Raw genomic sequence first — 72,089 nt, 5'->3', positions numbered from 1 at the left:
ATAAAATTACAACTCTGTCCTTCCAGATTGCAAAAGAGGCCCCAGAAGAAAGCGTAGAAAAGCAATCGGGTCCTTGAGCAATCTTCGACCTCGCCGGCGATGCAATTGCCACCATCACCAGCTGCGTCCTTGCCATCGGGCAAGGTAGAAAGGGCCTCCCGTCGGAGGTTGAAAGAGGGGGCGTAGGAAATTCCCGGCGAAGCCAACTGAGGCCGGAGTGCCACCCTAGCCACCCAAGAGCATGCTGGAGAAAATTGATTGAAGGTACCGAAGCTCCAACAGCAGATTGAGATCGACGCAGCAGAAGAACAAACGCAGTTGCCGATGCCAGTTCTCCATCTTCCCTTCGACCTCCCAGATCCGCCTTCTACAGCAGCAGCTTGATCTCCTCTCTCGGCACCTCGTCGACAGAGAAAGCAAGGTAGCCAGCTGCAGAACCGACATCCGAAGACATCGCCATAAGCTTGAGCTTTATTGACGGAGGTCCCAGCAGTGGTCCTCCCCGTCGCCTCCGGCTCTGACCACCGGAGCGCCGCGGCGTGAAGAGCCACCACTAGCAAGGCCCGAATCCAGCTCAAAGGATTCAGTCCCCACCTCCCGGCAAGAAGCCGACGAGCAGCAAATCGCTGAAGACCGGCAGGCCGCCGAGACACACAAGTCCTACAACTACTGAGACTATTATTTACAGCCCTAGATCCGGCGCCTCTCCTATTCCATCTCCAGCCAGCAACTCCGGCAGGAGGGACATAGGATCGGCCCGGCCGGCAGTGGTCGACTCTCAACTGTGGCGAAACTGGGGGACGCTTCGAGAGAGACGGGATGGGGAGAGATCGTCGCTTTTCCAACCTTTCACCCTCGTGCGCTTTAAAGATCTTATTACCTATGCATCTTTTCCTGCTACCTTTGCGAGGTGTGGGTCTCTATCAGTCTCACTGTCTCGGGTTTACTCCTCCCACTTCCCCCTTCCCGTCCCCCGCAGGGCAGACCTAGAAAAAGAATCACCCAATATTATTGCTTAAGGGCATTTTTAGTGGGCTGGTCCATCGAGTCTTAGCTATTCGAATAGAGCGGCCGCGTATACTACATAGGTACTGGAAGACTCGTTCGTTGCGACCCATCAGGCCTTTAAATTTGGGGAACCAACGCTTCGACATGTACTGTGGTCTCGTTTGGAAGCGGTTCGAAGGCAAAAGGCTGACCGGCGGGCAGCGTTGGCTATTAAAGCAGTCGCTGACCACCATGTCCGCCGCCTCAACTCCTGCGCCGTCAGTGCTGCCGATGGCACTGGAACTTGCGCGTGCGCGCATCGACATTGATGGTTCGGGGTACTTAATCGCCGATGTACCCACCTCTCCTCCATCCACTCCATTGTCGCCCACTCTCGCTTGCCAGCCATCATCGCCCACTCTCGTCGGCGATGAAGTTTCAAAAGTGGCTGAAGCCGACCTCCCACAATCATGAGCGGGCTCCTCGTCTAGCCGCTGCCACCGGGATTCTCTGCCTCGGCGTAACCTTGCGCACCCCCACGCTATGTCGCCGCCCCCACAGCCGGAGCAATTTGTCGGACCTCAAGTCGCCATTGGTCTCCATTTAGTAGGAAATGCGTGCACGTGGGCCCGCACCTCCTCGCTTGCCTCGGCTGCTGACGCGTGAGCCAATTTTTTTCTCGAAAGGACTTACGTGGACGCGTGCACTGTTCGCGGCTACGGACAGAAACGACCATGCGGTCCGTAGCAGGCCATAGGGCCTCCTCTTTGGCCTCCACGGACACATTCGTTCCATATAGGGGAGGGGGGAGGGGCGTTGGAGATGCCCTAAGTAGTGATGGCGACAGTGGATCTACACAGTCTAACTAGCAGGGCAGCTGTCCCTAAACTTTGTTCGCATCCTTTGATGAATCGAATCACGGACCACCACCAGGACACATGAGCATATGTCCGATGTACAAATCGGGACATTCCAACCACCCCAAAAAGAGCATCCCTCTAGCTAGGGGTACTTGCCTAAATCTAGGATCGTCAGTGAAGTGCCAGAACATAAGCACCTAGTTCAGCTAATGGTCGGCACTCTACACCCTAAACCGGACGAACGACGGACAAACAAGAAACGGGAAACGGGAGAAAAGCAGGAAGGTGAAATGATGAACCTGCAAGGACAATTATGAACTCAACTGTGCAAAACAAGAGAACACTTAAGACGGTGGTAGTAGTGTGCGAATGAAGCTGGAGCTCACTCGAGCGACTTCTCCGGGTGAACAACCCCGCTTTATCTCGGCATTTCGGGACTCTTTTCCATCATGGATGATGGCCTTCAGTGGCGATGGCTTTCAGTTCCCTTCCTTCGCGGTGTAGCCCAACGGCCTGTGAGGGTAGGGATAGTTGCAGCGAGATTCTCCAAAACGCCTTAAAGCTTCGGGACCATGCGTTGATGCGTAGAACTTTGTTTGAGAGCACGATCGATGTTCGTGTAGGACAACAACCTTCCAAATGGCCAAACATGATGCCGTTCCCTTTGTTCAGAGGAGAAGAAAAATCTTCAGTCGAGATCAATGATCAGTTTAGGCGCAATGGAACGGAAAGTATAGTTTTAAAGCCTGCGATTTAGCGCATGTTCAGTTTAGTCGGAGAAAGAGGGCCAACATATTATAGTTTGTGGCACTTTAAACACTTCCTTGACGATGCAGGGAAGTAGTGTGCAGGTTCTCCTGCCTGCCTTTATTCCCCAGCTTTTCCTCCAGATTTCAGAAAGAATCCTCAGCTTTTCCTCACAGTAAAGAAGTTAAGCATAGCTGTCATCATAATGTTGAAAGTTTAAACACTTTTTTTACGGTAGACAAGCTAGCATAGTTGTCATGTTGAAACTTGAAACACCTTCTTACAGTAGACAAACTAGTGTCACCGTGAGAGGGGAGATGTCGATTAAGTACTGCAAATAGACCAGTACCACCAGAGGTAACTTTTTCCACCTCCGAAGAATTGACACCTTAATGGAGTAGACACTTACATCACTACTCCAATAGAGAAACGCTTTTCTCACCCAGGTCTCCTGTCGTCGCCGTCAGGAGGACGGAAGCTGTCGCGCTCCGTTGTCTTGGCCGGACTATCAGAGTTCCATCAGGTGTCACAAAATATCGAAGTCACCGGAGCTCCAGGGTGATGTAGAGCTGGGCGAAAGTAAACTTAGTCTTCAGACTTTACGCTTACTCGTCCGTTCTCCACACTGCTGCTCAGTTGCTGGCCTGCTGCCGTAGCCAGTGACACTGGGCGGAAGCAAAGGAGACAGTGAAATCCACCACACTGGGGAGTACTTCATAGTGCTGAATTACCGGAAGTCGCGGACTGTAATTATCCCGGGTTATCTTTGCTTCCAAGTGCTACGCTAGTGGTAGTACATCTCAGGCGTAATCCCTACTAACACCTCCAAAAATGGGGGCAATCGCCATCGTTGGCGTCCTTGTTTCGGCTGATCAAAAGCTCGGGTTAGTGGGGTAAACAAGTGTTTCAGGCGTAGTTCCGTCGCTCTCTCTCACCGTGTGGCACAGTTGAGCTGCCCCGTATAGTTGCCTCGGTTGGCCATCTACTCCTTCCATCGGCCGCAATACGGTAGCCGCCCGCACGTACTGCACAAAAGCAAACATGTGATCGCTCGATCCATCGGCGGCAGCGGCGCCGGCATTGTTGTTGATGACAAGTGCGGGAGAAATAGTATAGGGACTATTAAAATAGTAGGTCCTCGGATTGGACATTTGGACCGTGTTCGCTTGAGTTTAGAATTGGAGGAGCGCAAAAGCGTTGGCCGAGGTATGTCGGCCGAAGATGGTCAAAGTCTGAAAATGTCTATACGAGTATAAAAAGCATGGCTGCGTCCTGCGGCAAGTTAAAGAAAAAGGAAAAGGTATTCGGAGCCGTATCTGAGGGAAAATGTTGACCCATTTCTGCAAGTTCAGTTTAATGCCAGTGCCCTGCCGCATTATTCAACTGAACCCACAGTTTAGGGTGTGTTTGGCAACCTTAGTATTCTTAAATTTTCTCAAGATACAGTGGTTTCCAAAAATACTATGGTTTAGAATACAATATTACAGTTTTGAAGCCAAATTATCTCTAAAACTATGTTTTTTATATTAGAGAAAGAGGTCCAAGCCTCATTTTCTCTAAAACTGAGAAAGGAGGAAAATTGTGGTAAATTTTTGCTAGTCGTCGGAATGTTTCGGTTTTTAAATACTACTTTGGTTTTGAATACACTGAGCTACCAAACAGAGCCTTAACTTTTCATGGCAATAATTTGCTTTCTTCCACCAAGTATTTGATATACATATTTCGCATCCTTGGGTGGTCTTCGCATTTTGAGTACTAAGATATAATTTATGACGGATTCTAACCACAATAAGTCGTTTGTATGTGTAAGTTCTTGCATTGCCAATATTAGATGTACAAGCTGTAAGATTGTACTTGCATCACTTTGGAATAGTTTAAATTATATCTTTGTTCCAATTAGAACTTTTTATTGTATGATCGAGTTTGTAGGAAATTATGCAAATATCTTGAAGATGGAACATATAAAGTACAAACCTGATTTTGTGTTGTGGGATATATTTTTGTGTACACTTGATAGAACATATAAACATCACTTTATGCTGAACGTAGGATTTGAAAGAGCACGAAAAAACCAGAGTGCGTAAATCTCGAATATCAAAGAAGGATATGCAAATACCTAATTCTTCCACCTTAGGGTAAACCTAGGAGAAGGAAAAAAATCGCATCCAATGCTTCAAGCACAATGGAGGTTGGGTCACTCACCACAAGCAAAAAAGAGAACATCATCCACAACTACGATCATGGGTAGAGCCCCCACCCCCCCCCCCCCCCCCCCCGAGAACAAGAGACTTCAATTGGAATAATATCAACATTGCAATGTGGACATGGACGGAATCGATGACCCATTGTAGGAAGAGGAGGTGCAAGAAGCTATATCCCAAATGCCTTGGATAAAGCTCGTAGCCCGGCTTTTTTACCGGAACCTTCTTGAAGAAATGTTGGGTCATAGTTAAATAAGACATCATGGGAGCCATCCTCCAATTCAACAACCTCCAAGTCTCCCACCTCCAATGGGTCAATTCCACAAATATCCTTCTATTGCTAAAGAGCGAGGAATCCGAGGAGATCACCGAGTATAGCCCCATTAGCTTAATTCATGCCATCGCAAAAATTATTGCAAAGATGATCTCCATCCGGCTTGCTCCGCTTATGAATGAGCTTGCCTCTAATGCCCAGACTGCTTTTATCAAAAAAGAAAATTATCCACGACAATTTCATGTATGTGGGCAACCCCGTGAGATGGCTTCACAAGAGAAAAATGCCAACGCTCCACTTCAAGCTTGACATCCGCAAACCCTTTGACTCCGTGAGATGGGAATAATAGTGGATGTCCTAGAGAGACATGGCTTCCCTTCGGAGTTCCGTGATTGGATTACCGCATTCCTTTGCACCTCCTCATTGGAGTAGCCGGCTCTCCGTTCAAGCACGGGAGAGGCCTAACACAAGGAGACCCCCTATTGCCGCTCCTCCTGTGTCCTAGCCAAAAAAACATGAGCTCTTGCACATGGAGAGGAATAATCATAAGAACATCCCTCTATGCGGGATGATGCAGCCATTTTCGTTGCTCCAAAGAGAGAATACATACAAAACCTCTCCTCTATTCTTGGCCTCTTTGGTGAGGTCACTGATCTTGATACGAACTTCCAAAAAAGCTTGGTGGTTCCCATTATGTGTCAAGATATTGATCTTGATGATGTTCTCCAAGGCTTGTCGGTGATCCTATCACTTTCGATTTTTGGACACTAAAAAGAGTGGACTTTGATACGTCTCCAACGTACCTATAATTTCTGATGTTCCATGCTTGTTTTATGACAATACTTACATGTTTTGCTTGCACTTTATAATGTTTTTATGCATTTTCCGGAACTAACCTATTAACGAGATGCCGAAGGGCCGATTCTTTGTTTTCTGTTGTTTTTGGTTCCAGAAAGGCTGTTCGGGCAATATTCTCGGAATTCGACGAAATCAACGCCCAGAACCTTATTTTTCCCGGAACCTTCCAGAAAGTCAGAGGGGGGCCAGAGGGGAGCCCTGGGGGCCCCACACAACAGGGCCGCGCGGGCTCCACCCTGGTCGCGCCGGCCTAGTGTGAGGAGGCCCCGTGGCCCCTCCGACTTTGACTCTTCGCCTATTTAAGCCCTGGTGACCTAAATCTTCGATACCGATTGACGAAACTCCAGAAAGACTCCAGGGGCGCCACCACCATCGTGAAACTCCAATTCGGGGGACAGAAGTCTCTGTTCCGGCACCCTGCCGGGACGGGGAAGTGCCCCCGGAAGCCATCTCCATCAACGCCACCGCCTCCATCATGCTCCGTGAGTAGTTCCCCCATGGACTACGGGTTCTAGCTGTAGCTAGTTGGTACTCTCTCCCCTATGTACTTCAATACAATGATCTCATGAGCTGCCTTACATGATTGAGATTCATCTGATGTAATCGGTGTTGTGTTTGTCGGGATACGATGGATTGTTACATTATGATTAGTCTATCTATAAAGTTTGTGAAGTTATTGTTGCTGCAATCTTGTTGTGTTTAATGCTTGTCACTAGGGCCCGAGTGGCATGATCTTAGATTTAAGCTCTATACTTATTGCTTAGATTGTATCTACAAGTTGTATGCACATGTCTATGTCCGGAACCAAAGGCCCCAAAGTGACAGAAATTGGGACAACTGGAGGGGAAGGCTTAGGTATGAGGATCACATGTTTTCACGGAGTGTTAATGCTTTGCTCGGGTGCTCTATTAAAACGAGTACCTTAATTTCCAGTAGATTCCCTAGAGGCCCGGCTGCCACCGGCTGGTAGGACAAAAGATGTTGTACAAGTTTCTCATTGCGAGCATGTATGACTATATATGGAAAACATGCCTACATGATTAATAATCTTGATGTTCTGTCTTAATGCTATTTCAATCCTATCAATTGCCCAACTGTAATTTGTTCACCCAACACTTATTATTGGAGAGTTACCACTAGTGTAGATAGCTGGGAACCCCGGTCCATCTCTCATCATCATATACTCGTTCTACATGTCATTGGAAGTAGTATCAACTATTTTCTGGTGCCATTGCTCTCATATTACTGCTACTGTTCGTATTCTTGTTACTACTGCTCTCATATTACTGCTGCTTTCACATCACCCCTGTTACTAGTGCTTTTCCAGGTGCAGCTGAATTGACAACTCAGTTGTTAAGGCTTATAAGTATTCTTTACCTCCCCTTGTGTCGAATCAATAAATTTGGGTTTTACTTGCCGCGAAGACTGTTCTGATCCCCTATACTTATGGGTCATCAAGACTATTTTCTGGCGCCGTTACCGGGGAGGCATAGCTCTACTCATAAGTTCACCTGGGGAGTACACTCTACCTCTCTCTCTCTGTGTTTCATTTTATTTTGTTTTGCCTAGTTTACTTCTGTCTAGTTCATTTGTGCTTAGGTTATTTCTGTCTAGTATTATTTTGCCTAGTTTACTTTTGTTTAGTTTGTTTTTGTTTTTGTTTTGCTTTTCTCATATACCCAAAAAATCCATAAAAATTTGAAAAACCGAAAAATTAAAAACTGTTGCTATGGGAGAACCTACAACCTATTTGGAGCTTATTGAATTATATAATAATTATAGAGAATCAAGAACGGGTAAAGTTATGAGTGCTGTGATAGAAAAATTGAATACAATTGCTAAAATCTTGCTTAAACGCCATGATATAAACTGTTGCTCTAAACAGGATACTAAACATCTTAAATTTCAATGTGGCTTTAGTGAGGAAGTTTTAATTAAAAACTATAATTGGAATAACTATATTCATTTTGGGTTCGAAGAGGTAGAACAATTTGTCTTATTTATGGGATCCTCTGAGATAGAATCCTTCATTGCTAAAAATTATGAAACTTGTGTTGTTTGTAAGGACCTTAAAGATTATGTCTCTTCTATCCTTAATTTTTGCATAGAAAGTTACAGTGATAATCCTTATATCATTGATTATAAAGAGAGACCCATTAATGCACAAGAATGCACTCACCATTTGCAGGAACCTGTGAAAGAAGAAATTGATGAACCTGAAAGCTCATTGGATGAAAAAGAGGAGGAAATTGATGAACCTGAAAGCTCATTGGATGAAAAAGAAGAGGAGAGTGATGAACAAAAGGAGGAAGAATGGATTAGCTACCCATGCCAACCTTCTAATGAGAGTAACTCTTTATCTCTTACATTATTTGATTGTCCTCCATGCTTACCAAAGGAGGATGAATGTTATGTTCCTGTGGATTCTCTTGAAATATTCCCTATGAGTAAAACTTGTGAGAATAATTATGCTACTGTTATCTATGATAATCCATGCTACTTTGATAAATTTTATGATAATGCTTTGTTTGTGCCTGATGTCGAAATGCATGGTACTAAAGAGTTCTGCTTGGCAAATGTTTATGATAAATCTCTAGATGATGGTCCTATGTTACTTGATAATATTAATTGTACTACTAATGAAAATGGGATTGGAGAGTTCTTGACTTTATCTATGAGTCCCATATCTTTTAAGATTGATCAATCATCTTGTTACATTATTGATAAAAGTGGGTTTGAAAGTTTTAATCCCACTATTTTTGAGCTTGATAAAAATTATGTGTTTATGGATCATGAAAAGCATGCTTTACGTGATAGTTATATTGTTGAGTTTATTCATGAAGCTACTGAAAATTATTATGAGAGACGAAAATATGGTTGTAGAAATTTGCATGGTACTAAAACACCTCTCTATATGCTGAAACTTTTAAAGTTACTCTTGTTTTATCTTCTTATGCTTGTTACTTTGTTCTTCATGAATTTATTTGTGTACAAGATTCCTATGCATAGGAAGTGGGTTAGACTTAAATGTGTTTTGAATTTGCTTCTTGATGCTCCTTTTGCTTCAATTTCTATTTTCCATGTGAGCATCATTAAAATTGCTGAGCCCATCTTAATGGCTATAAAGAAAGCACTTCTTGGGAGATAACCCATGTGTTTATTTTGCTACTGTTTTGTTGTATTTTGGAAGTTGTTACTACTGTAGCAACCTCTCCTTATCTTTATTTTATTGCAATATTGTGCCAAGTGAAGTCTCTAATAGAAGTTTGATGCTAGATTTGGATTTCTGCGCAGAAACAGATTTCTTGCTGTCACGAATCTGGGTATGATTCTCTGTAGGTAACTCAGAAAAATCTGCCAATTTAAGTGAGTGATCCTAAGATATGTACGCAACTTTCATTAGTTTTGAGTTTTCTGATTTGAGCAACGGAAGTACCTCTTAAAAATTCGTGTTTACTGGCTGTTCTGTTTTGATAAATTCTGTCTCTGTTTTTTGCATTGTCTCTTGTGGACTTTAAGTGAGGCTTTCTAGACATGGAGAGCTGTAGCTAATGTTTTATTGAGTTCTTGCAATGTGTAACTACAGGGCTGATGCGCGTGAGACACACGTCCGTTGGGAACCCCAAGAGGAAGGTGTGATGTGCACAACAGTAAGTTTTCCCTCAGAAAGAAACCAAGGTTTATCGAACCAGTAGGAGCCAAGAAGCACGTTGAAGGTTGTTGGTGGCGGAGTGTAGTGCGGCGCAACACCAGGGATTCCGGCGTCAACGTGGAACCTGCACAACACAACCAAAGTACTTTGCCCCAACGTAACAGTGAGGTTGTCAATCTCACCGGCTTGCTGAAAACAAAGGATTAAACGTATTGTGTGGAAGATGATGATTGTTTGCGAAGAACAGTAAAGAACAATTGCAGTAGATTGTATTTCAGATGTAAAGAATAGGACCGGGGTCCACAGTTCACTAGTGGTGTCTCTCCCATAAGATAAACAGATATTGGGTGAACGAATTACAGTTGGGCAATTGACAAATAAAGAAGGCATAACAATGCACATACATATATCATGATGAGTACTATGAGATTTAATCAGGGCTTTACGACAAAGTACATAGACCGCTATCCAGCATGCATCTATGCCTAAAAAGTCCACTTTCAGGTTATCATCCGAACCCCTTCCGGTATTAAGTTGTAAGCAACAGACAATTGCATTAAGTATGGTGCGTAATGTAATCAACACAAATATCCTTAGACAAAGCATCGATGTTTTATCCCTAGTGGCAATAGCACATCTACAACCTTAGAACTTTCACATCCGTCCCAGATTTAATGGAGGCATGAACCCACTATCGAGCATAAATACTCCCTCTTGGAGTCACAAGTATCAACTTGGCCAGAGCCTCCACTAGCAACGGAGAGCATGCAAGAACATAAATAACATATATGATAGATTGATAATCAACTTGACATAGTATTCAATATTCATCGGATCCCAACAAACACAACATGTAGCATTACAAATAGATGATCTTGATCATGATAGGCAGCTCACAAGATCTAACATGATAGCACAATGAGGAGAAGACAACCATCTAGCTACTGCTATGGACCCATAGTCCAGGGGTGAACTACTCACACATCGATCCGGAGGCGATCATGGCAATGAAGAGACCTCCGGGAGATGATTCCCCTCTCCGGCAGGGTGCCGGAGGCAATCTCCTGAATCCCCCGAGATGGGATTGGCGGCGGCGGCGTCTCTGGAAGGATTTCCGTATCGTGGCTCTCGGTACTGGGGGTTTCGCGACGAAGACTATATGTAGGCGGAAGGGTAGGTCAGGGGGCATCACGAGGGGCCCACACAACAGGGCCGCACGGCCAGCACCTGGGCCGCGCCGCCCTAGTGTGTCGCCGCCTCGTGGCCCCACTTCGTTTCCTCTTCGGACTTCTGGAAGCTTCGTGGAAAAATAGGACCCTGGGCGTTGATTTCGTCCAATTCCGAGAATATTTCCTTACTAGGATTTCTGAAACCAAAAACAGCAGAACAAAGAATCGGCTCTTCGGCATCTCGTCAATAGGTTAGTGCCGGAAAATGCATAATAATGACATAAAGTGTGTATAAAACATGTGAGTATCATCATAAAAGTAGCATGGAACATAAGAAATTATAGATACGTTTGGGACGTATCAAGCATCCCCAAGCTTAGTTCCTACTCGCCCTCGAGTAGGTAAACGATAACAAAGATAATTTCTGAAGTGACATGCTATCATAATCTTGATCATACTATTGTAAGCATATGAGATGAATGTAGCGATTCGAAGCAATGATGAAGATAATGAGTAAACAAATGAATCATATAGCAAAGACTTTTCATGAATAATACTTTCAAGACAAGCATCAATAAGACTTGCATAAGAGTTACTCATAAAGCAATAAATTCAAAGTAAAGGCATTGAAGCAACACAAAGGAGGATATAAGTTTCAGCGGTTGCTTTCAACTTCAACATGTATATCTCATGGATAATTGTCAACACAAAGTAATATAACAAGTGCAATAGGTAAACATGTAAGAATCAATGCACACAGTTGATACAAGTGTTTGCTTCTAAGATAGAAAGAATAGGTAAACTGACTCAACAATAAAGTAGAAGAAAGGCCCTTCGTAGAGGGAAGCATGGATTACTATTTTTGTGCTAGAGCTTTTCATTTTGAAAACAAGAAACAAATTTGTCAACGGTAGTAATAAAGCATATGTGTTATGTATAAGACATCCTATAAGTTGCAAGCCTCATGCATAGTATACTAATAGTGCTCGCACCTTGTCTTAATTAGCTTGGATTAACACGGATTATCATTGCATAACATATGTTTCAACCAAGTGTCACAAAGGGGTACCTCTATGCCGCCTGTACAAGGGTCTAAGGAGAAGGTTCGCATTGGATTTCTCGCTTTTGATCATTCTCAACTTAGACACCCATACCGGGATAACATAGACAACAGATAATGGACTCCTCTTTTAATGCTTAAGCATTCAACAACAGATAACATTCTCATAAGAGATTGAGGTTTTGTGTCCAAACTGAAACTTCCACTATGATTCATGGCTTTAGTTAGCGGCCCAATGTTCTTCTCTAACAGTATGCATACTCAAACCATTTGATCATGAAAATCGCCCTTACTTCAGACAAGACGAACATGCATAGCAACTCACATGATATTCAACAAAGGTAAAAGTTGATGGCGTCCCCAGAAACATGGTTACCGCTCAGCAAGCAACTTATTAAGAAATAAGATACATAAGTACATATTCTTCACCACAATAGTTTTTAAGGCTATTTGTCCCATGAGCTATATATTGTAAAGGCAAAGAATGGAAATTTAAAGGTAGCACTCAAGTAATGTACTTTGGAATGGCGGGGAAATACCATGTGGTAGGTAGGTATGGTGGATACAAATGGCATAGTATTTGGCTCAAGGATTTGGATGCACGAGAAGAATTCCTCTCAATACAAGGCTAGGCTAGCAAGGTTGTTTGAAGCAAACTCAAGTATGAAATGGTGCAGCAAAGCTCACATATGAACATATTGTAACTATTATAAGACTTTACATTGTCTCCTTGTTGTTCAAACACCTTAACCAGAAAATATTGATACGTCCAATTTGCATCACTATTTTATATCATAATTTGCTGTTATTCATTGATATATTTCATATTTGGAGATAATACTTATGTTATTTCATCTATTTTGCATGTTTCATGATTATTGGAGGATCGCGCACCGGAGTCAGGATTCTGCTGGAAAAAGCGTCGTCAGAATGCAATATTTTGGAAGATCAACAGTTGACGGAAATTATATGAAAAATCCTATTTTTCCAGAAGACGAAGGGAGCCAGAAGGGGGAGCCGAGGGGACCCGAGGTGGGCCCACCCCATAGGCCGGCGCGGCCCAAGGCCTGGCCGCGCCGCCCTGTGAGGAGGGGGCCCACAGCCCCCTCTCGCCTCCTTTTCTTCGCGTACGCCTTCGTCCCGAAAACCTAAGCTCCAGGGGTACATCGCGAAGAGCCACAACCGCCTCTGCGGGGCGGAGAACACCAGAGAGAAAAGAACTCTCCGGCAGGCTGAGATCCACCAGGGAAATTCCCTCCCGGAGGGGGAAATCGACGCCATCGTCACCGTCATCGAGCTGGACATCATCTCCATCACCATCATCATCATCTTCATCATCATCATCTTCATCATCATCACCGCCGTCTCCACCGCTGCACGCCGTCACCGCTGTAACAATTTGGGTTTGATCTTGATTGTTTGATAGGGGAAACTCTCCCGGTGTTGATTTCTACTTGTTATTGATGCTATTGAGTGAAACCATTGAACCAAGGTTTATGTTCAGATTGTTATTCATCATCATATCACCTCTGATCATGTTCCATATGATGTCTCATGAGTAGTTCGTTTAGTTCTTGAGGACATGGGTGAAGTCTAAATGTTAGTAGTGAAGTATGGTTGAGTAATATTCAATGTTATGATATTTAAGTTGTGGTGTTATTCTTCTAGTGGTGTCGTGTGAACGTCGACTACACGACACTTCACCTTTATGGGCCTAGGGGAATGCATCTTGTACTCGTTTGCCAATTGCGGGGTTGCCGGAGTGACAGAAACCTGAGCCCCCGTTGGTATATCGATGCAGGAGGGATAGCAGGATCTCAGAGTTTAAGGCTGTGGTTAGATTTATCTTAATTACTTTCTTGTAGTTGCGGATGCTTGCAAGGGGTATAATCACAAGTATGTATTAGTCCTAGGAAGGGCGGTACATTAGCATAGGTTCACCCACTCAACACTTATCAAAACAATGAAGATTAATTAGCCGTATGTAGCGAAAGCACTAGACTAAAATCCCGTGTGTCCTCGAGAACGTTTGGTTATTATAAGTAAACAAACCGGCTTGTCCTTTGTGCTAAAAAGGATTGGGCCACTCGCTGCAATTATTACTCTTGCACTTTACTTACTCGTACTTTATTCATCTGTTACATCAAAACCCCCTGAATACTTGTCTGTGAGCATTTACAGTGAATCCTTCATCGAAACTGCTTGTCAACACCTTCTGCTCCTCGTTGGGGTCGACATTCTTACTTATCGAAGATACTACGATAAACCCCCTATACTTGTGGGTCATCAAATATCTAGACTCTAGAGATCAATCATGCAAACCAAATTTTAACAAGCTCTATGTAGTTATTCATTAATGGGTACAAGGTACATGATGCAAGAGCTTAAACATGATCTATATGAGCACAACAATTGCCAAGTATCACATTATTCAAGACATTATACCATTTACCACATGCGGCATTTTCCGTTTCCAACCATATAACAATGAATGAAATAGTCCAACTTTCGCAATGAACATTAAAGATAAAGCTAAGAACACATGTGTTCATACGAAACAGCGGAGCGTGTCTCTCTCCCAAACAAATAATGCTAGGATCCGATCTTATTCAAACAAAACGAAAATAAAAACAAACAGACGCTCCAAGCAAAGCACATAAGATGTGACGGAATAAAAATATAGTTTCACTAGAGGAACCTGATAATGTTGTCGATGAAGAAGGGATGCCTTGGGCATCCCCAAGCTTAGACGCTTGGGTCTTCTTAAAATATGCAGGGATGAACCACGGGGGCATCCCCAAGCTTAGACTTTTCACTCTTCTTGATCATATTGTATCATCCTCCTCTCTTGACCCTTGAAAACTTCCTCCACACCAAACTTAAAACAAACTCATTAGAGGGTCAGTGCATAATTCATATATTCAGAGGTGACATAATCATTCTTAACACTTCTGGACATTGCACAAAGCTACTGAAAGTTAATGGAACAAAGAAATCCATCAAACATAGCAAAACAGGCAATGCGAAATAAAAGGCAGAATCTGTCAAAACAGAACAGTCCGTAAAGACGAATTTTTTAGAGGCACCAGACTTGCTCAGATGAAAATGCCCAAATTGAATGAAAGTTGCATACATATCTGAGGATCACGCACGTAAATTGGCAGATTTTTCTGAGTTACCTACAGAAAACCATACCCAAATTCGTGACAGCAAGAAATCTGTTTCTGCGTAGTAATCCAAATCTAGTATTGACTTTACTATCAAAGACTTTACTTGGCACAACAATGCAATAAAATAAAGATAGGGAGAGGTTGCTATAGTAGTAACAACTTCCAAGACTCAAATATAAAACAAAGTACTGTAGTAAAATGATGGGTTGTCTCCCATAAGCGCTTTTCTTTAACGCCTTCAAGCTAGGCGCAGAAAGTGTGAATCAGGTATTATCAAGAGATGAAGCATCGACATCATAATTTGTTCTAATAATAGAATCATAAGGTAACTTCATTTTCTTTCTAGGGAAGTGTTCCATACCTTTCTTGAGAGGAAATTGATATTTAATATTACCTTCCTTCATATCAATGGTGGCCCCAACAGTTCGAAGAAAAGGTCTTCCCAATATAATGGGACAAGATGCATTGCATTCAATATCCAAGACAACAAAATCAACGGGGACAAGGTTATTGTTAACCATAATACGAACATTATCAATCCTCCCCAAAGGTTTCTTTATAGCATTATCAGCAAGATTAACATCCAAATAACAATTTTTCAATGGTGGCAAGTCAAGCATATCATAGATCTTCTTAGGCATAACGGAAATACTTGCACCAAGATCACATAAAGCATTACAATCAAAATCATTGACCCTCATCTTAATGATGGGCTCCCAACCATCTTCTAACTTCCTAGGAATAGAAGTTTCAAGTTTTAGTTTCTCTTCTCTAGCTTTTATGAGAGCATTTGTAATATGTTTTGTAAAGGCCAAATTTATAGCACTAGCATTGGGACTTTTAGCAAGTTTTTGTAAGAACTTTATAACTTCAGAGATGTGACAATCATCAAAGTATAAATCATTATGACCTACAGCAATGGAATCATTGTCCCCAATGTTGGAAAAAAATTCAGCAGTTTTATCACAACCAGTTTCAGCAGTTTTAGCAGTTTCAGGTAATTTTGCACGCTTTGCACTAGGAGTAGAAACATTGCCAACACCAATTATTTTACCATTGATAGTAGGAGGTTTAGCAACATGTGAATCATTATCATGACTAGTGGTGGTAATAGTCCAAACTTTAGCTACATTATTCTCTTTAGCAAGTTTTTCATTTTGTTCTCTTTCCCACCTAGCATGCAATTCAGCCATCAATCTTATATTCTCATTAATTCTAACTTGGATGGCATTTTCTGTAGTAACAATCTTATTTTCATTATCCTTATTAGGCATAACTTTCAATTTTAAAAGATCAACATCAGAGGCAAGTCTATCAACCTTAGAAGCAAGAATATCAATTTTATCAAGTTTTTCTTCAACAGATTTGTTAAAAGCAGTTTGTGTGCTAATAAATTCTTTAAGCATGGCTTCAAGACAAGGGGGTACACTCCTATTATTGTTGTAAGAATTCCCATAAGAATTACCATAACCATTACTATTAGCAGAAGGATATGGCCTATAGTTGTTACCGGAATTATTCCTATAAGCATTGTTGTTGAAATTATTATTTTTAATGGAGTTCACATCAACATTTTCTTCTTGAGCAACCAATGAAGCTAAAGGAACATTATTTGGATCAACATTAGATCTACCATTCACAAGCATAGACATAATCACATCAATCTTATCACTCAAGGAGGAGGTTTCTTCAACAGAATTTACCTTCTTACCTTGTGGAGCCCTTTCCGTGTGCCATTCAGAGTAATTTATCATCATATCATCAAGAAGCTTTGTAGCCGCCCCCAAAGTGATGGACATAAAGGTACCTCCAGCAGCTGAATCCAATAGGTTCCGCGAAGAAAAATTCAATCCTGCATAGAAGGTTTGGATGATCATCCAAGTAGTTAGTCCATGGGTTGGGCAATTCTTTACCAAAGATTTCATTCTCTCCCATGCTTGAGAAACATGTTCATTATCCATTTGCTTAAAATTCATTATGCTACTTCTCAAAGATATAATTTTAGCGGGAGGATAATATCTACCAATAAAAGCATCTTTACATTTAGTCCATGAATCAATACTATTCTTAGGCAAAGATAGCAAACAATCTTTAGCTCTTCCTCTTAAGGAGAAAGGAAACAATTTCAATTTTATAATATCACCATCTACATCCTTATACTTTTGCATTTCACATAGTTCAACAAAATTATTAAGATGGGCAGCAGCATCATCAGAACTAACACCAGAAAATTGCTCTCTCATAACAAGATTCAGTAAAGCAGGTTTAATTTCAAAGAATTCTGCTGTAGTAGCAGGTGGAGCAATAGGTGTGCATAAGAAATCATTATTATTAGTGTTTGTGAAGTCACACAACTTAGTGTTTTCAGGAGTATTCATTCTAACAGTAGTAAATAAAGCAAACTAGATAAAGTAAATGCGAGTAACTAATTTTTTTGTGTTTTGTTTTAGTGCAACAAACAAAGTAGTAAATAAAGTAAAGTAAAGCAAGACAAAAACAAAGTAAAGAGATTGGAAGTGGAGACTCCCCTTGCAGCGTGTCTTGATCTCCCCGGCAACGGCGCCAGAAAACAGTTGCTGGCGCGTAGTTGACGTGGGAGTTAGAAATCTTTGTGGTGTAGCTTTTCTTCAGTTCCCTGGCAACGGCGCCAGAAAACAGTCTTGATGCGCGTGAGACACACGTCCGTTGGGAACCCCAAGAGGAAGGTGTGATGTGCACAGCAGTAAGTTTTCCCTCAGAAAGAAACCAAGGTTTATCGAACCAGTAGGAGCCAAGAAGCACGTTGAAGGTTGTTGGTGGCGGAGTGTAGTGCGGCGCAACACCAGGGATTCCGGCGCCAACGTGGAACCTGCACAACACAACCAAAGTACTTTGCCCCAACGTAACAGTGAGGTTGTCAATCTCACCGGCTTGCTGAAAACAAAGGATTAAACGTATTGTGTGGAAGATGATGATTGTTTGCGAAGAACAGTAAAGAACAATTGCAGTAGATTGTATTTCAGATGTAAAGAATAGGACCGGGGTCCACAGTTCTAGTGGTGTCTCTCCCATAAGATAAACAGATGTTGGGTGAACGAATTACAGTTGGGCAATTGACAAATAAAGAAGGCATAACAATGCACATACATATATCATGATGAGTACTATGAGATTTAATCAGGGCATTACGGCAAAGTACATAGACCGCTATCCAGCATGCATCTATGCCTAAAAAGTCCACTTTCAGGTTATCATCCGAACCCCTTCCGGTATTAAGTTGCAAGCAACAGACAATTGCATTAAGTATGGTGCGTAATGTAATCAACACAAATATCCTTAGACAAAGCATCGATGTTTTATCCCTAGTGGCAACAGCACATCCACAACCTTAGAACTTTCTGTCATTGTCCTAGATTTAATGGAGGCATGAACCCACTATCGAGCATAAATACTCCCTCTTGGAGTCACAAGTATCAACTTGGCCAGAGCCTCTACTAGCAACGGAGAGCATGCAAGAACATAAATAACATATATGATAGATTGATAATCAACTTGACATAGTATTCAATATTCATCGGATCCCAACAAACACAACATGTAGCATTACAAATAGATGATCTTGATCATGATAGGCAGCTCACAAGATCTAACATGATAGCACAATGAGGAGAAGACAACCATCTAGCTACTGCTATGGACCCATAGTCCAGGGGTGAACTACTCACACATCGATCCGGAGGCGATCATGGCGATGAAGAGACCTCCGGGAGATGATTCCCCTCTCCGGCAGGGTGCCAGAGGCGATCTCCTGAATCCCCCGAGATGGGATTGGGGGCGGCGTCTCTGGAAGGTTTTCCGTATCGTGGCTCTCGGTACTGGGGGTTTCGCGACGAAGACTATATGTAGGCGGAAGGGTAGGTCAGGGGGCATCACGAGGGGCCCACACAACAGGGCCGCGCGGCCAGCACCTGGGCCGCGCCGCCCTAGTGTGTCGCCGCCTCGCGGCCCCACTTCGTTTCCTCTTCGGACTTCTGGAAGCTTCGTGGAAAAATAGGACCCTGGGCGTTGATTTCGTCCAATTCCGAGAATATTTCCTTACTAGGATTTCTGAAACCAAAAACAGCAGAAAACAGCAACTGGCTCTTCGGCATCTGATACGTCTCCGACGTATCGATAATTTCTTATGTTCCATGCCACATTATTGATGTTATCTACATGTTTTATGCACACTTTATGTCATATTCGTGCATTTTCTGGAACTAACCTATTAACAAGATGCCGACGTGCCGATTCTTTGTTTTCTGCTGTTTTTGGTTTCAGAAATCCTAGTAAGGAAATATTCTCGGAATTGGACGAAATCAACGCCCAGGGGCCTATTTTTCCACGAAGCTTCCGAAGTCCGAAGACGAAACGAAGAGGGGCCACGAGGCAGCCGGAGCATAGGGCGGCGCGGCCCCTGCCCGGCCGCGCGGCCCTATGGTCCGGGCCCCTCGCGCCGCCTCTTGACCTACCCTTCCGCCTACTTAAAGCCTCCGTGACGAAACCCCCAGCACCGAGAGCCACGATACGGAAAACCTTCCGAGACGCCGCCAACGCCGATCCCATCTCGGGGATCCAGAGATCGCCTCCGGCACCGCCGGAGAGGGGAATCATCTCCCGGAGGACTCTACGCCGCCATGGTCGCCTCCCGGTGTGATGTGTGAGTAGTCTACCCCTGGACTATGGGTCCATAGCAGTAGCTAGATGGTTGTCTTCTCCCCATTGTGCTATCAGTGTCGGATCTTGTGAGCTGCCTAACATGATCAAGATCATCTATCTCGTAATTCTATATGTTGCGTTTGTTGGGATCCGATGAATAGAGAATACTTGTTATGTTGATTATCAAAGTTATATCTATGTGTTGTTTATGATCTTGCATGCTTTCCGTTACTAGTAGATGCTCTGGCCAAGTAGATGCTTGTAACTCCAAGAGGGAGTACTTATGCTCGATAGTGGGTTCATGCCTGCATTGACACCGGGACAAAGGATGAAAGTTCTAAGGTTGTGTTGTGCTGTTGCCACTAGGGATAAAACATTGATGCTATGTCTAAGGATGTAGTTGTTGATTACATTACGCACCATACTTAATGCAATTGTCTGTTGCTTTGCAACTTAATACCGGAGGGTTCGGATGATAACTCGAAGGTGGACTTTTTAGGCATAGATGCAGATTGGATGGCGGTCTATGTACTTTGTCGTAATGCCCAATTAAATCTCACTATACTCATCATGATATGTATGTGCATGGTCATGCTCTCTTTATTTGTCAATTGCCCAACTGTAATTTGTTCACCCAACATGCTGTTTGTCTTATGGGAGAGACACCTCTAGTGAACTGTGGACCCCGGTCCAATTTTCTTTACTGAAATACAATCTCTTTGCAATCTTGTTCTCTTGTTTTACGCAAACAATCATCTTCCACACAATACGGTTAATCCTTTGTTACAGCAAGCCGGTGAGATTGACAACCTCACTGTTTCGTTGGGGCAAAGTACTTTGGTTGTGTTGTGCAGGTTCCACGTTGGCGCCGGAATCCCTGGTGTTGCGCCGCACTACATCCCGCCACCATCAACCTTCAACGTGCTTCTTGGCTCCTCCTGGTTCGATAAACCTTGGTTTCTTTCTGAGGGAAAACTTGCTGCTGTGCGCATCATACCTTCCTCTTGGGGTTCCCAACGAACGTGTGAGTTACACGCCATCAAGCATATTTTCTGGCGCCGTTGCCGGGGAGATCAAGACACGCTGCAAGGGGAGTCTCCACTTCTCAATCTCTTTACTTTATTTTTGTCTTGCTTAGTTTTATTTACTACTTTATTTGCTGCACTAAATCAAAATACAAAAAAATTAGTTGCTAGTTTTACTTTACTTGCTATCTTGTTTGCTATCAAAAACACAAAAAAAAATTAGTTACTTGCATTTACTTTACTTATTTCATCATGTTTCCTTTTAATTTTACCACAAAAGACATACCGGTAGGACGTGGGTCTATAGTTGGGAGAAATAATATAGAAGAATTTTTCAATCATGTTAGTACCATTGAAAGTTTTGAAGATAGACACTTGGTAGACCTTGCGCCTACTTATGAAATTGCTGCTGCGCATTTAGTTACTTTGTTGGAAACTAAATTTGTTAATCTTAATCCTATAATCCAACACATGTTTCTCACACTTGGTGATATGGAAGAAGGGGAAAAGAAAGATTTTGTTTTAGAAACCCTTCTTAGAGAATTTGGTGGTCTAGCAAGAGAAGCTAGAAAGGTCTTTGCTAAATTTAATATGCTTGGTTCTCATACTAATTTTGTTAGTCTCCTTGAAAAGATGGACATGGATAGAATAAGATGCACTAATAATATTGATGATGGTGGGGAGATCAAAGTACCAATACCATGTAAACTCTTAGCTATGAATGATGCACTAGAAAATAACTATGATTGGCTTGTTCCTGAAAATTTGTTTGATGAGAGTAGCACACCTAAGACTAATGAAAAGGGGGATGCTAAAACTTATGTATCAAATATATTATGCCTGGTTGAGAAAACTCCGCACCCCGCTGAGAATGCACCATCTTTTGATAATACTTGATACACACTTTCTGCGCCTAGCTGAAAGGCGTTAAAGAAAAGCGCTTATGGGAGACAACCCATGTTTTTACCTACAGTACTTTGTTTTTATTTTGTGTCTTGGAAGTTGTTTACTACTGTAGCAACCCCTCCTTATCTTAGTTTAGTGTTTTGTTGTGCCAAGTTAAGCCTTTGATAGTAAAGTAAGTACTAGATTTGGATTACTGCGCAGTTCCAGATTTCTTTGCTGTCACGAATCTGGGTCCACCTCCCTGTAGGTAGCTCAGAAAATTAAGCCAATTTACGTGCATGATCCTCAGATATGTACGCAACTTTCATTCAATTTGAGCATTTTCATTTGAGCAAGTCTGGTGCCATTTTAAAATTCGTCAATACGAGCTGTTCTGTTTTGACAGATTCTGCCTTTTATTTCGCATTGCCTTTTTTGCTATGTTGGATGAATTTCTTTGATCCACTAATGTCCAGTAGCATTATGCAATGTCCAGAAGTGTTAAGAATGATTGTGTCACCTCTGAATATGTCAATTTATATTGTGCACTAACCCTCTAATGAGTTGTTTCGAGTTTGGTGTGGAGGAAGTTTTCAAGGATCAAGAGAGGAGTATGATGCAACATGATCAAGGAGAGTGAAAGATCTAAGCTTGGGGATGCCCCGGTGGTTCACCCCTGCATATTCTAAGAAGACTCAAGCGTCTAAGCTTGGGGATGCCCAAGGCATCCCCTTCTTCATCGACAACCTTATCAGGTTCCTCCCCTGAAACTATATTTTTATTCCATCACATCTTATGTGCTTTGCTTGGAGCGTCGGTTTGTTTTTGTTTTTTGTTTTGTTTGAATAAAATGGATCCTAGCATTCACTTTATGGGAGAGAGACACGCTCCGCTGTAGCATATGGACAAGTATGTCCTTGGTTTCTACTCATAGTATTCATGGCGAAGTTTCTCCTTCGTTAAATTGTTATATGGTTGGAATTGGAAAATGATACATGTAGTAATTGCTATTAATGTCTTGGGTAATGTGATACTTGGCAATTGTTGTGCTCATGATTAAGCTCTTGCATCATATGCTTTGCACCCATTAATGAAGAAATACATAGAGCATGATAAAATCTGGTTTGCATATTTGGTTTCTCTAAGGTCTAGATAATTTCTAGTATTGAGTTTGAACAACAAGGAAGACGGTGTTGAGTCTTATAATGTTTTCAATATGTCTTTTATGTGAGTTTTGCTGCACCGGTTCATCCTTGTGTTTGTTTCAAATAAGCCTTGCTAGCCTAAACCTTGTATCGAGAGGGAATACTTCTCATGCATCCAAAATACTTGAGCCAATCACTATGCCATTTGTGTCCACCATACCTACCTACTACATGGTATTTTCCGCCATTCCAAAGTAAATTGCTTGAGGGCTACCTTTAAAATTCCATCATTCACCTTTGCAATATATAGCTCATGGGACAAATAGCTTAAAAACTATTGTGGTATTGAATATGTAATTATGCACTTTATCTCTTATTAAGTTGCTTGTTGTGCGATAACCATGTTTACTGGGGACGCCATCAACTATTCATTGTTGAATTTCATGTGAGTTGCTATGCATGTCCGTCTTGTCTGAAGTAAGAGAGATCTACCACCTTATGGTTAAGCATGCATATTGTTAGAGAAGAACATTGGGCCGCTAACTAAAGCCATGATCCATGGTGGAAGTTTCAGTTTTGGACATATATCCTCAATCTCATATGAGAAAATTATTAATTGTTGTTACATGCTTATGCATAAAAGAGGAGTCCATTATCTGTTGTCTATGTTGTCCCGGTATGGATGTCTAAGTTGAAGAATAATCAATAGCGAGAAATCCAATGCGAGCTTTCTCCTTAGACCTTTGTACAGGCGGCATAGAGGTACCCCTTTGTGACACATGGTTAAAACAGTGCATTGTGATGATCCGGTAGTCCAAGCTAATTAGGACAAGGTGCGGGCACTATTAGTATACTATGCATGAGGCTTGCAACTTATAAGATATAATTTACATGATGCATATGCTTTATTACTACCGTTGACAAAATTGTTTCATGTTTTCAAAATCAAAGCTCTAGCACAAATATAGCAATCGATGCTTTTCCTCTATGGAGGACCATTCTTTTACTTTCAATGTTGAGTCAGTTCACCTATTTCTCTCCACCTCAAGAAGCAAACACTTGTGTGAACTGTGCATTGATTCCTACATACTTGCTTATTGCACTTATTATATTACTCTATGTTGACAATATCCATGAGATATACATGTTACAAGTTGAAAGCAACCGCTGAAACTTAATCTTCTTTTGTGTTGCTTCAATGCCTTTACTTTGAATTATTGCTTTATGAGTTAACTCTTATGCAAGACTTAATTGATGCTTGTCATGAAGTGCTATTCATGAAAAGTCTTTGCTTTATGATTCACTTGTTTACTCATGTCATATACATTGTTTTGATCGCTGCATTCACTACATATGCTTTACAAATAGTATGATCAAGATTATGATGGCATGTCACTCCAGAAATTATATGTGTTATCGTTTTACCTGCTCGGGACGAGCAGAACTAAGCTTGGGGATGCTGATACGTCTCCGACGTATCGATAATTTCTTATGTTCCATGCCACATTATTGATGTTATCTACATGTTTTATGCACACTTTATGTCATATTCGTGCATTTTCTGGAACTAACCTATTAACAAGATGCCGAAGTGCCGATTCTTTGTTTCTGCTGTTTTTGGTTTCAGAAATCCTAGTAAGGAAATATTCTCGGAATTGGACGAAATCAACGCCCGGGGGCCTATTTTTCCACGAAGCTTCCGTAAGTCCGAAGACGAAACGAAGAGGGGCCACGAGGCAGCCGGAGCATAGGGCGGCGCGGCCTGCCCGGCCGCGCGGCCCTATGGTCTGGGCCCTCGCGCCGCCTCTTGACCTACCCTTCCGCCTACTTAAAGCCTCCGTGACGAAACCCCCGCATCGAGAGCCACGATACGGAAAACCTTCCAGAGACGCCGCCAACGCCGATCTCATCTCGGGGGATCCAGAGATCGCCTCCGGCACCATGCCGGAGAGGGAATCATCTCCGGAGGACTCTACGCCGCCATGGTCGCCTCCGGTGTGATGTGTGAGTAGTCTACACTGGACTATGGGTCCATAGCGGTAGCTAGATGGTTGTCTTCTCCCCATTGTGCTATCATTGTCGGATCTTGTGAGCTGCCTAACATGATCAAGATCATCTATCTGTAATTCTATATGTTGCGTTTGTTGGGATCCGATGAATAGAGAATACTTGTTATGTTGATTATCAAAGTTATATCTATGTGTTGTTTATGATCTTGCATGCTTTCCGTTACTAGTAGATGCTCTGGCCAAGTAGATGCTTGTAACTCCAAGAGGGAGTACTTATGCTCGATAGTGGGTTCATGCCTGCATTGACACAGGGATGTGTGAGAAAGTTCTAAGGTTGTGTTGTCTTTGTTGCCACTAGGGATAAAACATTGATGCTATGTCTAAGGATGTAGTTGTTGATTACATTACGCACCATACTTAATGCAATTGTCTGTTGCTTTGCAACTTAATACTGGAGGGGGTTCGGATGATAACCTGAAGGTGGACTTTTTAGGCATAGATGCAGTTGGATGGCGGTCTATGTACTTTGTCGTAATGCCCAATTAAATCTCACTATACTCATCATGATATGTATGTGCATGGTCATGCTCTCTTTATTTGTCAATTGCCCAACTGTAATTTGTTCACCCAACATGTTGTTTGTCTTATGGGAGAGACACCTCTAGTGAACTGTGGACCCCGGTCCAATTCTCTTTACTGAAATACAATCTCTTTGCAATCTTTGTTCTCTTGTTTTACGCAAACAATCATCTTCCACACAATACGGTTAATCCTTTGTTACAGCAAGCCGGTGAGATTGACAACCTCACTGTTTCGTTGGGGCAAAGTACTTTGGTTGTGTTGTGCAGGTTCCACGTTGGCGCCGGAATCCCTGGTGTTGCGCCGCACTACATCCCGCCGCCATCAACCTTCAACGTGCTTCTTGGCTCCTCCTGGTTCGATAAACCTTGGTTTCTTTCTGAGGGAAAACTTGCTGCTGTGCGCATCATACCTTCCTCTTGGGGTTCCCAACGAACGTGTGAGTTACACGCCATCAGCATCTCGTCAATAGGTTAGTGCCGGAAAATGCATAATAATGACATAAAGTGTGTATAAAACATGTGAGTATCATCATAAAAGTAGCATGGAACATAAGAAATTATAGATACGTTTGGGACGTATCAAGGGCTAAAGTGGATTAAAGTTTTTTGAGTACTAACCCCTCTAATGAAGTTTATGAGAAGTTTGGTGTGAAGGAAGTTTTCAAGGGTCAAGAGAGGAGGATGATATATGATCAAGAAGAGTGAAAAGCGTAAGCTTGGGGATGCCCCCGTGGTTCATCCCTGCATATTTCAAGAAGACTCAAGCGTCTAAGCTTGGGGATGCCTGGCATCCCCTTCTTCATCAACTTATCAGGTTTCTTCTATTGAAACTATATTTTTATTCGGTCACATCTTATGTGCTTTACTTGGAGCGTCTGTGTGTTTTTATTTTTGTTTATGTTTGAATAAATTCGGATCCTAGCAATCCTTGTGTGGGAGAGATACACGCTCCGCTTTTTCATATGAACACTTGTGTTCTTCGTTTTACTTTTAATGTTCAATGACAAAAGTTGGAAGCTATTGCACTTATTGTTATTTGGTTGGAAACAGAAAATGCCTCATATTGTCTTGGATAATTTGATACTTGGCAATTGTTTTGAGCTCTCAAGTAGATCATGATTAAGCTCTTGCATCATGTAGTTTAAACCTATTAGTGGAGAAATAACGTAGAGCTTGTTGAAACTGGTTTGCATGATTGGTCTCTCTAAGGTCTAGATATTTTCTGGTAAAAGTGTTTGAGCAACAAGGAAGACAGTGTAGAGTTTTATAATGCTTGCAATATGTTCTTATGTAAGTTTTCTTTGTCGGTTCATACTTGTGTTTGCTTCAAACAACCTTGCTAGCCAAAGCCTTGTACTGAGAGGAAATGCTTCTCGTGCATCCAAAACCTTGAGCCAAAACCTATGCCATTTGTGTCCACCATATCTACCTACTATGTGGTATTTCCTGCCATTCCAAGTAAATACTTCATGTGCTACCTTTAAACCTTCAAAATGCTTCTCAATTTGTGTTGATGTTTTATAGCTCATGAGGAAGTATGTGGTGTTTATCTTTCAATCTTGTCATTTACTCCTGACAGACTTTCATAATGGACTAGTGGCACATCCGCTTATCCAATAATTTTGCAAAAAGAGCTGGCGCGGGGTTCCCAGCCCCCAATTAATCAACCTTCATTAATAATTCTCTTCACATGTTTTGCTCTGATTCATCAGTAAGCAACTTAATTTTGCAAATAGACACTCCTTCATGGTATGTGAATGTTGGAAGGCACCCGAGGATTCGGTTAGCCATGGCTTGTGAAAGCAAAAGGTTGGGAGGAGTGTCAACCATAAATAAAACTAAAATACATGTGTAAACAAAAGAGAAGAGGGATGATCTACCTTGCTGGTAGAGATAACGTCCTTCATGGGAGCCGCTCTTGAAAGTCTGATTGATGAGGTAGTTAGAGTGCCCACTATCATTCGTTGACAACAACAAACACCTCTCAAAATTTTACTTTTATGCTCTCTATATGATTTCAAAACTTAAAAAGCTCTAGCACATGATTTAATCCCTGCTTCCCTCTGCGAAGGGCCATTCTTTTACTTTATGTTGAGTCAGTTTACCTACTTCCTTCCATCTTAGAAGCAAACACTTGTGTTAACTGTCCATTGATTCTTACATACTTGCATATTTGCATTCATCATATTACTTTGTGTTGACAATTATCCATGAGATATGCATGTTGAAAGTTGAAAGCAACTGCTGAAACTTAAATCTTCCTCTGTGTTGCTTCAATGCCTTTACTTTGAATTTATTACTTTATGAGTTAACTCTTATGCAAGACTTTTGATGCTTGTCTTGAAAGTACTATTCATAAAAAGTTTTGCTATATGTTATCTATTTGTTAGCAACTATAGATCATTGCCTTGAGTCACTGCATTCATCTCATATGCTTTATAATAGGATGATCAAGATTATGTAAGTAGCATGTCACTACAGAAATTACTCTTTTTATCGTTTACCTACTCGAGGGCGAGCAGGAACTAAGCTTGGGGATGCGATACGTCTCCAACGTACCTATAATTTACGATGTTCCATGCTTGTTTTATGACAATACTTACATGTTTTGCTTGCACTTTATAATGTTTTTATGCATTTTCCTAACTAACCTATTAACGAGATGTCGAAGGGCCGATTCTTTGTTTCTGTTGTTTTTGGTTCCAGAAAGGCTGTTCGGGCAATATTCTCGGAATTCGACGAAATCAACGCCCAGAACCTTATTTTTCCCGGAACCTTCCAGAAAGTCAGAGGGGGACCAGAGGGGAGCCCTGGGGGCCCCACACAACAGGGCCGCGCGGGCTCCACCCTGGCCGCGCCGGCCTAGTGTGAGGAGGCCCCGTGGCCCCTCCGACTCCGACTCTTCGCCTATTTAAGCCCTGGTGACCTAAATCTTCGATACCGATTGACGAAACTCCAGAAAGACTCCAGGGGCGCCGCCACCATCGCGAAACTCCAATTCGGGGGACAGAAGTCTCTGTTTCGGCACCCTGCTGGGACGGGGAAGTGCCCCCGGAAGCCATCTCCATCAACGCCACCGCCTCCATCATGCTCCGTGAGTAGTTCCCCCATGGACTACGGGTTCTAGCTGTAGCTAGTTGGTACTCTCTCCCCTATGTACTTCAATACAATGATCTCATGAGCTGCCTTACATGATTGAGATTCATCTGATGTAATCGGTGTTGTGTTTGTCGGGATCCGATGGATTGTTACATTATGATTAGTCTATCTATAAAGTTTGTGAAGTTATTGTTGCTTCAATCTTGTTGTGTTTAATGCTTGTCACTAGGGCCCGAGTGGCATCATCTTAGATTTAAGCTCTATACTTATTGCTTAGATTGTATCTACAAGTTGTATGCACATGTCTATGTCCGGAACCAAATGCCCCAAAGTGACAGAAATTGGGACAACTGGAGGGGAAGGCTTAGGTATGAGGATCACATGTTTTCACGGAGTGTTAATGCTTTGCTCCGGTGCTCTATTAAAAGGAGTATCTTAATTTCCAGTAGATTCCCTAGAGGCTCGGCTGCCACCGGCTGGTAGGACAAAAGATGTTGTACAAGTTTCTCATTGCGAGCACGTATGACTATATATGGAAAACATGCCTACATGATTAATAATCTTGATGTTCTGTCTTAATGCTATTTCAATCCTATCAATTGCCCAACTGTAATTTGTTCACCCAACACTTATTATTGGAGAGTTACCACTAGTGTAGATAGCTGGGAACCCCGGTCCATCTCTCATCATCATATACTCGTTCTACATGTCATTGGAAGTAGTATCAACTATTTTCGGGTGCCATTGCTCTCATATTACTGCTATCGCTTTGTATTCTTGTTACTACTACTCTCATATTACTGCTGCTTTCACATCACCCCTGTTACTAGTGCTTTTCCAGGTGCAGCTGAATTGACAACTCAGTTGTTAAGGCTTATAAGTATTATTTACCTCCCCTTGTGTCGAATCAATAAATTTGGGTTTTACTTCCCGCGAAGACTGTTGCGATCCCCTATACTTGTGGGTCATCAGACTTCCATCCCCTTGATGATAATATGGTTGGGAAACTTCGCACTTCGGTTGGTAAGAACATCAATGTGGCGGCAGGGGAGTCCTTGCCAAATCCGTCCTCATCTCACGAGTGATCTTCCACCTTAATCCTTTCAACATACCACCGGGTTGCGTTGCCACCATGAACAAGATTGAACGTGCTTTCCTACGGGACGAGACTAGAGAGATCTCGGGGGCGAATGCAAGTTAAATTGTGAAGCGGTTTGTAGGTCGAGTCATCTTGGAGGCTTGGGAATTTTTCACCTACAAAAATTGGTGAGGGCTCTTTGGTTGTGGCGGCCTTTGTTTGAATGGCGCGACCCCAACAACTTTGGGTGTGCATGGGCTCTCCATGCAATGAGGTTGATGTGAACCCTCTTCTATGCCTCCATCAGCATCACCATTAGTTGGTAACGAGACAAGTGCACGCTTTCGGGACCCCCCGTGTCTCAGTGGTATGTCGCCAAAAGATATTGCACCGCTCATCTATAAGGCATCCACAAGAAAGAAATGGGAAATCAACCAAGCTATCCACAACAATGCTTGGGTCTCTAAAATTAAGATAGATACAAACTTGACCGGGGCTCACATTCACCAGTATCTTCGGCTATGGGTGCAACTCAATGTTATACATCTCCATGGGGACATCGATGACTCCATCTCTTGGAACCTACTCCCTCCGTTCTGATTTTTTGCTTGGTTGGCCATCCGGAATAGGCTATGTACGCCAGATTGTCTAGAAAAGAGGGGGTGGAATAATTGTTGTCTTTGTCCGCTCTACAAGCAAACTCAAGAGACGACTGCTCATCTTCTTTCCCATTGTAGCTTCCCCAAAAGACGCTGGGAAATGGTGAAGGGTTAGATTGGCATCTCCTCCATCTGACCGCAAGATTGGGTGCCAGATATTTCCCTCAAAGTTTGGTGGACCATGATATCGTGCAATGCAAACCCGAACAGGAAGGTATGGCCTCCCTTACCATGCTTGTGAGTTAGACCATTTGGAAAGAGCATAACGCAAGAATTTTCAATAACAAAGCTGCGCAACATATTCTCCTAGAAACCATAAAAAATGAGCGATGATTTGGGTTGCGGATGCAGCATTTGAGTTTTGTATAATGACGGAGATTAATCCCTTTGGTCTTTTTTTTCCTTTTTTGCTTATGTCTTATCAGTACTATTATCTTTAACTAATGAATGGAGGTAAATCTTTTGCTCCCTTCAGAAAAATCTGCACCGTACGAATGAGGGCATGCCCAATGCACTACCCTAGAGGTAGTGCTTCACACTTTTAGCTAGGTTCGGGTGGTCCAAAGTAGGTTCGGATGAGGAGGTAGCCTCCTCTTCAAGAAGTGGGATCTTATAAGCCTTAAAAGCATGGTTTTTGGAGAGAGAAAGAAATACATAGTGTCATATTTGTGAGGTCCCTTCTCCCTTTTTTCTGACTAAAATTGTACGGAGTAGCTTTCATTGGAGAGATAAAATTCACCATGTTGCTTCTGACAACTTTTTTACATGGAGCATCTAGTTGTGTATGCCACATTGCCACCATTGCTCATGCCCTGATTAACCCACTGACATGTGGACCAACATCGGACCCAGCGTCACCGGATGGTGGGCCCCAGGCTGCAGGCGCAAAGATCTGAGAGGGAGGGGAGAAGCGTCCAAAAACGATGAACGGAAACAAAAGCCAAAAGGCGAGCAAAGAAAAACCCGGCGGGTCCCACCAGTCAGCGGCACCCACACACCGCCATGCGGGCCCCAGCGCAAGACCTCGGCTCACTTAATAAAACCACCTCCCACCTCCGTGCCGAGCCTGTCCTGTCTCCCCTTTAAACACCGTCCGCCCCTCGCCTCTGCCTGCGCCCGGACGAACACGAGCGCGCCACCGCCCACCGCCACCGGATCGAGCAAAGAGCCAGGATCTGCCGCCAGTGGATCCGCCGCGCGCCCTCGGTCGGGATCGAATCCACCGCACCGCGCCGGCGATGGACTCCTCCTCCTCCTCCGCCCACGGCAGCGGCGGCGCCTTCCTGCCCGGCGGCCTGGGCCTGGGCCGCGGCGGGAGCGGAGGAGGCGGCAGCGGCAAGGGGAGCTGGAGCGGGAGCGGGATCGGCGGGGACAGCTCGTCCGCCATCGGCGGCGGCGGCGCGTCGGCGGACGCGTGGACGCGCCTCGCCAGCTCCGGCCTGGAGGACGACTTCCTCGGCCCCGTGGGCGCCGGCGCCGGTGGAGGGCCCGGCGGGATGCCGTACGGCCACTTCCTCGACGCCTGCTTCCTCTGCCGCAAGCCCATCGCCTGCAACCGCGACATCTTCATGTACAGGTTTGCCCCCATACACCCCTGCCGCTAGCCTTCCTTCCTTCCTTCTCCCGGCGTCGATCAGCTTCCGTGGGGCTGTTCGGGTAGTCCGGTGCGGTGGGTCCCCGGGCCGGGACACTTCCGCCGTCTCTGGAGCTCTAGTTTTCGGGGGAAACAATGGAATTTTTGACCGCCGGGGGAAAGCCAGAGTCGGTGCCTGACCTGATTCTCTCGTCTTGGAGAAGAAAAAATTATTATTTTTCTTATTATTACTAAAAAAATATTATTATTATGCCATTCGTTTCTTCCTGCTAGGACAAACAAGGGAAGAAATCTATGCGGCTTCTTTTCCTTTTTTTTCTCTCTCTCTCTCTCTCCATGATGGCTTGTTGGTGCAAAGGTTTTGTCATCTCTGTCGTCTTCGTACGGGCTCTGCTCTGCTTGCTTTGCGCGTGATTCCATTTAATTCTCCTTGGCCTCAATCGGTGGGCGGAGTTATGGTCACGATCTGGTATGGGCACTTGTATGAGGAATTTACCGCGCAGTTTGTCTCTTGCTCACGAATTTACTGATAGGAGAGACTTAGCGGCTAAGCATGGGATATTTTTCGATTCTTTCCGGTATGTAGTTTCTGATAGAAGCCAGGGTGTTCGTTCTACTGCGCTGCTATTGTTTAGATTCCGCATGCCTTCCTGGCGGATGAGTTGAACAGAAACCGAATCTATTCAGATTGCGATTTTGCTGTATGAAGTGGGGCAGGCGCAACCGAACGGTTCCGAGATCCTTCTTTTTTACATTTCGTTTTCTTCAAGAAAAAGTCGTGCTCTGTTGAATGCATACGCGAGGACTCTGCTGAATCTTTCTCAAACTTGATCCTTTAATTTCTGTTCCATACTGCGCTGCTGTTTGATACTCTGCTGAACCTAGTTTGATTAGTGGATTGTTCATCGATCGATCACACTCTAACCTGTCCATTCTTATCTTTGGTGTGAGCAGAGGGGACATCCCGTTCTGCAGCGAGGAGTGCAGGAGGGAGCAGATGGAGGCGGACGAGGAGGTGGAGAGGAAGCAGAAGAGCACCGCCAAGAAGCTGTCAGCCAGGCCGGCGTCCCTCGGGGAGGTGGAGTCGCCACCAAGGCCTCCCAAGACCCGTGCCGGGTCAATCCTCGCCGGCTGACTGATCGTTTTCCCCCAGGCCAAAATCATTCCAGATCCCAAGTTGCCACCAGAAGAATTAACTATCGCTTACTGCCTCACATAGTATGGGTTTGTGTTTTTTGTTTGAACCCCTTTGCGCCCTTTTGGTGGTGCTGCGTTGCGACATGGTTTTTGTGCCTGCAGCTAGCAGCCTGTATCGGTGACGACGATGATGGTGTATAGGTTAGGGACTGAAGGAACCGTGAGACCGGTGCCGGTTATTAGGGCGTTGCTGCATCGAAGCATTGTTGCTGCTCCCTGTGATCTGTGTGCTGTAATGGGTTTCCTGGGCGTTTTCTTCTTTGTGAATTTTCCCCCTAGTATATTTTGTAATAGTTGTTGGTGATGGTGGTGGTAGGTTCTCATGTTTTTCTAATGGAGCTGATGAAACATATGGCTAAAGAAGATGAAATAGACATATGGGTGACTGAATCTTTGACTTTTCACCCCTGCATCAGTTCCTTTCAAGATCTTGTGATGAGTTGTGTGTTTTCACACTTGACGCTTACGCCTGAAGTTGAGTGCCACCCAAAGATCGAGATCCTGTGTCAAATGTGGTTCCTTTTCGGGCCTTGTTTGGTATTAGTGTTTTAGTGGAATTAGTGAGGATAATACTCTAGAGTATTGGGTGAATCACTATCACCTAATCCCCACAAAACCCATCCCCAATACACTAGGTAGGAGTAGAGTATTGGGGATTGAAAAAGTTACACTAAAATTTGAGAAAAAGTGGGATTAAACTCGCTCATACTCTAGCACCAAACATATTTGGGGATAAGTGGGAATTTGAAGTTTGGAGCGGATTATTCCTGCTAATTCCCACTAAAACTCTAGTACCAAACAGCCCTCGTGGTTTATGACTGATTCTGGGGAAGGCATGCACGTTTATAGTGTTGCTGCTTGTTTGTTTGCAACTATTGAAGGTTTCTCTATTGAATAGTACTACACAATTCTGAATCTGCACGGCGTGCTTTTCCACTTAAAAAAGACGGCTTGACATCAGAATGGTGGTGGCACACATCGCTCCAGATGCGCCGTGATCACAATGGGGGTTCGATTTAGTAGCGATACAGGAGACCTAGGGGAGGTAGGCCCAATCCCCTCGCTTCTTCCTATGTTGCCCCCACTTGAGCGGCACCAGAGGGCCAATCCCTAGCGCCGTCGAGCGTCCCCTTCACCTCCTCCCTTCAACGGTGGACACGGCTGCACGATCGTGCGACCGCTAACAGCGGTGGGGTCTCTACCGCCCGACACACCTCGTCGTGAGGGCCGTCGACCTGGGCGGCAACGGGGCAAGGAGTAAGCATGGTGGCAGCGTGGAGGGAACGTGGCGGCTGCTACCCGACGTGTGCATCATGCTGCCCATGGTTGCGCATTGTGGTTGGGCATGTGCAGACCGCAACTTCGGGGCGCAATGGCGGTGTGCGGGAACTCTAGATCCTTAGTGTTGCAGCGGTGCAACAGTCGCGGTGGTTGGTCCACCATGGCTCAAACTGTGCCCCCTCCCCCCTCTCTTATTTGCAAGGGGAAGCCCTATGTCCGGTTCATCAGTCCGGGTGACGGCGATGCCATGACATCACCCTTTTCTTGAAGACGTTCTCTACTCGTCTTGGCTATGAAACGTCTGTTCTCTTCGGCTAGTATGCGGGACGATGTGCTGCCTGGTGTTGGTTGCTACTCAGGGCGAAGGCCTCTGGGGCGCAATGTACGTCATGGCGGATACGTAATCACTGCCTTCATAATACCTGATGGATTCTCCATTCTTCTTCCTGATTCTCTTTAGGTGTATGAGAGGAGGTACGTTGATCCGAGAAGCCTTTGGAGTCAAGGTGCTGATGTGGTGGGTCTTGTTTTGGTCGTGACGCAGTGCCGAAGCTTGGTGGCTCTTTGCTCACCTCCTGATGTAGTTTTTTTTTGTGCAAGACGAGCTCTTATAGCCAGGCTGTTGAAGCGGGCGCGTCGTAAGCCATTTTGCATGGTGTTTGTGGTTTAGCCTTATGACGTTGTATCTGCCGTATTGGTAGTATTCTATTAAATCGATACTCCCTCCATTCAATAAACAAGGCACTACCTCTTTCATGTTTTTTTTTTTTTGCTTTGACTAAAAGTTTCTCTAAATATATAAAGATTGTTGATATTTGGCAATACGAATCCAGATGCTAATTACATAAATAATCAAGATTTTGTTGTTCAATATTTTTAATGGAAATCGAAGGACAGTACTATACTCTTTTTCTTCGGGAAGCCATAATGAGAGTATGAGACTGAACCGAGTGTGATGTCACGCTTTAAGTCGCAGGACCCCGAGATGAACCAGAAACAGAAACCCAGTGCGGCCTTGACTTTTCCACTAGGAGAACGGGGAAAAAGAAAATCAAATCACCGAGTCTGCCAGTGCCAGTGCCAGGCAGCTACGGAATCCAAGAAAGAAAATCGCTATGCCCGTCCTCGGTCGCTCCCCACCAAATCTACAGCAGCAGCAGATGTACTACGGCGATTTGCACAAAAATAACCCAAAACTGAAAGAAAAGCACAGACTGACCCTCCGGCGAAACTATTTCACCAATCTAACCCTTTTGTGTGGCGCCCCTTCCACGGGCGCCACACATGCCCATGTGGCTCCCCTCCTGCCGGCGCCACTGACCCAGCCGACGTGGCCCCCTCGCCGCTGAGCTGGTGCGCCCATCCGACGTGGCAGCATGTGTGGCGCCCCTCCCAACGGCGCCACACGTGCCAACTTATATCATGTTTTCGGTCCAAAACATCCAGGGGCTCCGGAACGTCTGGGACTTAGCCGTTTTGCGAGGCTCGATGTGTGGCGCCGATGCCACGGGCGCCACACTAGCATGTGTGGCGCCGATGCCACGGGCGCCACACATCCACTTAAGTGTGGCGCCCGCGCCCGCGCCCAGCCCGACCATCTTCTTCTCTGTTTCTTGGACGACCTCCCTCTCTCCCCCAAGGCGGCCGGCGGTTCCTCCTCCTCCCTCCCTCTCTCCCCCAACAAATCGGCCACAAATTCGTCAGATCTGACCGGCCAATCTCTTCCCCATCCATTCCTCAAGGTAATCCCCTTCGAATCCCTCACATTCATCCACTAATTTCATAGATCTTGCTAGATTTGCACATGAACCCTAGACATGGAAACTAGATTTGAAATGGCTATGTATGTGTTGAATGTGTATGTGTAGGAACCCTAGATATGTAGGAACCCTAGATATGTAGGAACCCTAGATGTGTTGAATGAAATTTTACATGTATGTGTTGAAATCCTATGTATGCATGTGTTGAAATGTCTAATATTTGCCTAGCAAATGCATTCAAATTTGTTACATATGCCTATTATTTGTGATGGAATAACTCATGTATTCTTGATCCAAATATTTGTATGTGTGTATGTATGGAACCTTATGTATGTATGTGGTGAAAGGCAAAATTGGAGCATGTATTTGGATATGAACTCTCATGTATGTGTGATGTATAGGTGATTCGAAAGTTAGATATATTCTCATGTATTCTTGATGGAATAACTCATATTTGTTAGGAATGTATGTGTGATACTATGATGTGGCGGTATTTCATTAAGGTATGATCACCAACTTTGAATGTACGATACTATGATGTGGTGGATTTGTAACCATGAACGGGATGACGCAGAACACTGCACGAAATATGCGGCGGTAAGCCCGCTTGCTAGGTTGCCGGGAAGCCGAAATCGCTACATCTTCCTCTTCAGAAGAGCGGGAGGTATGGACTATTTTGTTGCTGTCAAACATGTTCTTACTAATTTCAACTTTGTAATCTCATGTGTTCGTGTCTGTGAAGATTCCTGAGGACGAGCTAATTCTGAGTCAAGCCATACTTCCAAAGCGTACCTCCAAGCAAGCCGCACGGTCAGCTTACCAGTTGAAGCCAAGGGGCAAGGGTCCAAACCGGTACACTCCGGAAGATTATGTCAGCCGAGGAAAGAAGGTTGTCACCGAGGAGGATGAGGGGCCGCGGCGGAGATCGGATATGTCGAGGATGAGGAACGACGAGCCGTTCTCTTCGAGAGGAGGAGGAGGATGAGGAGGAGGAGGAGGAGGAGCGAGCAGGAAGCAGCAGGAAGCAGCACGGGAAGCAGCAGCAGAAGCGGCAGCAGGAGCAGCCACGGCAGCGGACGAAGAGGATGGCCGTCCGGAAGCAGCCCGCGAGGACGGCACGTCGAGGACGCTACTAGGATGTGCCCACGAGTTGTTGTGAACTCTATATTCATAAGTATCGATTTGTGAACCCTATGTCATGTCGAACCATGGTCTGTAATGCTACTTGTTGTTTGAATCTACGTGCTCCAATGTGACCTATGAAGTGTTATATGTGTATGTCATGAAATTGCTACTTGTTGTGTCCAATGTTGTACTCGTAACTGTTGGAGTTTGATAGGATTTTTCATGTTTTTAACAAAAGTCAATGTGTGGCGCCCTTCCAACTGGCGCCACAAGTGCTTGTGTGGCGCCCGTGGCATCGGCGCCACACATGCCAACTTATATCAACATTGGGTCGAAAACATCCAGGGGGCTCCGGACGATAAGTCCTTAGCCGTTTTCGCGAGCCTCTATGTGTGGCGCCCGTGGCATCGGCGCCACATATGCTAGTGTGGCGCCAGTGGAGTCGGCGCCACACATCGAGCCTCGCAAAATGGCTAAGTCCCAGAGGAATTGTCTCACAGTATGCTCGGGGGGATTACAAGTGCATGTGTGGCGCCGTTGGGAGGGCGCCACACATGTCGCCACGTCGGATGGGCGCACCGGCTCGGCGGCGAGGGGGCCACGTCGGGTGAGTCGATGGCGCCGGCAGGTGGGGAGCCACATGGGCATGTGTGGCGCCCGTGGAAGGGGCGCCACACAAAAGGGTTAGATTGGTGAAATAGTTTCGCCGGAGGGTTAGTCTGTGCTTTTCTTTCAGTTTTGGGTTATTTTTGTGCAAATCGCCGATGTACTACTAGTCGCGCCGGCAGGCGGCAGGCTAAACGACGAGCCCGTTTGACCCTTGCCCTTTTTCCTCGAGTTCACTATTCTTCCTCCATCCGCTCCGATTCAATTCTTGTCGCCAAGCCCTGTAGAGCAACAGGAGAGCAACCGATGGATTGAATGCCCGCTTGAACCTTGACGCGGGCAGGGCAAGGCCATCATTTCTTCGCTGCCCGACTTTGTCAGACGAAGAGGCCCACCTGCCAGGATCTCCTCTCTTCAAATTCGCTTCGACTTTTTTTCACAGCAATGAGCCATCGTTGTTGTCGGAAAGGCGGACGCCGACGGCCGGCCATGTGCGCGCCTGCTCGTAGTCCTCGCACCCTTTTTTTGGTTGACGGAAAAAGAAGGAGGAGGCGTGCGTTGAAGTGAAAACAGAGTTTGGCCAAGGGGAATGAAGGATTCAGGAGCACGGTTGGAGGGAAGGACAATGGTCGGTGATGGCGCCTTCGCTGCCCGCCCGCTACTTGAGCTCCGCTGCCAAAAGCGACCGAGGACCGAACGAAAACGTCGCCGGGCACGTTGCGACGTCCGGTCGACGTTCGTGGGATTCTGCACTTTTCTGAGAGTGGTTGGGCGGCCGTGCAGGGTGCACGAGCATGCGTACCGGCAGGAGCATGGGCGGCGACGTACAGTGTGAGCTACCGCTCTGGCCTTCGACGTTTCAACGTTGACACGACCCAAGAGCTGACCGGGTTCGGGTTTGAATGGGGTTATTATTATTTTTTCGTCTAACAAACTGTTGCATTTGGTTCTTTTGGGCCAATAGTTCTCAAGTACTGTCACTGCTCGTTAACGGGCCGCGGGTAATACCGCAGCAGGTCGTCTGTCGGACGATTTCGCGGAATCCATTTTCATTTGTGCTTCTTCCGCGTGAAAAAAAAAAAAGTGTTAAACTAGTGTCCGCTCACCGACCATCTTGTCCTGGTATATACATTTTCCATAGCAACAGATCTTGGTCAGTCCCTTGTACACAACAACCCATGGTATGATATTTGTGCAGAAGATAAGAATGGCGGCCGTATTATCATGGTAGACCAGGCGGTTCTTTCTTTCTTTGGTATTCCCTCCATTTTGATTTAATCTTCAACCAATCTATGCTACTACCTCCGTCTCGGTTTAAGAGGCACGCACACAGTTTAAGATAAACTTTGACCATTGATTTGGTCAACGAAATATGACTTATATGTCTACAAAATTTATATCATTAGATTCGTATGCAAAAAAGCTTTCCAATGATATAATTTTTATGACATATATTTCATATTTTATCGACTAAAATAATGGTCAAAGCAATTTCTTAAACTACGTGCGCGCCTGTTAAACTGGGACGGAGGGAGTACATTGAAAGTAATGACATCCAATACAAAAAGCATGATTGCTTCGTTTTCTGTGCAATTTGTTAATTATATACGTTAAGATGTAGACTAATTTAGAATAAATATTCGACTTAAAATATAGAGTATTTTCCACGGAAAGGATGGACTGAGATGAGAAGACAGAAGACCCGCTGAACATCCACACAATCGATATATAGGAATAAGCTTAATGGCATTTCAAATTATTCATATTAAACAATTGGAAATATTTTTGATAGGTCAATTCATATTATTCCAAAACCTTATTATTTGTTTGTTTGTTTCCCAGAAAAATCTTTTGGTTTTGGATGCTCATTGCCACTCGAAAAATGATTTTGATTTTGAGGGAGAGATGGTTGAGTGGACTAAAGCGGCGAATTGATAATTTGTTGTACATTTTTTTTGTACCGAGGGTTCCAATCCCTCTCTTTCCGCTTCTTCGGTTGAAAAGCATGTATGCCTAATCTATGTAGGGTAGGAGCTCTATTTAACAATACACGATGTCCTCGCATTACTTCTTCAAGTATTTCCCATACAATGGGTTCATTTTCCTAAATTTTCCTTTTACCGCCTCTCTTTCGTGGCCTCCTCCTAGATGGAATATCCCCGGTTGTCCTTCAACCTTCCGCTGTGACATTGTTTTACTAGCAAAAGCATCTTGAACATATGTTTCATTTTCAATACGTTGGGGTATCCTATATAACTAAGAAGATCATCCCCACTTACCTATTTCTCTCAACATGCAGCCACTCCACCTCAGCTGACCCCACTAAAATTACCACGTCACTTTTCTAGAAAAAATGTAGTAATATTTTTCTCCTTCTTTTCGTTCCGTAGAACCTATCGTTTCCTCTTCCCACGCTCTGTCTAAGAGTGCCCAAGATCAGCATCGTCTACCAGTAACGCCTGCACGACATGATCGCGTCATTCACTTCCTCTTCCATACTGCTGCCTCTCCACCTCCTCTTCTTCCTATAAATCAATTTCACTCCAGGTCTCCACCAAAAACAGCTAGGTGAGAATCTGTAGTCATACGGCTGGCTGTCGTGTTCTCCTGCTAATTTTCCCATCTACGTTCTCTTTGGTGTATCTCCCCTGTCCAAGCTATATCGCCCGAGCAGTAAAGTCTATTTGTTATTCTCTTCTCTTTGCTTTCCAGTGGTCTGCCATCCCTGATCAATGGGGACATGACAGGGACTCAGATGGCTTTCTCAAATGCCGCAAGGACCGGTTCCGGCACAGCTCCTACCAAATCCATGATTTTCTACTTACTATCCACTTTATTACTAGAGAGGTTTTTTATTATTCCCTTATTTTTTGTGTGTGCAAGGTTTGAAGGATCATACATATGCTGTTTTGTCATTGCTTTGTATAGCCTCAGTTTGTACATTTATTAGAAGTAAAGCAGGAGGTGAAACTACTCATTTGGTTCTCCCCTTAGTACAGCAGGCGATCCAACTATTTTGGGCATCTGATGAGTATGATTCATGTTTGCAAACTGTTTATTTTCGTTCAGTTTTTGCAGACAAGCTTCAGGTGGATTTTCTGCAGATATATGTTAATACGGATAGGTATATTATTTCTTCTTTGTCGGTTTTATTTTTTTATTTAACATGTAACAGACCTATTATTTCCTCTTTGTAAGTATGATCTTTTATGCACACTCTCCATCCAGATTTTGTTTAAAGGAAAAACTTTGTATAAAGTTAAAGGTTCAATGACTATGTTCTTTCCATGGGAATAAATATGTTGTCATTCCCATGTTCTATGTGTGTATGCTAAACTTTCTGTTTCAGTTGAGCAATAAGCATTTAAGCCTTTCAGGTAACCTTCCACTAGAATATGGTATATGCAGTATCTTCGGTAAAAGATTTTCACCACCTGGACAAATGTTAATAACATCAATTATATAATCTACTTATAAGTTGTGCACGTAGTTAAAAGTGCACTTGGTTACTTCCCCCCGTGGAGAGCACACTTTCTTTTCTCTGAGTTATGCCATAAATTATGTAAGCTTGGTTCTGATCTTTTCACTTACTATGAGGTAGCAATTCTATATATGTATTTGATAGTGCAATCTTAATATTTTGTCCCACACAAATTTTCCATTAGTTTCTAATCGATATCTGTTTTTTCGTGTTACGATTTTCAGGAATACTACTGATACATAATGATCACCAATTTTCTGTCAAACTGAAAGCAGGATGCTTTATCTTCAGAAGTAAAGCCTCTTTCAGAAGTAGCCATAATAGTTCCTTTTTAGTCCATATTTTATGATTTACTATCAATTGGTAACCATGTTAATTCTTCACTATATGCATTGAGATGTGTTGTTCGTTTTCTCTAATATTTGTACTATGCACTTTACATGAGTTATTAGTATACAAGTTTGAAATGTGCACCTAACAACACATTAATATACAAGTGTACAATACTTCACAATAGGTTACTATATATATAAGAGCTGACAGGTAATGTCCGATTAATGCCTATTAACTAACTTATGAAATTACTTCGTACAGAAAGAAACTGCCGTCAGAGGTCAAGTGGATATATTGATGTGGAACTTGGACCAGGAAGCTCTGCTCAAGGATAATCTGAAAAATAATGTCAGAAAAATTGTGTACGTTTGGCAGAAACCTATTCTTAGTAATGATTCATACTTCCTTGCCCAGATTGGATTGTGTGTGAGCAGATTAGTTTGCACGATGTAAGTCATGTTGTAGATTATGGAACCCAAGAAATGTCTTAAAATCAATATGTTATTTTTGTTCATTTTGTCTTAGGAAGTGTACAATAACCTACTGAGGTGAACCTTAACTATATTCCATTCATGATAAGACCCATCAATCGCACCTTCTTCTTAATGAATGGATGAGGCAAAGCTTTTGCCTCCATTTCAAAAAAAAAAAAAGATAAGACCCATCAATCGTTCGTGTTGATACCTGCAAGTGTGAATAAAGACATTCTACATTCATGGGAGAATAGGGTTGATGCAAGTTATGTCAGATTGTGACACCTCCTTTTAATCATGATATGTTGTTTTTGATTCATTGTGTCACGAGGTGTTTCATGCAAGATTATGGTCTATTTTTGCTTTTGCTTCTTTTTGACACTCAGAGTTGAACGCATCGGATGGTTAGTTCTATTATATAATTGATGTCATACACTCAAAAGATTGAGGAAACTGATACAACACCACAGAGCTTCCCAGGGATCACCCATGAAAACTATCAAATACTAACATTATGTAGAGAGGAAACCGATGTCTAAATTGTCTTCAATGAAGAAGGCAACCACCACAAAGTCTAAATAAAACCCACAAAATCTTTTTCTATTAATATTTTCTGATAATACAATAATCAAATGGTAAGTATTTCTGATTGTGAGTTATGATCTTATTAATACAAACATCCTCTTAAATACAAACATATATTATCAAACAATTTCCGCAGCAATGCGCGGGGTATTATCTAGTTTACAAAACTGATGTTCCCGCACACACGGTTTCATGCAACGCTGCCCCTAAAAATTGTCGGAACTTTGCTTGACATGTTCTTTGTTATCGCATTCCACCTAATGAAAGGAGGTTCCGACCATGAACTACGGCCCTCTACGAGCTATCCCTCCTGGCCCCAACATAAAGACTCTGCTCTTCATTGCCCTCGGGATCATGAAGTTTGGAGCTCCCTCCCTCGTCTCACCAACTTCTCCCCGGTTGCAAGTTTTGATGACTCTTGAATCTTAATTTCGAGAGCTTCACGAAGATTACCATCTTGCCGCTGTTGCGTGGCTTATCTGGAAGCGACAAAATTCCATGGTCTTCCACAATGTTGATGAACTCTTCATGTTGTTGTCGGCGGTGCGTTGAAAATGTTCTACTTTGGGTGGTGCTGGTATACAAACAATGTTCATACTGGTTGCTGCCCGTTGAAGTAAAAGAAATTCACGTTTTGATAAATGCGAGCGGTAGTCTTGATACCAACAACAAAAACAAATACTCCTTCCGATCCAGAATAAGTGTCGGAGTTCTAGTTTAAATTTAAACTAAATTGAACTAATGCCTCAACACTTATGGATGGGCTACCACTTGATGGAGATTTGTGGTATTTATAAATTTGTGTTTGGTGGCGCCTCGTGACAGGTAGGCAGCTTAATACGTGAGCGGACTTCAGAGGCGGAAACAGGAGTTCAATATATCCCTTGAAAGCGGAAAAAAGATTGTCCGTACTACCAACCCCGGCAAACCCCTGCTCGGCCGCTTGCTCGTCGCCGCGCCGGTCTTCTCCCGCACCGCAACGCCAGCCCAGATGCTCGCCGCCACCACCGCCTCCCTCCGCGCGCCCCTCCGCCGCTCCCCGCGCCCAACCTCCTTCGGCGCGTCCCATGGATGCGCGAGCGGGACCCACTCTCTCCACGCGCGTCCCCGCCGGCGGACTTTAGCCTGCCGCGCGGAGCTGCAGCAGGACGCGCCGTTCGTCGCCGCGATGGGCGCCTGCGTGCTCGCATCCCTCGCGCTCCCGCCGCCCAGCGTCCGCGGAGAGGCGGCGGAGGAGGAGGACGACGGGGAGTTCGGCGCGACGGACACGAGGATGGGCGTGATGGGCATCATCTCCTTCCTGCCCTACTTCAACTGGCTGGTGAGCCGAAGCTAAGGTCCTGGCGCTGTTCTCGTTCATTTCCCCCATAGATTGATGAATTTGTTTCCGGCGTTTACTCTTTGGATTAGAGCTGGGTCTTCGCGTATCTGGACGGCGGGAGCAAGCTGTACCTGGTCTACGCCGCCGTCTACTTGGCTCCTTACCTCAGGTTTGCAATTGTGGATCCTGAGCTACGAGCTGCTGTTTCCATTATTCTATATCCTGCAACCATTCATTATGCGCTCTGTTACCTTTGTTTGGGACTCGCATTTCAAGTTGGTACTAGTTTTGCATAGAAAACTTGAGCTCCATGTCAGTTAGTGAGTACGTATATGATTATGATTGCTGGCTAGTTGCTAATGTTAACTTTGGTTGACCGAATGCATCGTGTGCCATTTGGCTGTAGAGCATTCAGGGAAGCTAAGGGTTCAACTCTTCAACTAATACTACTGCTCTGAACTTCCATTGACAAGTATCAAATGATTTGATCATCTTCAACCGCTTAACAGTTAACAGTTGCTATTGGGTAAACAAGTAGGAGTGATGAGCCGATTATCCCCATTTTCTATTTCAAAATCTTAGGAGTGTTCCAGCGTTTTCCTTCTGAATTTCTTCTGTGGTATTAGGAACTTACTAACGCGTGACTGTAGTTGCTCCTCTGGCTGTATTGCTGCACGGTATTGCTATTAACCTGAATGCGCTTATTCAAAACAAAAAATGCAGCTGTTAGTTTTTTCATTTTCTTTTTCGGTTCATTTTATGGTGCTATTTGGGAATATATATACTGTTGTAATTCAAGATGTTGCTGGGACACGGAGGGCTTGTCACCATTGTTTTCATTGTGCACCTCTCCGGTATTGATATGATTAAATCTAGTAGTGTCATTAGCTGGGTGTTGTAATTTATATGAACTTGTGGTGCGCCATGTATCAATTCCTCGTGTTCTTACTATATATGGTCTGTTCAGCACCTAGCACATTTCTCATTATTCCATTGGAGATTAGACTCAAGCTGCCTCTCGGGTCGCTTACAATATCATTGCTATTTTTCAGAACGAACTTGTCGCTGTCCCCTGACGAGAGCTGGTTACCAATTGCTAGCATCTTCATCTGCATTTTACATGTTCAGGTCAGTCATCGAGCTCCTTCATCTCAAGCAAGCTGGTTTCATTGGGTGACATGACAATGACATGCTATCTTCCCTTGCAGCTAGAAGCAGCCATCAGGAGTGGTGATATTGAGGGATTCAAGTTCGTTGAAAAGGCGCAGAAGCTTTTCTTTCCCACCTCTATAAAAGGAAAGGATGCTCACCGTGGAAAGAAGAGAGAATCTCTTGGAACGGTATGGTTAAAGGAAGTGTATATCCTAAATTCATGATATCTCTGTTCACTTATTAGACTTACGTGATCTGCATCTGTTCAGAGCCAGCGGAACACAAGAATACCTTCAGCACATGAATCCAGAGAAAAGCTTCGCAATTCAGATATCTTCAAGAGAAGACTTGATGATCCCAACGATGAGAAACCTAAGAAATCAGACTGGCATTGAAAGCAGCAATGGGGCTCTTTTCTTGTGCATCGCCGGGAACGTGTACGGGCTGCGTGTGAAGCTGAATCGGAGTTGTAGCCAGCTTGTAAGTCCGCGTTTTCATATTTCTAGTGTTGAAATAGGTATTAGGTGTAGCTAGTTTCCAAGGAAGTGTGCAACCTGATGGAGTGAGCTAGTTGCTGAGACGCACGGTGATCTCAGGTTCTGTATGATGTTGTATCGTTCTCCTAAACATGCGTGATAGCGCCTGCTTGCTCTCGGGGCTCATCCGAGGTTATGTATGTGATTATGTACTGATCTCAATATTTTTTTACTAAGAGCTTTTTGATACTAAGGTTTTGGTTGGAACAGTGGGTTAGTGGCGACGAACCCAAAACCCAGACTTGTTCCTAAAACTGGTTCAATATATTGGTCTAGTTTACTTTTTCCCTAAATCTTTGTGTAGGAGTATTTTTTTTCTAATACCCAATACACTACACCTACCTATTGGGTTGGATTTGAGATTTTGTGGTGATTTGAGGTAAAGGGGTGGGTGGGGTTTTACCCAATCCCTGCGGGATTATCCCCACCAATGCCCTGAAAAACTCAGTCCAAGCAAGCCCTAATGTATAGCTGTCGCAACTTGACCGTATGGTGAATAGCTTTGGATGGTGACCGATAAATGCAGAAGCAACCCCATCCAACCCTAACCAAGTAGGTATCGGATCGTCTTGGACGAGAAGGAGTAGACTCGACGCCTCGTCGGAGTCGGTCTAGCGACGCCGGGGTTCTATAAGCCAGATACGCGTGCTAAGAAGGCAAACGCTGTTTAAGGAGGCGATGAAGACCTACTTCAGCGCCGTCGGCACCGCATCGAGTGAGGAGGATTCTCATCACCTCCTTGAATGCGGACCGGTGATTGGGTTCCCTATTCCGTTTGTTCTGCCTGATGAGACAGGGCCTCGCCGCGCGTGCAACTGGCTGCGGCTGCTGCCCTTCCCCCGACGGGATCCCGAGCCCATCCGTTCCTTGAAGGCGCTGAAAGCTCAGTATGATGCGTCCATCAGGTAATTACTCGGCCCCTCCGTCCAATTCGATGGATTCAGTATTATCGGTCTACTGTTTTATTGATCCATGTACACGTTCTATGTTAGGCGGAAGGTGCCTCGCTCGCAACTCAGAGCTTTGCATCACAAGATTGTGCTGCAATGCCTTGAGTGGTACAACTCCAAGCATCCGGTGATATGTTCTTCCTTACTCGATCAATTTTGTTCTGGCAATTAGCTGTAGTCAAACCCTAAAATAAATTGATCACTAATGCATAAAAAATATGACGCTTGGAAGTTATATTAGTGGGTTTGTCATGAAAAAGTACTTTCATATATATAGTTACATTTTAAGCAGATTTCGCTCAGCTAAAAAAATAACAAATGTGTGTATAGGAGACAGTAGTAATTAAGTGAAGTTAGTCATCCATGCTTCTTTGTTTTGTTTTGTTTTGTTTTGTATTGTTTTGTTTTATCTTGCTAACTTTACCAATGTTTCTGTTCTGTCCATGATTCTTTGGTTGATCAGGATGATGAGTACGAACCTGCCCCTGGCGCGCTGACCAGATGCAGGGAATATAACAGCTCCCTTTTATGGTCTCATGGCAACTTTGTAGCTCGTCGGAAGCGCTCTGGCTGCTTCTCCTTCCTGCCCGCTCCACGAACTCTCTTCTTTTTTGAGCTCCTTGATAGAGACGCCAAGGGTGCCATTGAAGTTATCACATGCATCCCCATAGGTTTGTATCTACTTGCCAGCAGCTTCATGCACCCTTACATCTGTTGTCATGACCTGTATACTACTACTCTACAAAGGAAGAGCTCTGCTCTGGATAGACCAACTGTTTCAAACTTCTTTAGGTGGTCTTTTGACCCTGTTATTTTGAGAGATATGATCCAGGTACGAGATAAGGATGAGTAGCCCATGCTTTTACGAGCGCGGTAGTTATGTGCATCTACCTTACTTATTCGGGCAATAAGACAGTACAGATTATGGTAAAATGAGTTCCTCTCCTTTTTTTTTTCTTCTCCACATTCATCTTCTCTACTCTGGTCCATCTTCCTTAGATTACCTTTTAGACCTAATCACTAATTACCTGAATATCTGAAAGCAACCAATGTTAAATAATAAATGCACTATACATTACTCTCTTCCTTCATCCAAATGATTTTTGTATTCTCTACACTTCCTACTGTAAGTTGCAAGTCTCATTACTTGCCTTAGCCAGTACATAGGGTTCGTACATATTGGTTCCCTCTTATACCTCACCAAGTCTTTCCAATCTGAATTGCTTACTTTCTAACTGATCCCTCAGCTTCTGTAGCAGCGCCATCCTCTCGAGTCTGATGTCTCATCCTTTTAATGCATTGCTTATTTCATTGGTTCAGCAGTTTAGGGAATGATTAAAATCTGTTACCGTGTATTGTTTATGCGTCTTTGTTTAACCTTATGTGTACTTGGATTCACGTGCAAACGAATTGCAGGTAACACGTGCGTTGCCTATATTTTCCTTTTCTTTTGTTGAGTTGGGCAAGATATGCTGCTATCCTTTTTACGAGTATTAGACTTACTACACAACCTAGCTCCTAGTACAATCAGCTAAACTATATTCAGCAAAAGTCGTTTCTGCATATAGATGAACCTGATTTTTCTAGCTGCTTGTTTTTAAAGATAGACGAGGAACCTCTTATTTTCGAATTAGACAAGGAAGCTGTTTAAGTCGTTTGCTATTATAGCATGTTCTCGACTGAGTACAGTCTATTTGTTTCTTGTGTTTTCAGATGAACCAGTTACTGAAGCCTACACTTTCCTTGGTTTTCCTCTTGGGTGGGGTACTCGTCGTCTTGGTGGAGGTATCCCTCCCTCCCTCCCTCCCTCCCTCCCTCTCTCTCTGTACAATTGCTCTCTTACATTTTCCTTTTGTTGCCTGCCCTGTTTTATTTTGTTTAGCCGATTGCGTTTGCAAGACATGCTACCGTCAATTTCATGTTCCACATATTGGTCTGAAGAGGACGTGTACATGTGGAGATAGCAAGGTGGAGAGTGTATGTAAAATGTGCTACCTTGATTCCAATGTTCTGCATCCAATAAGAGGAGGATTCGTTTTCGGCCAAGAGAGCTTTGCCAAGATTTGTCGGTAGAGATAATGTGACATGCTGGTTCAAATTCCGCTGTAATTTATATAGTTATAATCCTGTGAGGTCTTCGACTTTGAATTTGGGAACTTCGGAAGTCATACTTGTAAGTTGATATCTATTTTACGGTTACCAAGTTTAAATATGGACCATTGCATGTCTCTAATATGTGTGCTTCAGTGCCGGTATATATATCTCCAGTTAGCAACATGTGAGTATGACCAAAGCAGATCCGAGCATACTCATTTAACATTTTTTTCATAATTGATCTTTAGTAACATATATGGACATAGAGTACTTTGTATATAGTAGAATATTAATATCCCATTGGGGAACAATATAGACATTTAACGCAAGAAAGGATGTAGGTAACCTTATTCAACATTAAATTAAATGCAAGTTCTTGTATGTGGTCTGTTTTTTTTCCGTTTCCATGACCTCTCGATTTCCCTCTTCCTCTCTTGTACTGGGATGCAAGTGGCTAGGGTCCTGGCTCACCCAGCCTATGGCCTCTGCGTAGAGCTAGGTCACGGCATCATTTCAAAGTCACCACCACCGTCACTCGTGAAGCACACTGCCTCGCCTTCCAAGATGGGGCTGCTGGATTTGTATGTGCCTGAACTTTGGTTGAGAAGTATCGCCAAAAGCAGAGAGTGGTTATATACTAGATGCCCCGTTGATCCACTGCTGAAAGTGGAGGAGTCGGGTCAGAATTGAAAACATAAGTTTAAAGTTTGTAATAATGCTGAAGCATGTCGCTATGTGCTACAAACAACCCTAAGAAAACAATAAATGTTACGTACTGGGGATCAGCTGGTATTGCTTAATTTACAGAATTCTAAGAAACTGACCACATGGAGAACAAAAAATGCCTCTGCCTACAATTTTTATTAGAGCCCTTGAATCAAGCAGTGAACCACATATAACAACATAGTTATGATTATGTAATCAGAGTTAAGGCGACAACAGTAGACAGACACACACTCTCTCCAAGTTAACTTACAACAGAGTCCGAGCCAACTACAACATAGATCAACAACACCTGCCACAACTACTGTTTTAGTCCTCACAATTTCAGCGCGGCATGCAAACGGCATGTCACCGTGTACCTCGCGGCCTCCAATCCACCGTCCAACCACCATCCAACGCGCAACAGTAGTCCAAGGCAAAAATAACATCCAGACTTCACAGTATTCAGCGCCCAGACGCTCTGAAACTTCACAGTTTTGAACTTTATATGACACATATACAAATCTTTTAGTCATTCAACAGTATAAACAATAGTTTTGAACAAAACACAATACAAACATCAACCTTTTAGTCCGGAAACAGTGCAAGCAACAGTTAAAACACTGTTTGCACTCAGATTCACAAGAAATTCAGTTTTGAACAATACAAAATATAAACATCAGCCTTTTAGTCCGGAAACAGTACAAACAACAGTCAAATATATTGTTTCCATTCATATTCATAAGATATTTAGACATACCATTCATCACTATTTAGATTCAGAACAACCCACTTCATCACAAGTAATTCAGAAGTTTCAGTACCACTTTCAAGTAAATTCAGTGATCTCTTAACAACCATTTAGTGCCATTTGATTTGTACACTTAGGCCCCCAAAAGACGACTATAGTTAGCCCAAAATACTATACTTAACTATGTCCAAAATACTTCTAGCGAGCTTGCGCGCTAGAACAGATCATCCTCACCACAAGGCGGAGCCGTCAAGAGCTGGGTGAAACTCATGATAGCATTGTACTCTTGAGGCTCCATATTTACTCCTTTGGTGTTGGTACACTTCTCCACTAATACCATCCTTCTTCTTTTGTTGCACACCATCCTTTTTTTTTGCACACCATCCTTCCTCTTTCGTTGCACACCATCCTCCTTCTTTTTTGGCACACCATCCTTCTTCTTTTGTTGCACACCATCCTCCTTCTTTTTTGGCTGCCAATGAAAAGTATAGTAATTAGTTTACAAATGAAGAATAACAACATATCATGTACCAATTGTAGCATACATTTTCTCCCTTTTTGGTCGGCGCGGTAGCTTTCAATGGTTTACGCTTCCCCTTGAGTAACTTATTAAGCCAAGTTGTCTTTCTCCTTAATTTATTTGTCGGAACCTCTTTTTTCTTCAGTCGTGCAGCTCTAAGCAATTCATCTATTTGCTACACATTTGGGTCAACATTCTCTTTGTCTTTATATGGTTCATCCATAGTACTAGTGGCATTGAATATTTCCTGTGTGCTAGGTGCAACGGAGGCAACTGCATTGGCCAATAGCAAACAACACTGTGGGGAGCTGGCTCCTCTATGTGCCACATTGTGAAATTGATGAGACAAATCCAAGTTGAGCTTCAAGTTTTGGATTTTCTACCACTTTCCTTCCTTGCTTATCTTGTATACTTCCATTGTGAGCTTCTCTAGTCCATCTCTTCAAGACATAATTTGTCGGCAATATCTTTATATTCATCAAATCAAGGACTTTTAGACCATGTCCACACAATATCCCCGTCCTATCGAACATTCCACAACTACATGAAACCGTTTTGGTCAAAGAATCACCTATCACTATGCGCTCCTCGATCCTCAAACTCTAAATCACCATGCAAACTCGCAATAGCAACGACAAATCTGTTATTTCCATCCAATACTCTACAACATGCAGTCGTTGATCTTTCATACTCACCTTGGAAAGCTTCAAATATAATCGAAGTGTACACTTTGCTTGCTTCCACCAACATAGGAGTGAACATCTTAATTCAGATTGCAATTCCTTTGTTACTTTTTACTTCCATCGTCCTCTCAAAGTGCATCAAGAACCGAAGAATATGAAAATCTGATTTCAAATGATTTTTCAACGAATTGTTGAAGCTCTCACTTAATTGTATACTTCTCACTCCCAAGCTAAAGACATCTCTCATATAACATTCAGCTCATTTTTATTTCACCTTGTAGATGCTATCTAACCAAGTTTTCTTATGCACTTTGAGACTCATATTGTCAAACACTTCTTCAAATGTTGCCTTGACCTTATATCCAGACATACAGGCACCAAAATCTGTGCGAATATGAGGCTATTTTTCTTCATCCTCCACTTCATCCTCCACTCCCACTTGAGTTAAATGTTTGACAGCATTTTGCATGATATGAAATGTACACAGTCCATGATATGATTCTGTGGAGACCTTCTCTATGGCTCCTCACATTGCTTCATCTTGATCGGTATAGATAGTTCTAGGCTGCCTTCCATTGTGTGCGGCTAGAAGTGTCTCAAAGAGCCATATAAATGAGTCACATGTTTCATCAAACATCAATGCGGCACCAAAAATGGTTGTTTCTCTAAACTGATTATGCCCAAGAAAAATACCAAATGGCCTATACTCTTTGTTCGTGCCAAATGTAGTGTCAAAAGTGACAACATCACCACAGTGTGCATAGTCAAGTAGCATTTTAGCATCAACCCAAAATATGTTGGCATTGTGCTCCTCACGATCCAACTGCAAATGATATTGGAATGATGGATTCTCACCTATCTTGTCATGAAAGAACTTCAACATACTACCGGCCTGTCCATAAGCCATCTCATGCTGCCGCTTGGTTCGCAAATGATTCTTTAGGTCACTCGAAGTGTAACCAACATTGAACTTCCCACCAGCTAGACGACATGCAAACTCATGTGAAGCTTTTAGCATAATTCCAGAATCATCGACTGTTTCTATCTCTAAAGCTTGCATATCTAAGATCTTCCTCTGTGATGCCAACAAGTGACAGGTTTGTGGCAATTGAAGGAGGTGATTGTGTTCCAAATCAACTTCGGTGATTTCAAAAAAAATTGGCCACTCGATCAAATGAAACAATCATCCGAACTTCACAATTGGTTCCTGTTTCAACTCTAATGCGCTTCGGCTCATGATCTATTTGAATTTTCCTTCGAATGCCTTCATTGGAACAAACAAACCTACAAGAAGTGATTGTTCCATTAGTTCTTCTTTTGATGGTATTTCTATTCCTCACATCAAAGCCTATGTGACCGCCATATTGCACCCAGAACTCCCAAGCCTCATCCGAATTTCTGAACCGCATACCAACTTCGGGTATCCTGTTGCCAATCGATCCCATTGCACAACACATGCAATTGCACAACGCACAATTCTGCCAAATTCAAAAACAGTGTATACAAATTAGTGGAACAAGGTAGAAGCAAAAGCAACACTACACACCTATATAGGAAACTCAATTGGGGCACCATGGTGCCCAGACACCATACATCATGACCGTACAATTACATCGTGGGTGCCAGATTGCATCATAGGTGTATAAAGGAGAGAAAAACACTTTCCAAATATGAATAAGAGAGAGAATGCACTTTTCAATTATCAGAAACAGAGACAAATCACTTCCCAGTTTGTTGTGCAGGTTTCCTTTTATGATTCATGATGCCCAGGCACCATGGTGCACCAGTTAGTTTACCACCTGTGCAACCTTCTGCAGAATAGAAGAATACTAATATGTCAGGCACTGGTTAAGCATCTCATCTAAAATAGGCCAATCGGAGTACTTACAATCCTCTAACTTACTCTAATTTTGCCTGCATCTAATCAACTGCACAGAAAAACAAGTTGGAAATAGAATTTGCCTGTGAAGCATCAGGCGCTCGTCTCGGGGTCGTCAGGCGCTCGTCCCTTGGCTACCGCGGCGGTCGGCGCTCGTCCCTGGGTCGTCAGGCGCGCGTCCCTTGGTTACCACGGAGGCTGCGCTCGTCACTTGTTTCCGCGGCGGCGCTCGATGGGTTGGCACGGCGGACTCCGCTAGATGCCTTTTTTTGCGTTGGAGTGTTGTGCTACATGTCCCTGCGTTGGATGGTGGTTGGATTGTGGATTGGAGGCCGCGAGGTACACGGTGACATGCCGTTTGCATGTCACCTGATCTCTGTCCCGCCATCTGATGTCTACGGGAGCTTCTATTTTTGTAGACAGTGTTGGGCCTCCAAGAGTAGAGGTTTGTAGAACAGCAGCAAGTTTCCCTTAAGTGGATCACCCAAGGTTTATCGATCTCAGGGAGGAAGAGGTCAAAGATATCCCTCTCATGCAACCCTGCAACCACAAAGCAAGAAGTCTCTTGTGTCCCCAACACACCTAATAGGTGCACTAGTTCGGCGAAGAGATAGTGAAATACAGGTGGTATGAATATATATGAGCAGTAGCAACAACACCAGAAAAGTGCTTTGCTGTCCAGGACTGGCGTGTGATGGATGGTGGTAATATTGCAGTAAGTAGAGATGCAGTAGAACAGTAAACAAGCAGCGATAGAAGTATTTGCGAACAAGGCCTAGGGATTATACTTTCACTAGTGGACACTCTCAACATTGATCACATAACAGAATAAATAGATAAATGCTATACTCTACACTCTCTTGTTGGATGATGAACACCACTAATTGTGTAGGATTACACGAACCCTCAATGCCGGAGTTAACAAGCTCCACAATATTCAATGTTCATATTTAAATAACCTTAGAGTGCAAGATAGATCAACATAACCAAATAGATCACATCAATACCATCATAGTAATAGTTAACTTCATAATCTACAAGAGATCACAATCATAAACTACGCCAAGTACTACATGATGCATACACTGTCCACATTACATCATGCAGGAGGAATAGAGTACTTTAATAACATCACTAGAGTAGCACATAGACGAATAGTGATACAAAACTCATATGAATCTCAATCATGTAAGGCAGCTCATGAGATCATTGTATTGAAGTACATAGGAAGAGAGATTAACCACATAGCTACTGGTACAGCCCCGAGCCTCGATGGAGAACTACTCCCTCCTCATGGGAGACAGCATCGTTGATGAAGATGGCGGTGGAGATGGCAGCGGTGTCGATGGAGAAGCCTTCCGGGGGCACTTCCCCGTCCCGGCGGCGTGCCGGAACAGAGACTCCTGTCCCCCAGATCTTGGCTTCGCGATGGCGGCGGCTCTGGAAGGTTTCTCGTACCGTGGCTTTTCCGTCTCGAGGTTTTAGGTCGAGGGGCTTCTTATAGGCGAAGAGGCGGCGTCGGAGGGTCAACGAGGCGGTGTCACCACAGGGGCGCGCGGGCCACCCCTGGGCCGCGCCGGCCTATCATCTGGGGGGCCTGTGTCCCCTCTCTGGCGGCTCTCGGGTGTTCTGGATGCTTCCGGGGATTCTAAGATGCTGGGCGGGTTGATTTCGTCCAATTCCGAGAATATTTCCTTACTAGGATTTCTGAAACCAAAAACAGCAGAAAACAGCAACTGGCCCTTCGGCATCTCGTCAATAGGTTAGTTCCGGAAAATGCATAAATATGACATAAAGTATGCATAAAACATGTAGATATCATCAATAATGTGGCATGGAACATAAGAAATTATCGATACGTCGGAGACGTATCAGCATCCCCAAGCTTAGTTTCTGCTCGTCCCGAGCAGGTAAACGATAACAAAGATAATTTCTGGAGTGACATGCCATCATAACCTAGATCATACTATTGTAAGCATATGTAATGAATGCAGCGATCAAAAACAATGGTAAATGACATGAGTAAACAAATGAATCATATAGCAAAGACTTTTCATGAATAGTACTTTCAAGACAAGCATCAATAAGTCTTGCATAAGAGTTAACTCATAAAGCAATAATTCAAAGTAAAGGCATTGAAGCAACACAAAGGAAGATTAAGTTTCAGCGGTTGCTTTCAACTTGTAACATGTATATCTCATGGATAATCGTCAATGTAAAGTAATATAACAAGTGAAATATGCAAGTATGTGGGAATCAATGCACAGTTCACACAAGTGTTTGCTTCTTGAGATGGAGAGAAATAGGTGAACTGACTCAACATAAAAGGTAAAAGAAAGGCCCTTCGCAGAGGGAAGCATTGATTGCTATATTTGTGCTAGAGCTTTGATTTTGAAAACATATAGAGAGCATAAAAGTAAAATTTTGAGAGGTGTTTGTTGTTGTCAACGAATGGTAGCGGGTACTCTAACCCCCTTGCCAGACAAACCTTCAAAGAGCGGCTCCCATTTTATTTTATTTTTGTGTGGCACTCCTTCCAACCTTTCTTTCACAAACCATGGCTAACCGAATCCTCGGGTGCCTGCCAACAATCTCATACCATGAAGGAGTGCCTTTTTATTTTAGTTTTATTATGATGACACTCCTCCCCACCTTTGCTTTCTCAAGCCATGGCTAACCGAATCCTTCGGGTGCCGTCTAACAATCACATACCATGGAGGAGTGTCTATTTTTGTTAATTAATTTGGGACTAGGAATCCCATTGCCAGCTCTTTTTGCAAAATTATTGGATAAGCGGATGAAGCCACTAGTTCATTGGTGAAAGTTGCCCAACAAGATTGAAAGATAAACACCACATACTTCCTCATGAGCTATAAAACATTGACACAAATCAGAGGTGATAAATTTTGAATTGTTTAAAGGTAGCACTCAAGAAATTTACTTTGGAATGGCGGAGAAATACCATGTAGTAGGTAGGTATGGTGGACACAAATGGCATAGTGGTTGGCTCAAGTATTTGGATGCATGAGAAGTATTCCCTCTCGATACAAGGTTTAGGCTAGAAAGGCTATTTGAAACAAACACAAGGATGAAGCGGTGCAGCAAAACTCACACAAAAGACTGTAGGACAACGTTGCATAGAAAACAAAAAATTTCCTACCGCGAACACGCAATCCAAGCCAAGATGCAATCTAGAAGACGGTAGCAACGAGGGGGTATCGAGTCTCACCCTTGAAGAGATTCCAAAGCCTACAAGATGAGGCTCTTGTTGCTGCGGTAGACGTTCACTTGCCGCTTGCAAAAGTGCGTAGAAGATCTTGATCACGATCGCTCCGGCGCCACGAACGGGCAGCACCTCCGTACTCGGTCACACGTTCGGTTGTTGATGAAGACGACGTCCACCTCCCGTTCCAGCGGGCAGCGGAAGTAGTAGCTCCTCTTGAATCCGACAGCACGACGGCGTGGTGTCGGTGGCGGTGGAGAAATCCGGCGGAGCTTCGCTAAAGCTACGCGGGAGATATGGAGGAGAGGGGTGCGGCTAGGGTTTGGGAGGGGGTGGCCGGCCACTTCAAGGGGGGCGGCCAGCTTGTGGTCTTGGGGTGGCCGGCTCCCTCCCTTGGCCCCTCATTATATAGGTGGAACCCCAAGTGTTGGACTCCAAGTCTTCGAATAAGACCCGAACCCAAAACCTTCCATAGAATAGGGAAACCTACCCAAGCTAGGACTCCCACTTGAGGTGGGAGTTCCACCTTCCATGGAGGGGGTGGCCGGCCCCCTATGGGGGAGTCCACTTGGGACTCCTCCCCCACTAGGGTTGGCCGGCCATGGTGGTGGAGTCCCACCGGGACTCCACCTTCCTTGGTGGTTTCTTCCGGACTTTTCTAGAACCTTCTAGAACCTTCCATAGAACCTTCCGCATCATTTTAATTCACATAAAATGACATCCTATATATGAATCTTATTCTCCGGACCATTCCGGAACTCCTCGTGATGTCCGGGATCTCATCCGGGACTTCGAACAAATATTCGAACTCCATTCCATATTCAAGTTCTACCATTTCAACATCCAACTTTAAGTGTGTCACCCTACGGTTCGTGAACTATGCGGACATGGTTGAGTACTCACTCCGACCAATAACCAATAGCGGGATCTGGAGATCCATAATGGCTCCCACATATTCAACGATGACTTTAGTGATCGAATGAACCATTCACATACGATACCAATTCCCTTTGTCACGCGATATTTTACTTGTCCGAGGTTTGATCTTCGGTATCACTCTATACCTTGTTCAACCTCGTCTCCTGACAAGTACTCTTTACTCGTACCGTAGTATGTGGTCTCTTATGAACTTATTCATATGCTTGCAAGACATTAGACGACATTCCACCGAGAGGGCCCAGAGTATATCTATCCGTCATCGGGATGGACAAATCCCACTGTTAATCCATATGCCTCAACTCATACTTTCTGGATACTTAATCCCACCTTTATAACCACCCATTTACGCAGTGGCGTTTGGTGTAATCAAAGTACCTTTCCGGTATAAGTGATTTACATGATCTCATGGTCATAAGGACTAGGTAACTATGTATCGAAAGCATATAGCAAATAACTTAATGACGAGATCTTATGCTACGCTTAATTGGATGTGTCCATTACATCATTCATATAATGATATAACCTTGTTATTAATAACATCCAATGTTCATGATTATGAAACTAATCATCCATTAATCAACAAGCTAGTTAAGAGGCATACTAGGGACTTCTTTGTTTGTCTATATATCACACATGTACTAATGTTTCGGTTAATACAATTATAGCATGACATATAAACATTTATCATAAACATAGAGATATAAATAATAACCACTTTATTATTGCCTCTAGGGCATATCTCCTTCAAAGACATATTGTAAACATTATAAGACTCTACACCGTCTTCCTTGTTGTTCAAACTCAATACTAGAAATTATCTAGACCTTAGAGAGACCAATTATGCAAACCAAATTTTAGCATGCTCTATGTATTTCTTCATTAATAGGTGCAAAGTATATGATGCAAGAGCTTAAACATGAGCACAACAATTGCCAAGTATCACATTGTTCAAGACATTATACCAATTACCACATGTAGCATTTCCCGTTTCCAACCATATAACAATTAACGAAGCAGTTTCAACCTTCGCCATGAAAATTAAAAGCTAAGAACACATGTGTTCATATGAACCAGCGGAGCGTGTCTCTCTCCCACACAAGCATTTATTCAAACAAAAACAAAAACAAACAGACGCTCCAAGTAAAGTACATAAGATGTGACCGAATAAAAATATAGTTTCAAGGGAGGAACCTGATAATTTGTCAATGAAGAAGGGGATGCCTTGGGCATCCCCAAGCTTAGATGCTTGAGTATTCTTGAAATATGCAGGGATGAACCACCGGGGCATCCCCAAGCTTAGAGCTTTCACTCTCCTTGATCACAGTATATCATCCTCCTCTCTTGACCCTTGAAAACTTCCTCCACACCAAACTCAAAACAACTCATTAGAGGGTTAGTGAATAATCAAAAACTCACATGTTCAGAGGTGACACAATCATTCTTAACACTTCTGCACATTGCTCAAAGCTACTGGAAGTTAATGGAACAAAGAAATCCATCCCACATAGCAAAAGAGGCAATGCGAAATAAAAGGCAGAATCTGTCAAAACAGAACAGTCCGTAAAGACGAATTTTAAAGAGGCACCAGACTTGCTCAAATGAAAATGCTCAAATTGAATGACAGTTGCGTACATATCTGAGGATCACTCACGTAAATTGGCATAATTTTCTGAGTTACCTACAGGGAATTAGGCCCAGATTCGTGACAGCAAGAAATCTGTTTCTGCGCAGTAATCCAAATCTAGTATGAACCTTACTATCAACGACTTTACTTGGCATAACAATGCAACAAAATTAAGATAAGGAGATGTTGCTACAGTAGTAACAACTTCCAAGACACAAATATAAAACAAAAGTACTGTAACGAAGTAAACACATAGGTTATCTCCCAAGAAGTTCAATGATGGGCTCAATAATTTCAATGATGCACTCGCAAGAAATAGTATTTGAAGCAAAAGAGAGCATCAAGAGGCAAATTCAAAACACATTTAAGTCTAACCCACTTCCTATGCAAAGGGATCTTGTACACAAATGAATTCATGAAGAACAAAGTGATAAGCATAAGAGGATAAAACACGAGTAACTTCAAGATTCTCAACATAAAGAGGGGAAACTTAATATTATTAAGATGCATATAACCATGTTTCCCTCTCTCATAATAACTTTCAGTAGCATCATTGATGAAATCCACAATATACCCATCACTTAAAACATTCTTATCATGGTTCATATGCATAGAAGTATCATTAATTTTAGCATAAGAAGAGTTCTTCTCGTTAATAGTAATTGGAGCAAGATTATTATCAAGAATTTGAACATGGTAAACAAGTTGCATATTAAGGGAATTGTTTTTGGTAATCCAATCATGACTATGACAAGTTTCATAAGGATAGTTATAACCTATATCATAGCATTCTTTATAATAATCATCAAAGGTCGGAGGCACAGTGTCATCATAAGAAATAGAATAGTTATCTTTCACAGTCGATCTTTGACCATACCATCATTATTATTAGAAGGAGGTGTATCAAACACATAATGATCAGTAGCAAAAGGATTTTCAAACACCTCTTCCCCAAGCTTAGAGCTTTCTATATCATTATGGGAGGAAGCATAGATAGCACTGATACTATGGCAATTACTATCATCCTCATTTTCAGAATTAGTTTCCCAGAGATTTGTAATATCAAAAGTAGTGTGCTCATTCAAATCATGATCACTAATGTATTTAAAGAGCATAGGAAGATCATCGTATTCAGATTCATTATCATAATAATCATTAGGAGCAACATACTTACGGTTACCTAGCGTTATCTCATTCACGCGGGGATATGCCGTTACCTCTTTCTTTTTATTCTCCTTCTTCTTCTTCTTCTTCTTCTTCTTCTTCTTCTTCTTCGTTCCCTTCTTCTTCTTCTTCTTCTTCTCTTCCTTCTCCTTATTCCCTTCTTTAGGAGGAAGAGGCTTGAAGGGTGGCTTGTCCGCATAACCTGATTTACTTTCAGAAACAATAGAAGAAACTTGGGAGGATTCCTCCTTTTCATTAATTAGTTCAAAACACACAGCGGTCCTATCATATTTTGGCAAGGTGTCATCTTCTAAAATATTTTGTATGTAAGTATTTGTATGGCTATTATCAATGCAATAAGAAAAACACCCATGCAGGACATCATCAATATCAAGATCATTAATATCTAACAAAGAAATTTTCCTTGATAACTCTTCACAACACAAAAATAAAGTGAGTTCATCATGCTGATTAGGAGTAATTTCATCATCACAATACAAATTTGCTGCACTCATTGGGTTCAAATTATCATTGGAGGAGCATTGAAAATTAAAATGACCCACTTCATGGCAAACTTCACAAATAAAAGGATAGAGGGCACAAACTTTTTTACCAAGATCATCTAGAGTCCTAGCCCACTTTCTAGTTTTTTCATTAATATGATGGATACAATATTCATCTTTGATTTGATTTATTCCACAAGGTCTATGCATTCCACAAAAAATAACATGCTTATAGGAAATAGCGTTCTTAGGAGTTTGAGCATGCTTATTGCAATAATTAACAACAATTTCATTCTTCATGCAAGCCTCTTTAAAAGGTTCATGATACTTATCAAAATTCTTCTTAGGCAATTCAAAATGAGAAGCAAAGGCTTTATAAAGATTTGCAGCAACTTGCGAGTCAAGACCATAAGTAGCACTCATATTTCGAAATTTATCGGTATCCATAAAAGCTTCAATGCATTCATAATCATAATTTATACCTGACTCTTCACCTTTGTTGTTCTCCCATCCTTCAGCGTTCTCCTCAATCCGATCAAGAAGATCTCACCTAGCTTCAACCTCCTTGCTTGTGAAAGATCCCTCCGAACAGGCATCTAGATAATCCTTGTGTTGTCCTGAAAGCCTCGCATAAAAATTGTTAACAATAACATTACGGGGGAGCTCATGAATGGGACATTTGAGCATTAGTGACTTCAATCTCCCCCACGCTTGAGAGATACTCTCTCCATCACGAGGATAAAAGTTATAAATGTAATTCCTATCAATATGCACTTCATAAGGAGGATAAAATTTAGAGTAAAAGAGAGGTACAATTTCCTCCCAACCAAGAGAATGACTATTCTTCAGCAATTTATACCAATGCGCTGCTTTACCAGACAGCGAAAAAGAGAATAGCTTTTTCCTCACTTCATCCATAGAGATACCTGCACACTTGAATAACCCGCATAATTCATGCAAAAACAGTAAATGATCTCCAGGATGGACAGTTCCATCCCCTTCATAGCGGTTATCTATAACACGTTCAATAATTTTCGTGGGTATTTTATACGGAATACTTTCAGCAGGTGGATTTAAAATATCAGAAGCATCATTAGAGTTATCGCATATGGGAGATAAAGCATTATCAGAGCAAAATATTTCTTCCAAAGCTGAGGAGCAAAAAAGATTATTTTTATATAAACTAGCTTCCCCAAGCTTAGACTTATCCATAGCATTAGCAGTGATTGCATTCATACTAATAACATTGCTACTAGCATGCAATTGAGGCTCCATAGGTTCTTTAATTTTTGCATCACACAATTCATGTCTTAACTTAGGAAATAAAATAAGAAGCTCAGTGTTGTCCATTATGCCTAACTAGTGTAAAACAAGAAACAAAAAGATGCAATTGCAAGATCTAAAGGAAATAGCTTCGAGCACAAACACAATGGCGCCAAAAAAGTACTGTTACCTGGAACCGGAGTATGAGTGCCTTTTACCTTTCCTCCCTGGCAACGGCGCCAGAAAAGTACTTGATGTCTACGGGAGCTTCTATTCTTGTAGACAGTGTTGGGCCTCCAAGAGCAGAGGTTTGTAGAACAGCAGCAAGTTTCCCTTAAGTGGATCACCCAAGGTTTATCGATCTCAGGGAGGAAGAGGTCAAAGATATCCCTCTCATGCAACCCTGCAACCACAAAGCAAGAAGTCTCTTGTGTCCCCAACACACCTAATAGGTGCACTAGTTCGGCGAAGAGATAGTGAAATACAGGTGGTATGAATATATATGAGCAGTAGCAACAGCACCAGAAAAGTGCTTTGCTGTCCAGGACTGGCGTGTGATGGATGGTGGTAATATTGCAGTAAGTAGAGATGCAGTAGAACAGTAAACAAGCAGCGATAGCAGTATTTGCGAACAAGGCCTAGGGATTATACTTTCACTAGTGGACACTCTCAACATTGATCACATAACAGAATAAATAGATAAATGCTATACTCTACACTCTCTTGTTGGATGATGAACACCACTAATTGTGTAGGATTACACGAACCCTCAATGCCGGAGTTAACAAGCTCCACAATATTCAATGTTCATATTTAAATAACCTTAGAGTGCAAGATAGGTCAACATAACCAAATAGATCACATCAATACCATCATAGTAATAGTTAACTTCATAATCTACAAGAGATCACAATCATAAACTACGCCAAGTACTACATGATGCACACACTGTCCACATTACATCATGCAGGAGGAATAAAGTACTTTAATAACATCACTAGAGTAGCACATAGACGAATAGTGATACAAAACTCATATGAATCTCAATCATGTAAGGCAGCTCATGAGATCATTGTATTGAAGTACATAGGAAGAGAGATTAACCACATAGCTACCGGTACAGCCCCGAGCCTCGATGGAGAACTACTCCCTCCTCATGGGAGACAGCAGCGTTGATGAAGATGGCGGTGGAGATGGCAGCGGTGTCGATGGAGAAGCCTTCCGGGGGCACTTCCCCGTCCCGACGGCGTGCCGGAACAGAGACTCCTGTCCCCCAGATCTTGGCTTCGCGATGGCGGTGGCTCTGGAAGGTTTCTCGTACCGTGGCTTTTCCGTCTCGAGGTTTTAGGTCGAGGGGCTTCTTATAGGCGAAGAGGCGGCGTCGGAGGGTCAACGAGGCGGTGTCACCACAGGGGGGCGCGGGCCACCCCTGGGCCGCGCCGGCCTATCATATGGGGGGCCTGTGTCCCCTCTCTGGCGGCTCTCGGGTGTTCTGGATGCTTCCGGGGATTCTAAGATGCTGGGCGTTGATTTCGTCCAATTCCAAGAATATTTCCTTACTAGGATTTCTGAAACCAAAAACAGCAGAAAACAACAACTGGCCCTTCGGCATCTCGTCAATAGGTTAGTTCCGGAAAACGCATAAATATGACATAAAGTATGCATAAAACATGTAGATATCATCAATAATGTGGCATGGAACATAAGAAATTATCGATACGTCGGAGACGTATCACCATCACACGAGAATCTACCATCACAACATCATTTCAAGGTCACCACCACCGTCACTCGTGAAGCACGCTGCCTCGCCTTGCAAGATGGGGCTGCTGGATCTGTATGTGCCTGGACTTTGGTTGAGGAGTATCGCCAAAAAGCAGAGAGTGGTTATATACTAGATGCCCCGTTGCTCCACTGCTGAAAGTGGCGGAGTCGGACCAGAATTGAAAACATAAGTTTTAGTTTGTATTAATGCTGAAGCATGTCGCTATATGCTACAAACAACCCTAAGAAAACAATAAATGTTAAGCTTAGGCTCTCAAGTTCCCGTTGTAATCTAAGGAATTTGGTACTGCTTAATTTACATAATTCTAAGAAATTGACCACATGGAGAAGGCAAAATGCCTCTGCCTACAATTCTTATTAGAGCTCTTGAATCAAGCAGTGAACCACATATAACAACATAGTTATGATTATGTAATCAGAGTTAAGGCGACAACATTAGATAGACATAGAATCTCTCCAAGTTAACTTACAACAGAGTCCGAGATAACTACAACAGAGATCAACAACAGCTGCCACAACTACTGTTTTAGTCCTCAAAATTTCAGCGGACTCCATCTTTCGATTGGACCTACTACCAAGAAAACACAAAGCTACAAAATGGCAATTCAACAAGTGAATGGGGTGCATTATATTCGCTCGCTATATAAACTAGCAATTAATCAGAAGAATAATTTACATCATATTTTTCAAAATAATCACAATTAGATTCACAAAATAAAAGTGTACAAGCTATAGCCCGTAGGTAGTTTCTTGAGCAGATACAAAAAAAAATTCTATCACCGTGCATCGCATCTTGGAGACAAAGTGGGTACATTCTACAATCTACTTGTACAGTACATTCAACTTTATACTAAGGAAAGACGAAAATCATCAACAAATTTGATGAACAAAACCACTAAGAAAACTTTGAAGTGACTGATTTTTTATCTTTCGTATTCTTAGCATATATCTATCGCAAAACACCGTAAGAGTATAAGAAATGCACATATAGTTAGCTATTTACCAAATATTATCACCCAAAACACAATACTGAACTCCCATTCTCTATGCTAGAACATATTTGGAAAAAATCTCCATCTTTGTAATTAAATTCTGAAAACCTGTTCTCTGTGCTAGAACATATTTTAAATAAACTCGCCATCTCTAATTCAATTCCCAAATCATAATAACATGATCAACAAATGACCAACCAAAACTATGAAACACTTTTCCTTTTCTTTGAGAATGGACACACTTTGTCAAGTACGATAAATTCAACTTGCAACCAATTAACAACAAAACACATGAAAATTCATCCTAGCGTGGTACCAAAGCAAGTCACTTAAAAAAGTAGCATTGCAGACCATGGTTGAGCAGTTTGGACATATAATATGAAATAATCTTACATAATCCTATATGTTGGATTTTATTTGAGGTTAATGTCTTCATCTAAGATCCTGAAATAGATCTTATGGCATCTCCCAGTACTATATCAAGGCCCATGATTTGCGAGGCAAGCAAAAAATTCTCGCTAATAAAACTATATGCATTGGATGTAGAGTTTTGCTCTATGAACATCATTTACACAAAATGTAGATGTTTGTGTAGTCTTTTCTAAACACTCCCCAAAAGAAACAAGACATAACTAGGTGTTAGCCAACACAATCAAGAAAAATAGAATATTGCATATCTGCATAAATATCTAACACCTTAAACTAATTTATAATCTAGAGTACTCTTTCGGTAAAAATCTACCACACCTTACTCAATTTAGTCTCATGTCTAGGGAAGAAAGAAACTTCTCACATGTAAAGACGTAACTAAAGCAACAAAAGGACTAAATGTACGAAGGATATCCACTTCTAAGGTAGTTTCAAATCACCTTTAAACCACTGATGGTGAAACATGGATAAACTTCACTAAAGAACTTCTCGCACTCTTTTCTATGGGGTTAGTAGCATAAAGATAGATAACATGCTATTGAAAGGAAACCTCAAAAGTGCGTGGAAATAATAAACACCAAGTTGTTCCTAGTCCCGTCTCTAGGACTAGCTCATGTGTTGATTGATGATCAATTTTTCTAGTCATAGACATATTTAAGGTAAACAAGGATGTCCACAACAATGAGAATACATCGTTAGAAGAACGAGGGCAGTGAATCGATACAATTATATATAATGTGCTACGTGATAGTTTCATCATTCATTATTATTATTATCATCATCATGTTGTTATCTTATATAAAAATCCTCATACCATGAGAATATCAAGTGACCTCGTACTGGAACGTACACCTTGGTTGTCATCCGAACTTGCTCGTAACCGGGTACTAGAACCGTGGATCGAAATTAGGTCCCGGAACTTGGATAGTTCAGATTGGGAAGTTACTCCTCTGGCTAGACACATTGTGATATTGGTGACAGAGACATCAAAATACTTAATGAGAAAGGAGAATGAAATCAGAAAGAGGGTAGCAGGTATAGTGACCGAGTGTTGAGTCACATTGATATCGAAGTCTTGCCTCGGGTTATCATTAGTATCGTGAGGTAACATGATTATTATTTTTTATAATACAAGGTTCGCTCGAATATACTTCGTGCATGCTTAGGAGCCATCATGGACGCCCAGGCTCCGCTGTTATTTATTGATTTGAAATGTCTTCATTGTCATGACTGCGTATTACCGAACCTGCTGGACCACACACCTAAAGTAGTTTGTTTTATTGTGAGAGTTATTTGTTGATTGAAAGATTGACACCGGAAAAGTTAGGGTCATCCAAATTGTGTTGGAAAAAAGTCGGAAGAGTTCCGAATTTTATACGGGCAAAATTTGGGGAGGGGGAGGCACCTATCGGCCGGGAGCGCCCTAGGGCTGCCCCTCTCCCAAGATGACCCCCTATAAAAAGCCTACCCCCTCCACCTCTTGGAGTGTACATTATTCTCCTCTAGGTTGAAGGCTCTCTCTCTCTCCATGTGTCGGCGTTCTCCACATATGTTGAAAGGCTATATTAGTCTCGCTGTGAGAGCAACGCCCTGGACGGTGAACGCTTGTGTATTAAACTTCCGTACACATAGATACCGGTGGAAGCATCGACCTTTCGATCCTCAAAGTAAGGAGGAGATTAAGTCCTCGCCCTGGGAGGGATACACCTAGGTGCAGAGTCGACACATTTGGAGTTCTCACCGAACTCTTCCGCATTCACCTGGCGAGAACTTGTTATGACTGTCGTCCGTGTACCTCTACTTGGGATGGTCTCATGGTCTAGCAGCGCCGAGCCTGGCCCATGCCGAAACCTCTAGAAGTGTCACGCTACAAATACACATGAAGATACAATGTTGAAGTCATCAAGTTGAATCACGAAAAGAAACGACGGCTCTCTTCTCTCCCCTGTGTTTCTATTTTCTCCTACCTTCAGCTCTTCCCCGCTGATCCCCACTCGTTGCTGCTACTTGTATCCCTAAATTGGCTACACAAATACTTGTAGTCTGATGTTGTTCCGTGAATTATGAAGTAGGCTCGTAACAGTACTTCGTACATCCATCTATTTACTTGCATCATCATAGATCTAATATAATCTTGGTGCGTAGATCGATTTTGTTTTGTTTTCTGTCTACGATCCTTAACATGGACCCCGGGAGCCAAAACTCCTCACTCTTGTACCATTTTACTGACGTGTAGATGTGCACGCTCAACCATCAAAAAGTAAATTCAAACTATTTTGTTTCTGAAGTGTCAATACCATATCAAATGCACTCTTTTGTCCGGGTGGTTCCCCCATATCTTCTGGTTGTTTAGCAGAAATGTTATTGATATTCACTATATCAATACTGAAAATTCTCGATTGGATTGATCATTTTATGGTACTCGAAGTTTAAGTGGATTAATAAAGAGTGCAATTCGTATGATTTTATTTTCCATTGAACGGCTAATGGAGTTTTTATTCCTTCGTCTTGGTAATTCATCTAGTTGGGTATATGTATAGTATTAGTATTTATACCAGTCTCTCCCTCTTTTTGTTTTGTTTTAGGTGTTCTCCGCTTTAACAATAAACATCATACTATATCATTTCACAAAAATGAAAACACGAGAAAATAGCAACACAAGCCAAGCATAAGGCCCTGAAAACTAGTACCGCAAAGCAAAAAAAAAAAGGCAGGATAAACACAAACTCTTTTCTCCAGCACCCAAATGAAACATGCTGCTCTATCATTAAAAGGAGAAGCAAGTCTTTGATTTTTTTCTTCAGCGAATGACCTCAACCTCTTCCTAAAAATGGAACTAGCAAGTCTCGCACGCCACCCATTTTTTTGTTGAGAAAAACGGTCCCGTGTGGACTACGGGCCAAAAACCTTTCCTCTACTTCTCCTCTCACTTCTTTTCTTGATGCTAGAGGAGCCGGTTTCCACTCAAATTCCTCATACTGTATGCTGCTATTTTCTTAACATGTGCTAAATATCGCAAAATAAAATCACTATCGTCTGTTTTCAAAGACCGTCCGTGTACAACCAATTTTGCGGCTTATTACGGAAGGTGGTGTTTTGGCTCATAGGTGCCTATGTACCTATTATGAATCACACATACAAAGTAAAATGTAAAAAATATCAAAAAACTCCAAAATAAATTTTGCATTACAACCAGCCATTCCACGGGTACACACATTTCGAGAATAAGAATATTTTACGTCGCATGTATAGAAAGACAAAATAATATTCCGTGGCTCATACTGGAGCATTAAAATTTGTCTTTTATACAGATAAATGTAAAAATGTTATTATTTGCCAAAAACTTCTGTCGGAACATAGATGTGTAGATGTACATTAACTCAAAAAATTTACATTTTAAAATATATTTTAGCTGAATTGGATTTTCGAGTAAAATACATGGTTAGTCATTGAACTTGAATAGCTTACTCGCTTTAGTCACTGTACTCTGAAATATGTAATTTACGATCATCGAATACGCGCGAGGGTTCCGTCGATGGTCACTGGCAGCGGTATAGCACTGTATTTGCTGACATGGCGTGCTGTGGATCCCACATGTCAGGTCTCCACTGTGTTTCACTTTGCAAACGAAACCTCAAATATAGTTTCCCCTCAACAGAAAGGTACTCATTAAATTCGGAAGAAAAAAACATCCTGGTAAAGTAGAATGTGTTGATCATACTAGCCACCCACCTTCTTCCTCCTCTCTCTCTCTCCACGGATGCACGCCGGCGCGACGCCTAGCACCTCCTCTACCCCTCCCTAGTTGCGGTGCCGACCCCTCCTGCCCGTTGTCAGGCGCGGCGCTCACCCCCTCTTCTCCACCCCATCCATGTGCGGTGCGGGCGTGTCGCCTCCGCCGTGTACGACGTCGCCGATGGCGGCGAGAATGGAGCGCGAAGCCCGTTCTCGACCTCGACTATAAGCGAGGATCCCGAGCTCATCTGCCCGCCCGACGAAAGAGGAGGAGCCCTCTACCCTACGGTGCAGCCCTCCCCTCCCCTGCATCTTCCCGGCCGGCGGCGCCCCACCCCTGCCTTGCGATGGCCCGGACGCGACACCCAGCTAGTGGATGAAGCACCGGAGACGTCCGTCGGCTGCAGCTCCCTGCTGCTGCGCCGGAGCTTTGACGTGGTCGTCCCCTACGGCACGGCCCCACGCAAAAAGTCCCAACCCCTCTCCCGCCGGGCTCTCCAGGAGGACTCCCTGCCGCCGCTGAAGGCGACGACGACATTGCGCGTCCGAGGCGGCTCACGTCCGCTTCCTCAAGGATGAAGTGTTGAAGGATGGTGTCGACGCATCAATCGCGTCGGAGCTCGCCGTGGCATCTGACGCTGCCAAAATCCACCACCACCCATTCGCAGATCGTGAGCGGCTGGAGGAGGAGGGCTTCGAGCAGCAGTCGTTGCACCGCGGCGGTTGTGGGTCAGGGCCATGCGGAGAGAGGAGAGGCCGTGCACGACCGCGCAGGCAAACGAGGCGGTTCCGGGCGCAGCAGCAGGGCACATGGCTGGGGTCGTGGGGCAGCGGGGCAGAGAGCGGAGCCGCCCGAGGCCGGTGGCGGTGATGGCAGAGGAGGGAGGCTGGCGGAGACGGTGGTGCTCAGCCACACAAGCCTTTTTTTTATATCTTCTTTGTTTCCTCGACTTTGCGTTTCATCCTTTTCTTTCTATTAAAAACTAGTCCCTGCAGATGGTACGGGGCTAATACGAGGCTCTACCACGACGAGTGACCGTAGATGAACCCTTGCGCGTATTCGGTGACCGTAAATTACGTATTTTGGAGTACAGTGACTAAATCGAGCAAGCGATTCAAGTTCAGTGACTAACCATGTATTTTACTCTTGGATTTTCCGTTGAAAGAAAAAAAAAACGCCTTCCTTATTCCGGCTTGTCCGCCGCCCAACTGCTCCACCACTCTTCACTGCGGCAACCGCTACCGCCACCGTCTCCGCCGACCGCCGTTATGGCGAGGCCTCCACGCCACACCCTGAGCAGATCCTCCGCCGCGCACTCTTGCCGGCTACCGAAACACGCGCTCCTGAGAGCCGGTGCGGCGTTTTTCCTCGCCACCCTTGTCGCGCTGCCCTTGGCCGTGCTGCACCGTGCCGCCCTCTCGCGGCACTCGCTGGAGCACCCCTGGGGTTGGGACGCGCTGCCCTCGGTCGCCACACAAGAGGAGGAGGGCGCCCAAGGCGAAGATCTGGTCAGTCCGCCTCCTCCCTCTTCGATTACTGTTGCTCATTGGTTCCTACTGTAGTCACACTGTTAAATTATGAACGAATGACGCATAGTTTCGGTACAACATATGCTTTGCCATTTTACTATGGGATTGTTAAATTGATGCGAGGTATTGGTTGGGTGGATTTTGCTATCCTGTGTAGTGATGCAGTCTAATTGAGAGGTTTCAGGCCATAACGCAATCTGCTGTGGAATTCTTGGAGTTCTTACAGTGCGTGGTTGTATCATGCATGTTTCTGGATATTTTCCTTGGCATGAAGCAATTATGTCCAGTTGGGAGCTTCATGGGTGTAGTTTTATTTTATTTTATTGAAGACTATTTTCTTAATGTATCACTGAATGTACCTGTGTGTAGCACCCCCTTGGTTACGTTAACTGGAGCCGTGATAGCTGATTAGCTGGTACACTGCAGTGTATTTTCTTAATGTGAATAACTGAGCCACTTTCAGTGAAAGACGGATTGGTGTTTATCCTCGGGATTCCATGAACTTGGCGTTGCCCTGTTTCTCTAAAAAAAAAAAAAAAAAATTCCATGAACTTGCAGATAGCGTTTTGGTACTTTCCTAAAGAACTTGATTAATGCTTTCTCTTGGACAGTGATGTTCTTTTCCTTCTGATTATTTCCGTTGCCACTCTAGTTTGGACATTCCAGGAAGTTGGGAAACAGCTTTAGTAGTGCATCTTGCACATTCTCACTTAAGTTCCCGGTAAAAAAAAAATTATCACTTAAGTTTGCTTGCCATGTCTGCTAGCTGATTACAATGTACAAAGGGATGCTAATTGTTCACCTGAAATGCCTACCACATGAGCGAATAACATGAGGCTATCACACAGTAGGACTGGGAAAACCTTGAGAGAAGTAACTGCATGTCTAGTTTTTAGCAGGGCCAGCCCTGGCATTTCAGGGGCCTGATGCAAGGAAAAAAAGGGCCCTATATACACAAAAATGGGGCCAAGTGCCTTTGCGGTTGACCACCGCGGCCGCGCCTGCCCCTGCCCTGCTGCTCGCGGCTGCCGCCAATCCCCTATTTAACTTGTGTTTTCCCCTTTCTTCAACCTCTTGTCTCTCTCAAGTCTATGGGAATTGATGAGTGAGAAAGGAGAACGAATTGAATCGGATGAAAAAGAATAGACTAACCTAGGGGTTTATTAGGAGGGAATTGTACCGACCGTTGCAAATCGTGGAGGGACTCCTGGAAATCAACAAATAAGGATCTCCTCCATTAGTTCTACCAAAATAGCTAGAAATCTCGTCGGGAGAGCGGCGCCCCATGAGTCGGCACTGATCGAGGTACAAGAAAGGAGACCGAAGAGGCAAGAGAAGAATTCAAGGCGATGAGAGAGTCACTCTGTTTGGTCCTTTTTTTTTCATTTAGCGATAGTGTTGGCTCAGCTTGGCTGATTTTTTTTTAGTCAACCTGCTAAGCTGTATTGATTATTCAGAATGTTTACAGCAATAGTTAGAGAGCTTGGCTGATGCCGTGATGCGTGCTTATAGGCGCAGGCCCAAAGGCCTCAGCTCCTAGTCCTAGCAATAACACTACGCTAATTCTGATTGGGTGAAAAAGAAGTTCTAAGCGAAGGGCCTAGCTGTACCTACATACGTAACATAGCTGGGCGGGGCCCCTAGCTATTGGGGGCTGGCCCTGGTTTTTATCATTAGATGTAGCAATCATGTGTTCCTTAATCTTCTGGGTTTTGCATTTGAATTTATGCTTAATCAGTTAGA

General features: G+C 43.3%; 4 protein-coding genes and 1 pseudogene across 5 annotated transcripts in view; 4 read left to right on the top strand and 1 right to left on the bottom strand.

The window, feature by feature from the left end:
• The first annotated feature begins 31,207 nt into the window (after positions 1–31,207).
• LOC127336511 (uncharacterized) lies at positions 31,208–33,331 on the top strand. The gene is made up of 2 exons (XM_051363326.2): positions 31,208–31,712; positions 32,685–33,331. The coding sequence occupies exons 1-2, from the start codon at positions 31,375–31,377 to the stop codon at positions 32,863–32,865; spliced, it is 519 nt and encodes a 172-aa protein (XP_051219286.1). The 5' UTR covers positions 31,208–31,374; the 3' UTR covers positions 32,866–33,331.
• Positions 33,332–43,490: 10,159 nt separating this feature from the next.
• On the top strand, positions 43,491–45,769 carry LOC127336510 (uncharacterized). Its single transcript, XM_051363325.2, has 5 exons — positions 43,491–43,892; positions 43,982–44,061; positions 44,945–45,020; positions 45,101–45,232; positions 45,314–45,769. Exons 1-5 carry the CDS (start codon positions 43,563–43,565, stop codon positions 45,437–45,439), a joined length of 744 nt encoding a protein of 247 aa, XP_051219285.1. The 5' UTR covers positions 43,491–43,562; the 3' UTR covers positions 45,440–45,769.
• A 94-nt stretch (positions 45,770–45,863) lies between these two features.
• Positions 45,864–48,788, top strand: LOC127336509 (uncharacterized). Its single transcript, XM_051363324.2, has 5 exons — positions 45,864–46,485; positions 46,573–46,657; positions 46,994–47,201; positions 48,244–48,315; positions 48,413–48,788. Exons 1-5 carry the CDS (start codon positions 46,259–46,261, stop codon positions 48,601–48,603), a joined length of 783 nt encoding a protein of 260 aa, XP_051219284.1. The 5' UTR covers positions 45,864–46,258; the 3' UTR covers positions 48,604–48,788.
• Positions 48,789–50,291: 1,503 nt separating this feature from the next.
• On the bottom strand, positions 50,292–52,725 carry LOC139835816 (protein FAR1-RELATED SEQUENCE 5-like; annotated as a pseudogene).
• A 17,245-nt stretch (positions 52,726–69,970) lies between these two features.
• LOC127336507 (uncharacterized protein At4g15970) overlaps positions 69,971–72,089 on the top strand; it is a 5,244-nt gene continuing 3,125 nt past the window's right edge. The window contains exon 1 of one of the 2 annotated variants that reach the window (XM_051363321.2): positions 69,971–70,325. In XM_051363321.2, coding sequence (XP_051219281.1) covers positions 70,086–70,325 — 240 coding nt within the window. In that variant the 5' untranslated portion in view covers positions 69,971–70,085. The remainder of the gene's footprint in view (positions 70,326–72,089) is intronic. The other variant, XM_051363322.2, reaches the window with a different exon arrangement.

Source organism: Lolium perenne, chromosome 2, assembly GCF_019359855.2.
Source record: "Lolium perenne isolate Kyuss_39 chromosome 2, Kyuss_2.0, whole genome shotgun sequence".
Lineage (NCBI taxonomy): Eukaryota > Viridiplantae > Streptophyta > Magnoliopsida > Poales > Poaceae > Lolium > Lolium perenne.
Note: the sequence above shows the minus strand (reverse complement) of the source record. Positions and strands in the feature narration are given on the sequence as shown.

What these genes read in the sequence shown, in the direction of transcription:
- LOC127336511 (XM_051363326.2), top strand. Translation starts at nt 31,375, where the DNA reads ATGGACTCCTCCTCCTCCTCCGCCCACGGCAGCGGCGGCGCCTTCCTG. An exon ending in CGCGACATCTTCATGTACAG is followed by an intron (nt 31,713 to 32,684) that starts GTTTGCCCCCAT and finishes TGGTGTGAGCAG; the next exon opens with AGGGGACATCCCGTTCTGCA.
- LOC127336510 (XM_051363325.2), top strand. Translation starts at nt 43,563, where the DNA reads ATGCTCGCCGCCACCACCGCCTCCCTCCGCGCGCCCCTCCGCCGCTCC. An exon ending in TACTTGGCTCCTTACCTCAG is followed by an intron (nt 44,062 to 44,944) that starts GTTTGCAATTGT and finishes GCTATTTTTCAG; the next exon opens with AACGAACTTGTCGCTGTCCC. An exon ending in TCTGCATTTTACATGTTCAG is followed by an intron (nt 45,021 to 45,100) that starts GTCAGTCATCGA and finishes CTTCCCTTGCAG; the next exon opens with CTAGAAGCAGCCATCAGGAG.
- LOC127336509 (XM_051363324.2), top strand. Translation starts at nt 46,259, where the DNA reads ATGAAGACCTACTTCAGCGCCGTCGGCACCGCATCGAGTGAGGAGGAT. An exon ending in TATCACATGCATCCCCATAG is followed by an intron (nt 47,202 to 48,243) that starts GTTTGTATCTAC and finishes TTGTGTTTTCAG; the next exon opens with ATGAACCAGTTACTGAAGCC. An exon ending in TACTCGTCGTCTTGGTGGAG is followed by an intron (nt 48,316 to 48,412) that starts GTATCCCTCCCT and finishes TATTTTGTTTAG; the next exon opens with CCGATTGCGTTTGCAAGACA.